Source organism: Equus przewalskii, chromosome 26 (genome assembly GCF_037783145.1).
Source record: "Equus przewalskii isolate Varuska chromosome 26, EquPr2, whole genome shotgun sequence".
Lineage (NCBI taxonomy): Eukaryota > Metazoa > Chordata > Mammalia > Perissodactyla > Equidae > Equus > Equus przewalskii.
The window spans coordinates 35,243,952-35,311,711 of record NC_091856.1 but is presented as its reverse complement, the minus strand read 5'-3'; the positions used below and the strand labels follow the sequence as shown (position 1 = coordinate 35,311,711).

General features: G+C 58.5%; 2 protein-coding genes across 17 annotated transcripts; both read left to right on the top strand.

The window, feature by feature from the left end:
• Window positions 1–2,519: 2,519 nt before the first annotated feature.
• On the top strand, window positions 2,520–12,683 carry GBGT1 (globoside alpha-1,3-N-acetylgalactosaminyltransferase 1 (FORS blood group)). 8 transcript variants are annotated; one of them, XM_008524332.2, is made up of 7 exons: window positions 2,520–2,773; window positions 3,776–3,964; window positions 4,497–4,562; window positions 9,328–9,378; window positions 9,459–9,494; window positions 10,047–10,181; window positions 11,250–12,683. In XM_008524332.2, the coding sequence occupies exons 2-7, from the start codon at window positions 3,894–3,896 to the stop codon at window positions 11,932–11,934; spliced, it is 1,044 nt and encodes a 347-aa protein (XP_008522554.1). In that variant the 5' UTR covers window positions 2,520–2,773; window positions 3,776–3,893; the 3' UTR covers window positions 11,935–12,683. The 8 variants fall into 8 exon arrangements, with proteins under 8 accessions (XP_008522554.1, XP_070450775.1, XP_008522561.2 ...); XM_070594674.1 differs by having other exon boundaries at window positions 2,536–2,773; window positions 9,856–10,181; XM_008524339.2 differs by having other exon boundaries at window positions 2,630–2,796; window positions 9,856–10,181.
• A 3,376-nt stretch (window positions 12,684–16,059) lies between these two features.
• Window positions 16,060–63,813, top strand: RALGDS (ral guanine nucleotide dissociation stimulator). Of its 9 annotated transcripts, none has more exons than XM_070596261.1 (18): window positions 16,060–16,490; window positions 49,019–49,129; window positions 50,100–50,293; window positions 50,799–50,894; window positions 51,801–51,994; window positions 52,240–52,664; window positions 53,431–53,646; window positions 53,992–54,095; window positions 54,564–54,648; window positions 56,126–56,194; window positions 56,673–56,759; window positions 57,291–57,323; window positions 57,621–57,742; window positions 57,931–58,026; window positions 58,350–58,551; window positions 58,736–58,978; window positions 60,256–60,370; window positions 62,752–63,813. In XM_070596261.1, exons 1-18 carry the CDS (start codon window positions 16,473–16,475, stop codon window positions 62,925–62,927), a joined length of 2,586 nt encoding a protein of 861 aa, XP_070452362.1. In that variant the 5' UTR covers window positions 16,060–16,472; the 3' UTR covers window positions 62,928–63,813. The 9 variants fall into 9 exon arrangements, with proteins under 9 accessions (XP_070452362.1, XP_070452361.1, XP_070452363.1 ...); XM_070596260.1 differs by having other exon boundaries at window positions 16,458–16,490; window positions 50,835–50,894; XM_070596262.1 differs by lacking the exon at window positions 16,060–16,490 and adding an exon at window positions 31,289–31,650.
• Window positions 63,814–67,760: the final 3,947 nt, after the last annotated feature.

Genomic DNA, 67,760 nt, shown 5'->3' with positions numbered 1-67,760 from the left:
CCCTGGACTGGAGCCCTGCCTCCACCCTGCCGAGCCCCCTCCACCCGGCTCCATAGACTGTCCCCACCTTGCCTTGGAGAGTAAAGGTCTGGGGAGGACTCCGGCCCCTGGTCATCCCAGGTTCTCAGACTGATCCCACCATGAAGCCCCTTATTCCTGGGAAATACCCTGGGGCATCCTCCAGGATCCCAGAGGAAGGGCAGGTCAGAGACCCAGTGTGGAGAGTCTGTGGCTGGTGGGGAGCATGAGGACTGGGTTTGGAGTGCAGGGCTCCCAGTTCAGCTTGGCCACTAACCAACAGGGGGATCCTAGCCCAGTCCCCTCGGTGAACTCAAACCCGGTGCCCCACCTCCCCACCCCAGCCCCGTGGTTACCAGTGGGGAGACAGACCATGCAGAGTTTTTCCTTGTCTCCCTGGAAGACCAAGACCAACTTCACGGAGGAACCTAGGGAGGGATTTCCTCACATGGCCATTTTACAGATGGGAAATCTGAGGACCACTGAGGGGAATGGCCACACGGGGATGAGGGTAACATGAGTACATCCTCTCCACCACAGGCCTCTCCGGGTTAGTCCTGAGCTGCTGGACAGGCACATGTGCATGACCTGCTGATCCTGGCAGCTGCTCCCAAATGAGCTAGGACACATGCCTGTGACCCGCATCCCTCAACTAACCCCTGCTCTAGTCAGCTCCATGCAAGCAGGGACTGAGCTGGTTCACTGCTGTGTCCCAACCTCCAGATCCATGCCTGGCATGTAGTAGGCACTTAAATGTTTACTGAATAAATAGATGAGTGAATCCGTGTCAGGTGCTGTTACTTTACAGACAAGAAACCTGAGACATCAAGAAGTCTTGGGTTCATTCATTCATTCACTCGTTCATATACTCATTCATGCATTCAGCATGTGCCTGTGTGCAGGGACCTGGAAAACTATGGTGAACCCCAGACACCATCCCTGCCCTGGGAGCTCACAGCCTAACAGGTGGGACAGCATCTCATACACAGCCAGTAAGTGGGAGCGCAGCCTCCATGGGCCTCCTCCTCAAAAGGTATCCAAGTAATAGTTCATAAAAGCTTATAAAATTATATCTAGAGAGAGAGAGAAGGAGAGAGAGGACTGCAAGCTGGCACACGTTTCTCCCACCTCTCCCTCTGCCCCCATGCTTTGTTGGTTTTGTTCTTTCTGATTCGCCTGCTGGTTCCTGTGAACACTTCAGGCCTCTGCGTAAGTTCCTAGTTCAGTCCACGTACGCTCTCCAATTACAAAGATGTCCAAATGCACAGCCGCTTTCTCCCGCCTTCCTTTCCCCTCTCGGTTCTCGGTGGTTACATTTTCAAGTCATGGAAGTCCCTTTGGTTTTCCCTCATCTTTTCACCGCCCCTCCCAGGCCAGCCCTGACGCTGTCCTTAGGCCAAATTTGTCCTCTCCTGGAGGTGGGGGGTGGGGAGGAGGGAGAAAGAGAACGCTGCTTGGGCCAGGACAGGGCTGTGGCCAGTTGGCAGAGTCCTGGGCCTGCCCCGTATTGCTCACCTCTTTATTACCAGGGAGGCAGCAGTGTCTGGAAAGTACACCAGAGAACTTTGCAAACTTAAACCAAGTGAAGAAAACAAACCAGTCGGTCCCAGGGACCAGTGTCTCCAGCTAAAAATGGCAGCACCACCTTTCAGCTAGCACTCACCAGCTCCTGGGCCTGTGCCAGGCACCCGCAGACTCTGGGGAAACAGGCCCTGCCTTACAGGAACCCGTGGTCCTCAAGGGAAACCTCAACGACACCCCGGAAGGACCTGGGAGGCTGTACCCAGGCGCCACGCAGATCTGGGTTTGCAACTTCAAGGTGCATCACTGCCACCCTGAGCAAACCCATAACCTCTCTGAGCCTCCGTTGTTGTTTTGTCTTCTGTACTGTTTCTCTGTATCTGGTTTCTCTCCTCCTGACCCCCGCCTTGTTACTACTTCCTTATTTACCCCTGGATGCCTTCCTTTTGGTCCCTCTGTATGCCCTCCCTCTCCACGACTAAGCTGAGGTCTCTGCCTCCCAGCCCTCCACCTCCTGCGCTTGGCCTACACTTGGTGAGATGTAAGAGGGTCCCTCTGGGGCTGCCAGAGTCCCTAGGGTGAACAAGAGTCAATGCCACCCCGACAGGGCGGCCCGTGGGAGGAAATACGGCCAACCTCATCTTACAGGGGAGGAAACAGAGGCTCCAGGAGATTTCGGGAGCCGCTGTGCCAGGCTCAGAGGCCCTGGGCAACGGAGACATGATCCCAACCCGGAAAAAAGTGCGACATCAGCTGGTTTTTCCTTCCTGTGATTGCTTCCACGCTCTTCTTTCTTCCTTTATTTTAAACAATTACCTTTTATTTTATTGTGAGGAGGACTGGCCCTGAGCTAACATCTGTGCCCATCTTCCTCCACTTTGCCTATGGGAACTGAAGACCCAGCACGGCTTGACCAGGAGCGGGGCCGTGGGCGGAGCGCGCAGGCGGCTGGGAAGAAGCTGTGGGCGGGGCGCGCAGGTGAGTGGGAGGAGCTGCGGCCGTGGGCGGGGCGCGCGACTCCTTTTCCCTCCCGCGGCCCCCGCCCTCTCCCCTCCCCACCCTATATGCGCAGCTCCTCCCACCCCCCCCTGCGGGCCCTGCGTCAGGCTCAGCCCTGCATGCTGCCGCTGCCGGAGGCCGGGCGCGGCGAGGGGGTAGCTGAGGCCATCGCGTAACCCAGAGTGGAGGAGGAGCGGCCAGAACCCGGAGCTGGCCCTGGCGGGCGGAAGTCGAGGTGTGCGTCTCGCCCCCAGGCTGGTGGGTTCGGACCCCGGGCTGGGGCGCACGGGGCTCGGGCCTGGCTCTGCGTCAGCGGAGTGGTCCCGGCAGCCTGGGCCCCCGGGAGGCAGGGACTCGCGGAGCGGAAGATCGTGGCGGAAGCTTGGCAGGACCCCGTGGCCCTGGTGGGGAAACTGAGACTCGCAGAGGGAGGGAAAGGGAGCGGGCTTGCCGGAGGCCACGGGGTGAACAGGGGCCAAAGCCCCAAAGCCCGGGCCCTGGGATCTTTCTCTGACCTCGGGCTGACCCCTGCACTACTGCCGGGGGTCCTGCGGGCACTGTGAGCCCGGCCGGACCAAGCGCTTTACAGCCCTTGCTGCGCGTCATCTTCAGGGCCGGTGCGTATTGTGCCCCCCACCCAAGCCCCCTTAACCGAGGGGGACGCTGAGGCCGGGGGCGGGGGTGCGGAGAGTGCCTTGCTCAAGGTTACCAATCCAATGAGAACTGAAGCCCCTTCCCGCGGGCCCCCTAGAGGAATGCACTGCTGCCACCCCTACCCCCGGGGGAATCACGGCCGCCTCTCTGCGCAGCCCTCGCCCAGGCTCCGTTTGTCCGCTGGGGTCACAGTCGAGCCGGCTGTAGGCTTGATTTCCGGCGTCCTCAGTGTTGTTCCTGGGAATCCTTCTCGAAGCCCCGCCCTCGCGCTGCTGCCCCGGTCCCTGTATGCTGTCCACCCTCTGCTCACTGCCCAGAGACACGGTTGGGAGGGAGACCTGAGAGCCTAGGCTGGAGGCCAGTAGGCCGCGCCAGAGTGCCTCTCCCCAGGCACAGCTGCAGCCTTCTCTGAGCACTGAGCCCCGTCCCCGGTCCACCTCCCGGAGCTGCCAGAGCCAGCCTGGGATCCAGCAGGACGAGGAGACATCAGGGATCCACATTCCTCTGGTGGGGCCGCCCAGAGGAGGGTAGGGCAGCAAGGATGGGGCTACTGTCCCCTGGATAAAGGAAAATTCCTTTGCAGGTGTTCCCCGACCCTGGAGACAGAGGCTCAGAGCCTGGCATCCCTGAGAGAGGAGGGCTGATCGGCCAAGACACGCCCAGTCTCAGCAGGTGCCCAGGCTCAGGTGCTGCACCTGGCCATGCGCCGCCACAGGCTGGCCATCGGCCTGGGGGTCTGCCTGCTGGTAGGGACGGTACTCTGCACTCTGTGGTGAGCATGCCCCATGGAGCCCTCCCTCTGTCCCCCAGATGCCCCCCTCTCTCCTGCATCTCAACCCCCAAATCTTGACCCCTTCAGGGGATTCCTGGGTCCCACCCACCTCTTCTGGCACGCTTATCCCTCAACCCCATGCCAGGGAGACCAAACTGGTTTTGGCTTCTGAACTTTGCCTTGTACTGGCCTCTGCACTTGGTCTTTTCTCTGCCTTGACCATTTTCCTAGCCATGTTGATGAGGAACTCCTGTTCATGCTCCCAGATTCACCCGTGTGTTCCTTCTGTGGAGCTCCCGGGGCTGCCCCTCACTGCCACCCCCTTGTGTTCAGGGCCTGGGTCGAGAACGTTCCTGCCCCAGGAGTGAATGGCTCTATGGGTGAATAATGACAGCATGCTGGAAGGCCAGGAGACTTTGTACCCCAAGGAGTGATGAGGGACCCCCGGTTGCCTTCACTCCCATTAACCCGCACCAGGTGAGTTTTCGGCCTCTGGGACAGAGGTGAGTCAACAGGTGTTTTTCCTTCCCAGGGTGTATGTCGAGGACTGGCTGCCTGTCTCCTACGTCCCCTATTACCTCCCCTGCCCAGAGATCTTGTAAGTATGGGGCTGGCAGAACCGGGAGCTCTGTGGGCTTCCCGGAGTGTGGGAGATGGGAGAGCTTTTAACGTCACTTTGCAGGTTCTGAGGTCCTAAGCTCGTGATTCTGATCAGTGTGCATCAGTGAGTAATTTATGGGCTGCCACAAATGTGGAGTAAGTTTCGCCTGTTTCAGTCCTCGGTTGTCCTTGCAGCACCCCCTCTGCAGTCTGACCCTGAGCATGTTGTGTGGCTCCGAGGCTCCCTTGCTGCATCTGTCAAATGGGATGGTCGAGGTGCCCCGGCCTGCAGCAGGGAGTGCGTTGATGCCTGTCAGTGACCTGCTGTGGCACCAGCCTGGAGGAGGCGCTCAGGAACACTGCTTTTAGGACTTGACATTTTTGCTCGATTTTGTGTGTGGTTTTTTTTTTTTTTGAGGAAGATTAGCCCTGAGCTAACATCTGCTGCCAATCCTCCTCTTTTTGCTGAGGAAGACTGGCCCTGAGCTAACATCTGAGCCCATCTTCCTCTACTTTCTATGTGGGACGTCTACCACAGCATGGCTTGCCAAGTGGTGCCATGTCCACACCTGGGATCCCAACCGGTGAACCGGGGGCCGCCGAAGTGGAACATGTGAACTTAACCACTGCACCTCCGGACCAGCCCCAATTTTGTGTTCTATGTGGATTCAAAGAACAAATTAACATGTGACCAGTCTTCCCCACATAACGAATCTGACTTTTGACAGTTAAGAGCAATGACAGTTGGGTTGCGATGGTCTTGAGGGGGCATTTGGCCCCCATGGTCTCTTGTTTTTCATGACAGCTAAAGCAAAGTTTGCCAGCCCTCTTGGTCTAGTGGTTAAGATTCCGCACTCTCACCACCACGGCCCAGGGTCATTTCCCAGTCAGGAAACCATACCACCCATCCGTCCATTGTCATCCTGTGGTGGCTGCAGGTTGCTGTGATGCTGAAAGCTATGCCACCAGTATTTCAAATACCAGCAGGGTCACCCTTGGTGGACAGGTTTCAGCAGAACTTCCAGACTAAGACAAACTAGGAAGAAGGACCTGGCCACTCACTTCTGAAGAAATTGGCCATGCAAACCCTGTGAACAGCAGCAGAGCGCTGCCTGATAGAGTACCCGCAGGTAAGATGATGGAGCAAAAAGACCGGGCAGGGTTCCATTCTGCTGTCCACAGCGGGTGGAGGAGTCAGAACTGACTTGACAGCACTAACAACAGAACGTTTAAATCAGGATCATAGACTATAATGAACAAGGCATGTTTTATTATTATAAACACAGAATATAGGAAATTAGGAAGCTGTAAAACAAGAAAGAAAAAAGCTCCCGAGGGTCCCACTGGTCTGAGTTATGCTGATTCCAGAGTTCATTGTCGGCTTGGTGGTGGCTGCATTTTCTAATTGAACAGACTGTGCACTTACTTGGTTCTAAAAGCAGAAAGGCTGCTTGCTATTGGAAATAGTTGTGATCGTAATGTTTTTGCGATTTGTATCCTGTTTTCCCAGAGTTGGCTTTATTTTTCGGTGTGGATTCATGCTCTGGGTGGTCACCATCATTTTACCCCCCTCAGGTTGGGTCATAATTCTTGGACCCCTCCCCCTTTCCCACCAGCAAGGGTGGAGCATTTAAGTTGTTTCTAATTTCTCAGTGTTGGAAACATAGTTTGTAAGGAGCAGCTTTGGATAGAAAGCTTTTTCCATCTTAAAGATCCTTTCTTTTGATACGTTCCCTTCCTGGGCCAGAGGATATGGTTGGGTTTTCCATCCAGCTCACCAGGTTGCTGTTCAGAGGGACGGTGGCACATCACACGCTCAGATCCACACACTCACCACTCCCAGCTGGGCAGCTGCATTGCATCTGGGCCAGCGCTGGAAGGAGCGGGTATTATGAGAAACAAAGACCACACCACCTTGCTGATTCCAGAGATGGGAGGTGCTATCTCTTTGGTTTAAATTTCATTTCTTTGATTCCTCCTGAGGCCTTCATTTCCCCCACGCCTTCTCATTAGTTGAATTTCCTCTTCGGTGACCTTTCTTTGGCCTGTTTGTGGTTCTCAGTCATCATCCTTGACCCAGTGCATTTGCTACATTATTTTTCTTTCTAGTTTGTCTGCCTTGGTTCTACTGAGGTGGAGTTTTTTTGGTTGGGTTTTTTTTGCTCAGGAAGATTAGCCCTGAACTAACATCTGTACCAATCTTCCTCTACTTTATTTGTGGGTCGCTGCCTCAGCATGGCTGACGAGTGGTGCAGGTCTGTGCTTGGAATCCAAGCCCACGAACCCGGACTGCTGAAGCAGAGAGCACTGAACTTAACCACTATGCCACGGGGCTGGCCCCAAGTTATTTTTTTAATAGATTGAAATTGGAGGTTTTTGTTTGCTTTTGATGGTCACAACTTCCCCTTTTTTCATTTGGATTTCTTCTTTTAGTTTTGTTTCCTTCTGCGGTTTGGAAACGTGAAGCTCCTTGTTCTGGCCCTGGCTCGTCTGTGGTTCAGTGTTCTTACAGCTAACTCTTGAATGCAGCTGGATCTTGTCTGGGCTTGTAGGGAGAGGGGAGGAGCCAACTGCCAGGGAAGTGGAGCACTGGGCTGGCTGGTGCCAGTGTCCTGGGGCCCTTTCCCACTTCTGACCCCCTTCTCAGAGTCCCATCACTTTCTGAGCAGGGACCTGAATGTGCTGGTTTACGTGAAACTAGGGCAGAGGGACGATTTGATGGATTGACTTCAAAAAATTGTTGATTCAAGAGTACAGACTAATCACAGAAGGACAAACATCGTAGGATTCCACTTATCTGAGGTCTCTAGAATAGTCGAATTCATAGATAGACGTAGAATAATGGCTTTTGGGCTGGGGGAGGGGAAAGGAAGAGAGTGTTCAATGGGGAGAGAATTTCAGTTTGGGAAGATGAGAAAGTTCTGGAGATGGATGGTGGTGATGGTTGCACAACAATGCAATATACTTAATGCTGCTCAACTGTACATTTAAAAACAGTTAAGGGGCCGGCCCAGTGGCACAGCGGTTAAGTGTGCACGTTCTGCTTCGGCGGTTTGCCGGTTGGGATCCCGGGTGTGGACATGGCACCGCTTGGCAAGCCATGCTGTGGTAGGCATCCCACATATAAAGTAGAAGAAGATGGGCTCAGATGTTAGCTCAGGGCCAGTCTTCCTCAGCAAAAAAGAGGAGGATTGGCAGCAGATGTTAGCTCAGGGCTAATCTTCCTCAAAAGAAGAAAAAAGCAGTTAAAATGGTAAATCTTTGTTGTGTATATTTTACCACAAAAAAAAGCATAGACTAAAAAACATGGGAAAAGGGAACGACTTCTGAGGCCTTCCCAGGTTATAATCCTCACTCTGGCTCATAATAAACTCACCCCAATTCTGACTTAAAAAATAAAAAAGGTGGGAAAACTGAAGGAGGCTGAAGCCATGCCCCAGGATCGGCATATTGAAAGTCCCTGGTGCATGGCAGGCGCTGAGACCTCTGGCGGTCTGAGCCTTACAGAGCTGACTTCAGGCCTCTTCTGGAGCTGGCTCTCACCCCACTCCCTGGGGGCCTTGGGCAGACCTTTCCCTTCTCTGGACCTCACTTCCACCCTCTGGGGAAGGACTCTAAGCAGAAGGTTTTATTGTCCCCGTTTTAGGGCTGAGGGAACCAGTGTCCCATGAGTCAAATGTCTGGCCTCAGGTCTCGGCCAGGTAGATGGTGGCAGAGCCAGAGGCCCCCGTGCAGCCTGCAGCCTTCTTCCTCAGGGACCCGCTTCTTCCTTCTCCAGCCCGCTGACGTTGGTTGAAGCTCAGGAAGGCTGGCCACACGCGCCGCCTGCCGAGCGAGGGCCAGGCTGCCTGGTCTTACTGAGCGCTTGCTCCGTGCTGCGCCGGGCTGAGAACCGCAGGCTCGCGTCCCTCGCTAATTCTCACAGCAGCCCTCAGGGTTGAGGGTCATTACCCATTTCACAGATGAGAAGAAGTGGGTGTATCAGCCAGGTTGCACTAAAGAAACAGAACTGGTAGGAGGGAGGGAGGAAGGAGGAAGAGGGGGAGAGAGAGAGTACAAGGAATTGGCTTACACAGTTGTGGGGTGGCTAGGTTGGGCTGAGATCGGAAGGGCAGGCCGGCAGGAAATGCAGGCGGGAACACATGGGCAGTCCGTCCACGGGCGGACTGAAGATTTCTTCTTCATGGGTAGCTCAGTTCTGGTCTTAAGGCCTTTCCTCTTACTGGATCAGGCTCACCTAGATTATCCGGGATAATCTTTACATAAAGTCAGCTGGTATAGACGCTGATCCCATCTCCAGGATACCTTCAGGGCAGTGCCTTGATTGCTGTTTGAGTAACCAGGCACTACACTGACCATCACCGTGGGCTCAGCTTAAGTAACTCCCCCAAGGTTCCCAGGCTTGGAATCTTGCAAGAAGGTGGCAGAACTGGGCTCACTGGGCCTTTGCTCCTTCTCAAACCTTCCGCCCCATGCCGGGCTCCTACAGAGTGACATAGTTGAAAAGGCATCAGCTTTGAACACAGAGACCACCAGGTTGGAATCGCTGCCCTGCCACTCAGTGCCCCTGGACAGACCGCTTCTGTAGGAGCCCAGCCCCGCAGAGGGCAGAGCGGTGGTGGGGATGGCTCCCGGGAGTCTGCATGGAACCTGGGTGGTACCTGCCCCGTGGGGCTCTTTGGTTAAGCTCAGCTTCATCCTTCACGTGCTGAGTGTCTCTGCCCCCCGCCCAGCCCTAACGGCTCTTTCTCCTCCACTACCAGCAACATGAAGCTGCAGTACAAGGGGGAGAAGCTGTTCCAGCCTGTGGCACAGTAAGTAAACTGTCATTTTCCCTTTTGTGGTCCTGGGGCTGGGAGCTGCCTCCCCTCACCACTGGCCCTTCTGGTTGCAGGTCACGGTACCCCCAGCCCAAGCTGCTGGAGCAGAGGTAGGTGTCGGTCAGGGCCTGGGTGCAGAATGGAGAGACCTGGGTGGTAGGTGAGGGGGACAGCTCTGATTCATTAGTTGGGGTGGTGGAGGTCTCAGGCCTTGGGGTCCAGGTAGTCTGGGATGGTGGAAAGACACACTGGGAGTCAGGGACCTAGGCTCTGTCAGTAGCTGTGTGACCTTGGGCGGGTTACCCTGTTACTCTGAGCTTTTTCTGTACAGGTGGATTAATGATAGTACCCACCTCACAGGAGGTGGGGGGACCAGATGAGACGGTGTTTGTGAGATGCACAGCATTGCACCTGCTGCATAGCAGGTGCTCAGTCCCGTGTTATGATGATACTGGCGCTCCCATTTACTAGGCACAGCAGGCAGCTGAAATGCCAGGTTCTTCTAGACACTTGATGTGCTTTAACTCCTGGCCCTCCCAACCGCGCTGGGAGGCTGCTGTTATCATCTCCACTTTCCACGAGAATACTGAGGCCCAGAGACTGGGACAAAGCTGCCCAGGGTCACACAGCGTCTCAACCCCCACGGCCTCCCCTGCTGCCAGGCCCACAGAGCTGCTGACGCTGACGCCCTGGCTGGCGCCCATCGTGTCCGAGGGAACCTTCAACGCCGAGCTTCTGCAGCACATCTACCAGCCGCTGAACCTGACCATCGGGCTCACGGTGTTCGCCGTGGGGAAGTGAGTCACGGCTGGCTGGGCGAGGGAGGGTTCTCTCTGAGCCACAGGAGCGTGCAGTCTGGGAGAGATGGGAGCCTGCCCGACGAGGGAGGCCCTGACCCAGGTGCTGCGCGGGTAGGAAGGGAGAGTGGAGTGGGAGGGGGTCTTCCTGGAGGAAGGGGGTCTGGCCCTGGCAGGGAAGGGGAGCAGGCAGCCCAGGTGAAGGAAAAGCAGGAACCTTTGCCAGGTGCCCCTCACCCCTTGCTGCTCCCCCTGAACAGTCCAGGCAGGCGTGAAGGGATGGACCCCCCAGATCACCTTATATAAATGGGGGTCCATGGGCAGGCCACAGGCACATCAAGAGACCCAGACAGAGCTGGCCCCGCCCTCCGGACCCTCTCCTCTACCGGCTCTGTCTGCCCACTCTCTGGATCCCTCCTGTTTTCCTCTCTCCTCCCTCACCCCACCTGGCCTTTGCTTTAGGAGCCACCACCTGGCTGCTTGCCTCTAGGTCCCTTTCTGGGACTTCTGAGAGAGGGACCATGATGGGGCCCCAAGGCAAAAAGTGCTGGCCAGATGCTGGATGGCCCCCCTGGGGTCAGATGAGCCCCTGGTCCAATCGGCTGTGGCCTGGGGCGTGGGGCCACATAGTTTCCTCGGCTCTGCGCCTCCGGGACCCCCACAGCTTTGATGCAGCCACTGGGCTGCTGCTTGCTTCCTTTTCTCTCTCTGGGTCTCAGTGTCTTTACCTATAAAATGGGGATTACGGTGCCTGCCCTGTAGCGAGTTTTTGAGGCTCAAAGGAGATAAGAACACTGCCCAGCACTCAGTAAGTTCTCAATAAAGTTAGCTTGGTTTGTGAATGGAAGAGTCATCCTGAAGCATCATTCTTAATGACAGTCTTAAGAGGTTGGTACTGTGATTGTGGAAATTTGAGAGGAGGACCCTGAGGGTCAGACCTGAGTGACTGCTTGAGGTGGGGAGCTGAGAGGGGGGGCCCCAGCCTGGCCCTGCATCGCCAGCGCATGGTGGGAACCCAGGCAGTGGCCCTGCCAGGGCTGTGGTGGATGTTGTGGTTATTGCCACCAGGTACACCCACTTCGTCCAGCACTTCCTGGAGTCGGCCGAGCGGTTCTTCATGCACGGTTACCGGGTATGCTACTATGTCTTCACCGACGACCCCACGGCCATTCCCCAGGTCCCGCTGGGCCCTGGCCGCCGCCTCGGCATCATCCCCATCCAGAGGCACTCCCGCTGGGAGGAGATCTCCACGCGCCGGATGGAGATCATCAGCCAGCACATTGCCAAGAGGGCGCACCGGGAGGTGGACTACCTCTTCTGCGTCGATGTGGACATGGTATTCCGGAACCCGTGGGGCCCTGAGACCTTGGGAGACCTAGTGGCTGCCATTCACCCGGGCTACTATGCTGTACCCCGCCAACAGTTCCCCTACGAGCGCAGGCATGTTTCTACTGCCTTCGTGGCAGACGGTGAGGGGGACTTCTATTATGGAGGGGCGGTCTTTGGGGGGCGGGTAGCCAACGTGTACGAGTTTACCAGGGGCTGCCACATGGCCATCCTGGCAGACAAGGCCAATGGCATCATGGCAGCCTGGCAGGAGGAGAGCCACCTGAACCGCCGCTTCATCTCACATAAGCCCTCCAAAGTTCTATCCCCAGAGTACCTCTGGGACGACAGGAAGCGCCAGCCACCCAGCCTGAAGCTGATCCGCTTTTCTACACTGGACAAAGACACCAGCTGGCTGAGGAGCTGACAGCAGAGCCAGGGCTGCCCTGGAGGGCGACCCCAAGCCCTGGAGCCAGCCCACCCCACAGGAGCACCAAGCTTGCCCCAGAAGAGCACCCAGCCCGCCCCAGAGGAGCACCCACCTCACCCCAGCGGAGCACCCACCTTGCCCCAATGGAGCCGCCTTGTACCAGTGCCTCACCCCTCAAGCCTTAGCTGATCCCAGCCCTGTCCTGCTTTCCTCTCAGTCTGCCAGGAGAATCCAGCCAGAAAATGGATGTGGCAAGGCCCTTGTAAACTGTAAAGGGCTGTGCCTACTGGAGGAGAACCCAGAGGTCACACAGCAGCATGGCCCCAGAATGGTCGGACACGAGGAAGGGAGACCAGAGCTCAAAGAGGGTAGGCCTTCCCCCACAGACGTGCCTTCGGGGCAGGATCTGGAGTCCCGGCTCTGCTCAGGGCCTGCGTCCCACCCCTGCCCCTCTTGTTGCCGATTGCCCTTAAAGCTACACTTCTGACATCCTGGTGTGAAAGGTGTCCCAGACCCCTTCTCTCTGGCTGAGGGGCTCCCGGGTACCGTGATGTCCCCCAGCCATATGGAGCCAGTTCCTCACTCAGGGCCCCGGAGTGAGCCTTTGACATGGACCAGCTCTAGGCTCTCTCTGGTTTCAGGTCCAGCCTGCACCCACTGGCGGACCACACTCTCGGGCACTAGCCGCCTCCTTTGTAAGGGGGTCGGGCCAGTTTTTAATAAAGGTTACATGTGCTAGGCCCTAACCAAGGTGTTCTCCCCTGCACCTCTGAGTGTCTGTGCTGCCAGCCGCTGGGGTACAGGCAGCCTGGATTTCAAATACAATCAACTTGTGGCGGTGGGGGAGGGAGGAGACAGCTTTTCAGAAAACCTGGGCTAAAGCCGGCTGCTGTGACAGACAGGATTTCGTTCTGGAGAGTGGGTGCCGTGGGAGCGTGCTGTCAGACGTGCCACGTTCCCGACCGAGTCGAGGGGAGCAGAGCCCATCAGCGGGATACCCTGTGGGTTCTTAGTCCCTCAGTGCATAAAAGATACGTCTGCTAGCCCTCCTGTGTCGGGTCCGCCTCAGCCTGTGAGGACACTGGTGGGTGTGGCGCAGACTCAGGATCAGAGGACCTGTGAGGGCAGCCTCACCAGCGTGGCCCCAGAGGGACTTGAGAGCCCCACACTGGTTCTGTCTGTCTGCGGGGGGCGGGAGGGGGGGTGTAGATTCAGGGCTGGGTGGCCTCGTGTCCACTCCCCTGGGGGCAGCAGCATCTTTGCTGTGGAAAGGAGAAGGGGAGGGTGGGGAGAGGTGCACTCTGTGGCCATATCGGGATGGGCACCTGGCCACTCCTGGCAAAGCTAGGGTTCAGCCCTGAGGCCACTCTTCCTGCAACCTGTGGTTTGGCCCGTGAGCAGGGACAGATCACAAGAGTGCAGACAGACCGTGACCAAGTGAGGAGACAGCCTGGGCCGCAGCGCACGAGTCAGGGAGAAGCCCTGTCAGGGAGAGGCCCTGGGGTGCTTCCTGGACTGATGCGCAGGTGGATCCATGGCCCGTGTGTCCCCAGCAGGGAGCACCTTCCCAGGGCAGGGAGGGGCTATGAAGCAGGGCTGTGCCAAAGAAGAGGCCCCTGGATGTGAAGACCAGGGAAGGCTCAGGAGCAGGTAGCCCCCAGGCCTGGGCACCACCAGCCTTGCAGGGGAGAAGGGAGCCCCCACCCCACTCCCAGCCCAGCTCTGGGCCCAGCATCTCCTGGACCTAAGCCCCCACAAGGGACTTTGACTGACCCTGGTCCCCATCCCAGGGCATGGTCCTCAGACATGAGTTGAGTGGGTGACAGGCCCCAACTCCTGAAACCAAACCAGGATCCAGGCTACTTCCCCGAGGAGCTGAGGGCCTGGGGCCAGAGCTGCAGAGCTGCTCCAGGGTGGGAAGAAGCAAGGGGCCTGGGGCGGGCAGAGGGGAGGGGAACCGGCCCGACCCAGCAGAGGGGGCAGGAGTGCCCAGAGGCAGCCCCAGCAGCCCTCAGCCTGGCTGCCAGGGCCTGATCTGAGCTCTGGGCACCAATCTTGCCAGAGCAGATCAGTTTGGGAACTCTGAGCTTTTTTAAATTGTAGAAGTACTTCTTTAAGAAATAGACAAAATTACAAATATCCGCAGCGCCCCCTGCAATGGAGACCCCTGGAACTGAAGCTTCCTGTCCCTTCATGGCCAACAGGCTCCTCCCCAGCATTACCATCCAAAATGGTCGCTCAACTGTATGGCCTGGCCCAGCACACCTCTGCTCACACAGCCCACCAGTCAGGCCTCCCGGTCCCATCACCTGGCCAATTCCTGGGGACTCACTCCTGACACCACCTCCACTAGGAAGACTGCCTTGATTTGTGCCCCCCTCCAGAGCAGGTGCTGTTCGGTGTTCCCATAAATCCTCCTCACGCTGTGTTATCATTTACAATGTTCTGCCAACCCCTACCCCTTTCCCCAGTGGGTAGACTCCAAAGGACACCTATGGTGGCTGACCAGGTTTCCCTGGTACCTGAAGCCCAGGAGGCACTCCAGGAATGTTTGTTGAATGGCTGTGTGAATGTGAGGCAGCTGAAAGAACACAGGTTTCCGTCTGTCCCAGCAGCTGTGGGATGTTGGGCAGGTCACGCCACCTCTGTAAGGCCCTGGGATGAGGATTAAATGAGATTAAGCTGGAAGACTTCTGGACACTGACTCTTCTTGGGCAACTACCTTGAGAAGAGCCATCTTTGGGCCCCCCAGACAGCATGCCCAGCTCTGGGAGGAGGCAGACGACCTCCACAGCCCCCACCGTGCACAGGAGGAAACTAAGGCAGGCCTCATGCCTGGCTGGGGCTCACGGATGTGTGCTTGGGTGGGGTGGATCACGTGCCCACTAAGCTCCCTCCAACTCTGAGATGCTGGGGCTCTGATCAAACCTCCTGCACTGTGGCCCCTGCTGCCCCCAACCTGCAGTGACTCCTGACTCTTTGCCCAACACTCAGAGTCCTGTGTGACCCGGGCCAGATGCCCTCCCCTGTGCACCCCTCACCCCACTCCAGCCTCCCTAGAGCCTTCCTCCCTCAGGGAGCCCGCCAAGCCCTTGCCCCTCTCAGAGCCCCCTGCCTGCAGTGTCCCTCCCTGTCGCCCCCCAGCCTCCGTGGACTCACCTCCAAGGCTGGGCTCAGAGGCACCTCCTTGGGCTCCTGTGCAAGCACAGCCTTTGGGGTCAGATTGACCTAGGTTGCGACCCCAGCTGGGCCATGCCCCGGCCCTGGGACAGGCCAGCTCATGTGGTGACTTCTTCAAGCCTCAGTTTCCTCCACTGAGAATGGGGTCAGTGACTCCGCCCTCGGGAGGGTGTGCTGGGATTAAAGCAGGAGATGAAGGGGCCCAAAGAGCTGGACTGAGGCCGTGGCCTGGCTGGGGGAGCACCAACACGTGGCAGGCCTCTGATGGTCAGCGCCGGGTTTGGCTGGACCTGGTCACTTATAGCAGAGTGACCCTGAGTGCTGGGGCCACTGCTCATCTATAAAATGGGGTGAAATCACTCAGTGCCCAGGGGCTCCCTAACAGTAACTCCACCCCCCTACCCCCGCCCCTCCCGGTGGTGGGCCCACTTCCCTGGGCTCCCTCCAGCCCCTCCACACCAGCTAGGGCTGCAGTCAAGGATAGGCTGGACCTCGTGTCCTGCGGTCCTGCAAGAAGAAGGGGAAGGGGGGTGTAATGGAGGAGGCGGAAGGGGCGGCCTAACCTCCTTGCCTACACTCGGTGTCCACTGCCACCTCCCGGTCCCCCTGTCCCCAGATATCCACCAAGCTGCCCCTGCAGGTGGCATATGAGGACCGGGACAGAAGGATGGGGTTGTATATTCAGTGACTCCCGCGTCCCCAGGCCTCCACAACCACCCGGCCCAGCGCCCAGCAGCCCCCGCCTGGTCGGGTTTCAGGTGGCCCGAGATCCTAGGAGGCGTAGGAGGCACGGAGCAGGCGGTGGGGGCGGGGGACACGGGGACCAGCCCCGCGCTGAGCCCTCGGTGAGCTGTGCGCGCGCGGCAGGGCGGGGTTCACGTGCACGCGCTGTCCGCGGGCCCGCGCAGGCCCCGTGTGCGCGCCCGGCTGTGGACACAAGGCCCGGCTGCCCCAGCGGGGCCCACCCACGTCCGCCTGCGGGAGGGAGGCCCGTGCGCGCCCCCGAGCGCGCCCCCGGGGAGCTCGCGCGGCGGGGCCCGCCCCTCACACCTGCGGGCGGGCCGGGGCAGGGAGGGGGCGGGGCCGCGGCTGTCCCCGCCCACCCGGCCGGAGCCCAGAGCCCGGCGGAACCGAGCAGCGGGGCCCGAGCGGCCGGTGGCGCGGCGCAGCGAGGACAATGGGAGCGGCGCGGGCGGCGGCGGTGGCCGCGGAGCCCCGGGCCCGGCGGGGACGGGAGGCCGCGCCATGAGCCCCGCAGCCGAGCGCCCCCCTGCGCCGCGCGCGGGCCGAGGCCAGCGGCCTCTGCGAGCCCCGGGCCCCGCCCTGGGGCCGGCGATGCGCTGCCAGGGCTGAGGATGATGGTAGATTGCCAGGTGAGTGCCCCGCCCGGCCCGGCCCTGCCGCCCTCCCCGCCACATGCCCCCCGCCCACACCCCATCCGGCGGGGAGGGAGCACGACGCCGCGTCCACGCTGAGCGCGCGCTTACGCAGTTCCGCGTTCAACCCCTTCTGGTACAATTGGGAGACTGAGGCCAAGAGACAGGCAGGGACTGGCTCCGGGCCACGGGGTGGCAGAGTCCAGGGGAGATTGGAGGGTTCCAGCCTCCTAGGCCAGGACTCAACCCTCCTGTTGGGTTTCTTTTGGGAATGAGAGCCCCTAACATCCTGGGGGCTCCTTGTCCACCGCCTCTCATGTGGGGCCGTTTCCTCTGGGCATCCCCACGCGCCCACAGGTACATACACGCACATTGACTTCACAGGTAGGGACCGGGGAGTGGTGTCAGAGGAGGAGTGCACACTTGGGAGGTGACGGAAAAGAAGAAAGAGGTCGGAGACAGCTCTGCCATGAGGCAGGGGTCTGCCGGCCCCTACACACACGCCAGGTCCGTAGAATGGGGAGGGAGAGAGATGTCAGACTTGTGGCCAGCGCATCCCCAGGGTTGCCAGGGGGCTGCTGGCCAGGGACCATCCCAAGGGCAGCCTGGAGAGGACGGTTCCTGGGGTCCTGCATCTGTCACTCTGGGCACCTGGAACTGGGAGGACACTCTGCCTCCCTAATGTGGAGGGGGCTTCAGGAGAGAAGGCCTCAGCCTATTCCTCTATAAATTGGGGTGTATAGACGGGGTGGCCCCAAGAGTCCCACAGACTCATAGAAGAGTCAGTTGACCTTAGTTCTCCACCCATGACCCATGTGCTCCAAGTCCTTGGAAGATGCTTTCTACTCCCTTGAGGTCCTTCTGAGCAGAGGGCAGCCAGCCTAGAGCCTTGGGGGCTTGTGACCTGGGTAGTGCAGAACGTGGCAGAACAATGGGCCACTTGTCCAGGGACCAGGGACAAGGCCTTCCTTGGAGCATCGGGGTCCTCATTTGGAAGTGGGGCGGAGTCATTGCCCTGGCTGGGCTGAGGAGGCCTCATGAGTGAACTGGACATGCCAGGCTCAGTGGAGGGAAAGAGGGGACAAGGGAGGCTTCTGAGGTCCCGCACGTGGCCCCTGGAGCCTGTAGGTCCTGCCCCTTTGCCTCCTGGGCCCTGGTGGATCCAGTGCCTAGACTACATCCAAACAAAGGTGTGTGTTTTGTTTTCTGGTTTCCAGTCCGGGGCTGCAGTGCTGGGGCTGACCACCAGGGGGCGGGCTCTGCCCGCTGTGCTCATGGAGCAACCTGATCAGGGAAGGGACACCCACGGGTCAATCTGGGCTCCCCCCCCCCCAACCCCACAGGCACCTTCTATCGTGGGCATCCTTGTCCACATTGTGAGCTGCTCAGAGGTGGGAGGGCCAAGGTGGGTGCTCTGAGATCCTCTTTTTATTCTTGCAGCTACTTTGCCCCCAGTACTCACCCTGAGCAGGGCCGTGTTGGGCCTGGAGGTGGACAGCACCCACATGGTCCCTGCTCTCCAGGAGCTCACAGCCTGGAGGAGGAAGGGACAAAGCGTGAAAGCAAATCCACATGAAAGAGAAGAGCAGGGACTCCAGGGAAATGAAGCAGGCGCTGGAGGGAGAGCTGGGAGCCCCTAGGTGGATCCAAAAGGCCTCTGTGGGGACATTTGTTGGCACCAGAAGGACAAGAGGACCCAGCCCTGCATCCATCTGTGGGTGGTGTGCTGGGGGTGGGGGCAAGGGAGGAGCTCAAAAGTACAGAGACTTGAGGCAGGAGAGAACTTGGCCAGAGGGGAGGTGAGAAAGGAGCCAGTGTGGCTGGAGAGAGCTGGGGAGGAGAGATGGGAGGAGGGAGGAGGGCAGGGCCAGACCCAGCCTGGAAGGAGGAACTTGTTGTCTATGCTGTGTGACAGCATTACCCTAACTTAGTGCTTACAAGAACAAACATTGACCATCTCACAGCTTCTGTACCAGGATCCAAGCTCGGCTCAACTGGGAGCCTCGGCCTCAAGGTCTCCCAGGAAGCTGGCGCTACTGTCTCATCTGAGGCTCGACTCGGGTGGGGTCTGTCTCTGAGATCATTCATGTGTTATTGGCAAGATTTGCCTGGGCCGTGGGTGGATCCAGACAGATATGCTGGAAGGAGGTGTCCTGTGGTCAGGGTTGATTCGAGGAAGGAAGGCGTGATGCTGAAGATGAGGATGACGATCAAGGCTGGTTGTCTAGTGGGCACTCACCTGCACTCCATCTTCCCTGCCCCAGGTCACCGCCTGCTTCATCATCAGGTTCCTGGGGCTCTTCCTGAAACACAGGCTTGGCTGCACTTGGCCAGGGTGGCAGAGGTGGGGGTCAGTGCAGTGGGGGTGTTGTATTGGTTTCCCATGTCTGCCATAACAAAGTACTACAGGGCTGGCCCCGTGGCCAAGTGGTTAAGTTGGCGTGCTCTGCTGCCGGCGGCCCAGTATTTCGTTGGTTCGAATCCTGGGCGCGGACATGGCACTGCTCATCAAACCACGCTGAGGCAGCGTCCCACATGCCACATGCCACAACTAGAAGGACCCACAACGAAGAATATACAACTACGTACTGGGGGGCTTTGGGGAGAAAAAGGAAAAAAATTAAATCTTTGAAAACAAAGTACTACAAACTGAGAGGCTGAAAACAACAGAAATTTATTCTCTCCCCGTTCTAGAGGCTAGAAGTCCAAATCAAGGTGTCGGCTCCCCATGCTCTCCCTTAAGGCCCTAGGAAGGGATCCTTCCTTGCCTCTTCCAGCTTCTGGTGGTTGCCAGCAATCATTAGCATCCCTTGTCTTGTAGATGTGTCACTCTAGACTCTGCTTCCGTCTTCATGTGGCCTTTTCTTTGTGTCCATGTCCAGTTTTCCCTCTTCTTAAAAGGACACCATTTGAAGGCCAGCCCAGTGGCGCAGCGGTTAAGTTCACACGTTCCAATTCAGCGGCCTGGGGTTCACTGGTTCGGATCCCAGGTGCGGACATGGCACCGCTTGGCAAGCCATGCTGTGGCAGGCATCCCACATATAAAATAGAGGAAGATAGGCACAGATGTTAGCTCAGGGCCAGTCTTCCTCAGCAAAAAGAGGAGGATTGGCGGCAGATGTTAGCTCAGGGCTAATCTTCCTCAAAAAAAAAAAAAAAGGACACCCTTCATTGAATTGAGGTCTACCCTAATCCAGTATGATCTCGTCTTAACTTGATTCCATCTGCAAAGACAATATTTCCAAGTAAGGTCTCATTCACAGGTGCCAGGCCTTAGCACTTCAACATGTCTTTCCGGGGACACAGTTCAACCCACAACAGACTCTCCCACTGAAGGCCAGGCACCCAGAGGCCCACAGGGACAGGGGAGCCATTGGGGTCCGAGGAGGTCTTGGGGACTGGGCGCCCAGCTCAGGGTTGTGGGGTGTGAGTGGAGCCAGGCTCTTCCCTGGCTTGGTGCATCCTGGCGCAGCGCCAGCAGGTGGCACTGTGACCTCCTTGTGGCCACCCCAGTGCTGCTTGGAGCAGCCCCAGGGTAGACAAAGGTCTCACCTTCCAGTTGCGAGGAGACGACACTCAACTGTAAACAGACCAGGAGCACAGTCATTTCAGGGGTGACACGCGCTGTGGAGGAAATCAAACGAGGCGGGGCCGTGGAGTAACGACTGGGTGGCAGCTTGGGTGGGAGGCCAGGGTGCCGGGCCGGGCCTGGCCCAGGACCGCAGTGGTCAGAGTTTGTGTTTCCTCCTTCATCTGCAAGCTGAGCTGCCCCTTCGCCATTTCCAGGGGCCCTGCAGCTATGATTACACTTGTGGTTTCCAGATAGCTCTCCTCTTACTGCAGGATGGGCGAGGCACCATGAGTCCCGGGTGGGCGTGGGTGGGCTGTCCACGCAGGTCAAGACTTGAGGGGTCCCTTCCCCAGAGACCCTGCCCAAAGGGATCTGTGCTGCTTGAGCTCCCCAACGCTTGCCTGGTGGAGTTCTGCCCTGTCTTCTTGTACAAAGCAGGAGGGCCATCTGGGGCAGAGGAGCAGGCGCCCTGGGCTCCTTGCCCGAGAGTGGGCTCCCATGGGCAACAGCGAGATGGAGCAAAGTGCCCAGCATGGCGCTGACCACTTCTTACTGTGGTCCCTGGACACTTCTGAATCCCACAAGGTCGAGACCATTAGCCCTTGACAGCCAGTCACTGATTGATTCACGCATCACATATTTATCGAGGGCCTCTGTGCTAAGCACTCAGCCCGTGCGGAGGGCCTTGACTCCCCTCAGAGGGGACAAGACGGTAGAGTAGGAATGGAGGAATGGGGGTATGGGACAAGCCATAGATCCTCTGAAGAAGGCATTGGGCTGGAGCCCGGGGGACTGGATTCAGTGGCCACTCTGCCATCAGCGGCCCACTAGCCATGGGGCTGTGCTCTGTGGAGTAAGCTCCCGGGCCACTCTGGCACCTCTGTCCTGTGCTGTGGAGGTGCCTGGCAGTGACAGCCAGCCCGTAGCACCTTGTCTGTGCCTGACCTTGGGCTGCAGTGTCTCATGGCATGTGCTAGATAGGTACTGCTGCCATCCTCACTTACGGGTGGGGAAACGGAGGCACTGGGAGGCAAAGGGACTCCCACAGCTAGGGAGTGGCGGGACTGGTGGGGGCCAGTCCCCGTGTGCAGACAAGCCTGGGAGGGGCCGGGCGTGGGTGCTGGGACCAAATTCCTTCCAATTACAGTGAGCTCCAACGGTCAGGGCTGGGCAGGCCCTGCGGCAGTGGTTAACAGAGTGAGAGGAGACATAAACAGAGCTAATGAGCCCCTATCCACCTCTCCCCGCTCTAATAAAGGCCTTGGGCTCTGGGCTCTGCATTTTCTCAGGCTTCTGGAGTTTTGAACCTCAAAGCATCTTCTCCTAGGGTCATGGCTGGGTGGGTCTCTGTGGGGTGGGGAAGTGAGCTTACGGAACTTCAATGTCTCCTCCCAGGACAGGCAAGCCAGGGTGAGGAGGTGCAGAGGAGAGGGCATCCCCCTAAAAATGACAAGCTCCAGAAGAATGGAGAGTTCCCATGGCCACCCGGAGCAATTGCTTGGCAACTACAGGACCCCAGATACTTGCCTGCAGGAAGGTTGAGGGCTGGGGGCTTTCTGATGACCTGTGTGTGGACCTTAGGTACTCCTTATGGCTGATCCACCCCTGCCCCCTGGATCCTTCCAGAGGGAAACCTCAGACTGCTCCCCACTCCCCATTGCCCCACCCTGCCAGCCAGCCACCTGGCATCAGGCCAGCCCCCTAGCAACAGAGGCTATTTCCTGGATACCTGAGTGACAGTTGAGTGGCAGAATGTCAGAAAATGTAGGGTCAGAAGGCTGAGTGGATGGGGCCAGGTGCCAGCCAGAGTGGGGGACCGGGCATAGTGCCCTGTGCTCTGCCGCTCTGCAGCCATGAGCGACCTGGGCCTGAGGCAGGATGGCACGGGAGGGTATGGCTGGGGGGAGGGGGTATAGAGCCCCTGGAATAGGGAACTGCAGTTCTGGGGCAGCTTTGAGACAGATTGGCTTTGTGACCTTGGCATGTTCCTTCTCACTGGCCTCAGTTTCCCCATCTGTGGCCCCTTGTACCCCCGTGCCTGCATGTCCGTCATTCAGGGCATAAACACTGTCCTGTAAATGATGCCACCTACTGGGGACTAGGGCGGGAGGCCGAGAGGCCAGGACCAGGCTAGGCGCTGCTTCCTCCTCTGCCTGCCTGCTTCCATCCCGGTGCTCACGGGGAGGCAGGCAGCCTCACGGTTAAGGACACTGGCTTTGGAGATGGACACCTGTGTCTGTGTCCCAGCTCAATGCTTATTACGGGATGTCCTAAAACAGGCGTTCAGTCCCTCCGAGCCTGGCTGTTCCCCGGCTGTGAGGAGAATACCCACCTGAGGCTTGCTGCGGGGATGAAGGAAATCGGGCCCAGTGGACTTTCTAGGGGTTGCTTTAGTTCGTGGGTACTGACCCTGTGCCCAGCGGCGATAAGGAAACAAATGCGGGCTGTCTGCAGCCGGAAGGAGCGAGGTGCAGAGCCCCCGGCCACCGGCAAGGGCCATGCAGTGGAATGGAGAGAGCGGGCAGGGCCAGACTGCCAGGCCATGGGCTTTGGGACTTTGGAGCCGGAAGGTTGTGAGGCCCACCCAGTGGCCCTCGGGTGTTCCCTCTGGGGAGGGCAGTGAGGAGTGGGGCTGTGGGTGACCCTCCGCCCTAGGGTTTCTGAGTGCCCTCAGGGATCCTGGCTTCTAATCTGACCTTGACCATTCTCTCACCATGTGACCTTGGGCCATAACCTCAACCCTAGGAGCCTCCCCGGCCCCCCCTGCCACTGGGGAGGGGGGTGCCCACCTCCGGAGCTGGGGTGGCCTGGTGGCGCCCTGTGCCCTGTGCCGGGCCATGGTTAGGTGTGGCAGAGGCTCTGCCTGGCAGCCCCCATCCAGGCGCCATGTGGCAGGAGGAGGGCAGGCCGAGGGCGCTGCAGACAATGGACCAGGCCAGGCAGCGGTGGCGGGGGGCTCAGGGGTGCGGCCGGCCGGGTGCTTCATGCTGGTGGGCCGCCGAGCCTGCGGGGGAGGGGGGCAGGAGGCCACTGGTGTGGAGGGAAGGAGGATGCAGGAGCGCTGCCCAAGCCAGCCCTGCTCCTGGCGCGGTGGGTGCATACTTAAGTGAATTGAGGCTGCTCAGCTCCCCCTTTTCTCCCAGGATAAGAGGGGACAGGGGCCACCCCGGGGCTGGAGGGCACCTGGAGCCCTCCCCATCTCTGGGCTGGGATCCAGAATTGGTTCTCTTGGGGAAGAAACAGGGCCTCTTCTCTGGACACCACCTGAGCGTCCAGGTGTGCCTACCACTGGGTAGAGCTGAGGTGGGGGGGCGGGGTGGTCCTGGCCAGTTGAGAGGAAAGGACCGTTGGCCAGTGAGTCCAGGAACCTCCCCACCTCCTGCCCTGCCCTCCTTGGGACTCCATCCTGTCGCGGGCCTTTGTCCCCGGAGGCCCTTTCTCTGTAACTGTCAGGCTCATGACTGGGAGGGGGAGGGGGGCAGTATTTAAGCCCTTGGGGGCCACAGCCACCTGAACTGAATCTCTTCCTACGGGATTCTTGCTCCACCCAACCCCTATCCATCTGGGCTGTGGCCAGAGGGAGGGGGCAGCCCAGCCCTGGTTATCTCCGTCCACCTCTGTCACGAGGGGCCCTGGCCCCCGGGCATGCGAGAGGTCAAGGTGGAGGGAGCCGTGGGCAGTGGGAGCCTGGCACGGACTTGAGCACCCCAGACAGGTAATTCCTCAACTCCTGGCTGCCGTGGTCGCCTCACCTGTGGACTTACAGATGTCACAGTGCGTGAAATGTTCCTGAGGCACCGGGCACATGCACAGGCAGGTCCTCCACAGGGACAGGAAAGTGTCTGCTCTCCTCCAAGGAAGGCAGGCGGCCGTGTGGCCCACCAGCTGTGAAGATAGGTGGTGTTAACTGCCCTTGGGGAGCAGGGGGCAGCCCCTGAGTTGAATCTGCACGTTTCTTCCAGGTGGGGAAACTGGGCCCAGAGAAGTAGAGTCAGTTGCCCCGGCCATTCATGAGCCCCACCTGGATCTCCTGCCTCCCTGAGACTAGGGTCGCGGGCCCTTGACCGCCCTACGGATGTGCTGACCAGGAACTTGCCTGATGGTGCCCTTTGCCCCTCTAGTTGCTCAGAGTTGAAGTTCAGGCATAAGCAGTTCCTCTGGCCTGAGGCCTGGGTGGCCAGGGAGGTAACAGCTCTGGGCTTTGGGGGCAGGAGGTGGACAGGGGGCAGTGCCACCACCTGCCTCCTCACAGCAGACACTTGCAGGTCTTTAGGGTTTCAAGAGGGGTTTCCCTCCTGGCCGCTGAGGCCAGGATCTCCCTGCACAGAGCTCGGGCTTCCTTCCCCTCTTGCCAGCCATGCCAGGAGCTGCCATGGGGGCCCCAAGGGAGCGTGCTTGCTGGATCCGGGCACACTGGCTAGCCATCGTCAGCAGACTTGCATTGCAGCTTCTGGGGTTGTGTGTGCAGTCCTGCACCTCCACGTGGGAGTGTGCATGTCAGGAGTGTCTCCCTGCCTTTGGGTGACTGTGTGCACATTTGAGTGAATATGTGACCATATCCATCATTTGCGCCACCAGTGTGCATGACAAGCCTGGTACTGGGTGGCTGAGCCAGCACATGTGTGAAAGGATGCATGTGGCTGCAAGTGGAGACACACGATTGCTGTGTGTGGGTAAGCGAAAGCATGTGTCATTAGATCACGTGCATGTGTGTGTGTGCATGTGTCTGTTTGTATCTTGCTTTTTCCAAACACCAGACCCAAGCCTTGACCGTGAGGAGGCCTGAGTGTCTGTGGCCCAGCCCCTCAACTTCTGAGTGTCAGGGTTCTCATCTGTTACATGGGTTGATAAGTGTGCTGCCCAGCTCACAGGGCCGTGGTGGCTCTGAAGTGCTTAGCACAGAGCCTGGCACACACAGTCTCTCTGTTACATGACGGTGGCATGGACCTATACCACTCTTGGAAGGTCCCTGGGCAGGGGAGGCCACCTGGTGCCTTGCCATGCGTCCCAGGTGTGAGCAGGTGGAGGCAGAGAGGAGAAGCCCTGGAACTTTGCCTTTTGTAAGGAAACCAAGGAAGGAGCAAAGTCCAGGGGTTGGCAGAGGGACAGTGCAGAGCAGGAGGGTAGGACAAAGATGGTGTCTCTGAAACCGGCACTCAGCCCCCAGATGCTGGAGACCCAAGGCATTGCCTGCCCCTTGGGGGGACTTCCCTCCTGGAGGACTGTGGGAAAGAGGGCAGCAGGCGCCAGCCCCACCACCTCCTGGCAGCCAGCGGGAGCCCCAGGTCCTCCCCAGAGGCCAGGGCAGCTCAGGAGGTCCCCCTCTGAAAGGGCAGCCCTGCTTTCCAGGCTCTGGGCTCCGCAGGCGGGTGGCGGCACCGGGCACACAGTGTCCCTGGCACGGCGGGCAGCCTCCTCACCACAAGGGCCTGTTTGTCCTGACTCCCCTGGCCCTGAAGCCCCGAATGACCGGGCTGTGCCGGGCACAGGGGCCTGACTGTGGGCCCTGCTCCCTTCCCCAGCCTCAGCAGGCCCTGGCTGTGCTTTGGGGAGGAGCTTCTTAGCTCAGGCCAGAGCACGCCAGAGCACCCTCCACTTACCCGATCAGCAGAGAACCAATCCCCGAGATTTGATAAGACTGATTGGTAGACTATAGGCTGTAGTATTGATTCAGATTATATTGGGCCAGGCATTTAGGAAGGAGCAAAGACCGCCAGGGTGAACCAGAGCTGAACTGGCTGCCCCCCACCCCCACCCGCCCCTGACACCCCGAGGCAGGCTGGCAACCTCCTGGCCCTGCTTCCAAGGAAAAGGGCTCCTGTTTCCCGGAAAGTCTGGCTGCCTCCTGCTCTGCCCCTACGCCCGTTCTCTGGAGGGCACTTGAATGGCAGGTGGGCAGGTGGGCATTATCCTTCCCGTGCCCTTCTTCCGTGCTGTCTCCCAGGCTTCTCTCCAGCCTTGCCGCCTCCTCCAGGAAGCTTTCCTGGTACTCTCCCCACAAGGAACTCTTTGGCCCTGAACTGTGAATGTTTTCGAGTCCAGAAACTTTGACGTGGACCACTGAGTCCACTTGTTCATCCAGGTACTTGTTGTGAGCCCACTGTGTGCCAGGGACCATTCTAGACATCCATACATCAGGGAACAGAGTCCCTGCTCTCAAGGAGTTCACACCCCTTCCAATTTTGAAAAGAAGGAAGAACTGCGTCAGAGCTGAGAACCCCAGTGCTCTTCCCGCTCCCGTGACGGTGTGTGCGCGCATGGGCAACTGGCGCAGTCATCAGTCATCCGTCTGCTCATTAGCAGTTCTGAGAACTCACTGGGGGCGGGGCATCATTCCAGGCACTGGGTATGAGGGGTGAACAGGACAGATGTGGCTGCTGCCCTCAGGGAGCTTAGAGCCCATGAAACTATCCCACTGTAGATGCATTGTTATCCAGGTGTTACTTTCTTGGCTCGCCTCCCCATTTAAAGTCACAGCACCCCACCCCCTTACCCTATTCTGTTTTTTTTCTTCTGTAGTCTTCTCATCTTCAAACAAGGGTTTTACTTCTTATACCCCATTACCTGAGGGTGATTTTGATCTGTTTTGTTCTCTGGTGTAGCACCGCACTTGAGCAGCCTGTAGGTGTTAGTAAATCTGAGTGGGCTGAGCGTGAATGCAGTGGTCGTGCGCCGGGGCCACTGTGGTCTGAGGAAGGTGCTGGCTCCCCACTCTGTTACCGTCCTCAGGGACTTAAGAAACACTGAAACTGTTTGGAGACTTGTACGGCAATTTGACATTGTTGCAACATTTCTATTGCATTTTACAAAAGAATCAGTTGGTCCCAACTTAGGAATTTAAAAGGACAGCTACCGGTTCTTCCCCACAGAGTGTCCTGGGCTACTTGGGGTGAGGTTTGCTGAACATGTGGCCCATGCCAGGCCTAGTCCTCCCTGCTCCCATCCAGTATGTCATGTCACCCGTGCCAGCTTTTGGAGGCAGAGGTCGTCACCCTGCGTGGGCCAGGACAAGGCTCAGATGGGGAGGTAATTTGCCAACTTTGCCCAGCCACTAAGTGACAGGCGGGGAGTTTGAACCTGGACTCTGTCTACTCAGAGCCCCAGCTCATAGCTGCTGCTCCAGCCTTACAATTGCACAGTGGGCTTCTTGCCCAGCTGGACGTGGGGGCGGGCCCAAGGGGGCAGGGAGCTGCCCTCTGCCGCTGTGGGAGGGAAGCTGCTGGTGCCCTTGGCAGTGCTGAATCCTGCTGGGCACAGAGCCAGCCAGAGCAGCTGGGGCAGGGCCCAGATTCTCGGATCCTCAGCTTCTTGGCAACCTGTGTGACTCAGTGGGCTGGTAAAAGGGCCTGGTGGACGGGCAGCCAGAGCAGGGGAGCCCTGCGGTGGGTGAATCAGCAGCCAGAGCAGCTGACCGCTGGGTTGCTGTTCTGCCCGGGGCAGGGCCGAGCCTCAGCTGCCAAAATAAGCACAGTCCCTCTTTGCCTTTCTCCCTCCCAGCTCCCCCAGCAGGGCCTTCCTGTGGCTCCCCCGTTCCCGGGGGTCCCCAGGTCTTCCCAGCCTGGAGCAGGAGATGGGGCCTCCCCATTCGGGTGTGTGACCTTCCACAAGTCACTGCCCTGTTGGCCCTGCTGGAAAGCGAGGCCCCCTGCCCATGAAAGGGCACCGGGAGGATAGACTCACCCTCAGCTCTTGTAAAAAGCTGGAAGCAGCTGGGAGGACCAGCCTCAAAGCCAGACTGCTGTGTGGCTTTGGGTGAGTTTGGTGCCGTCTCTGAGCTTCTGTCCTCAAGCTTACCTGCAAACCTGCCTTACACACCTTGACAGTTAAGTGATACCCACACTGGCACATTTCTACTGTCAGTGAATGGTAGAAATATTGGGAGCTCGTTAACTCTGGCTTAGGCACTGCGTTGGGTGGGGAGGGCAAACAGGGAAATGGAAGTCAGAATCCCAAGCTGGGCCTCACAGTGGGGACAGACCACCCTCCCTGCTGACAGGGACCCAGCAGCCCAAAATCTGCCTATGCTGCTGGCAACAAATCCACTTGTGATCTTTAAACCTCAGAGTGGAGGAAAGCAGCTGCCTTAGGGACCAGACACCGGCCTTGGCACTGACCCGCTGGGCAGCCTCAGACAAGTTGTTTACCCTCTCTGGGTCTTGATTTTCTCAGTTTTACAACAGAGATAATTACCATGGCTTCATCTGTTTCACAGATGTTGGGTGGAAAAGTGCTTTGTCTCCACTGAGGAGCGCCAAAGGCAGGGCCGAGGGGGCGTCAGGAGCTGCTCCTGCCTCCAAGGCTTCTAACTGTGGGCGTTTGCCTTTGGGCCACGGGGTGGTGGACGTTTGCAGTGCCCTGGTCCCTGGGAGTCTCAGCCTGAGCTGAAGAGGGAAGGATGCCAGATGTAGCTGCACCCTGGATCTGAGTGCTTTTTCCGGGTCCACGGGCTTGAGCACTCGCGTGCACAGCTGTGGCGTCCTCCTCACCCAGCAGAGCTGGGCTGGTGGTGGCTATGTGTTGAGTGACTTGATGATGGGCCTCAGGTTCCCAGAAACAGAGGGGAGAGGAGCTGAGCTGAGCTGCCACCTCCGGCCCCCTCAGCAGGACCCCAAGTCAGGTCAGGAGGCTGCAGGAAAAAGGAGCGAAAGCCTGGCCTTGGCCTCTCCTTTCTGCTTCCTGGACAGGATGTCGTGCTGAGTAAACAGCTCTGAGAAGAGTCACCACTCTGGCTCTGAGTCACAGCTCCTAGTGACAGACAGCCACACGGTGTTTGTAAACAGTGTGCTTCGCACCCACCAGGGCCTGCCCCCAGGAGCCTGGAAAGGATGAGAGGACCTCCCCCAATATGCGATGCAGCACGTGCCCCCCCCAACCCCAGAATCCCTCTCCCCACCAAAGGGTTTGAGCCTGGGCTGAGGGGAGCATTGGCACACGCCTGTGCATACAGACGTGTCCGTGAGTGGGGTTTCGCTGTGTCTGGGCTTGTGTGTGGCTGGCCAGGGGCATTGTCCGAGGGCCACCAGGCATGGTGGGCAGAGCACTGTGGGACCGTTGGCAGGTCGCATGACCTCGGTGTCCTGGGACAAGCGAGGGGGACGGTGGGAGCATCTCAGGGCCGGGGTATGTTCCCCGGTGCAGGGTTCACACGGCTCCATGCACAGTAGGTGCAGGGGAGATGGCTGTGCACCCTCCAGTCCTCAGTAGGCCCAGCCCCGGATGTGGTGAAGTGTTGGGGGTGCAGGTGGAGCACCCCTAACTGTCCCCAGAGCCTTGGCTCTCTGTGGCCGGTCTTCGTTCCAGGCGGTGACAGTGATGTGGTGCACCATGTGGTGACACCAGGCTGGCAGGGAACAAAGGCGCCTCTGCTCTCCCCAGGCGGGTAGGAGGAGGGGTGGGTGCGCCCCTCCCCTCCCCTCCCCTCCCCTCCCCTCCCCTCCCTTCCTCTTCCCTCCCTCGCCCCGCCTCCTGGGGCTCCCGCATTTCTTGCCTGCAGCTGGTCCTGTCCTGCTGCCTGGCTGTGACTCAGGCCCTCAGCCTTCCCGAGAGCTCAGTGCTGGCTGCCCTGGGGCAGCCCTGCTTGGGCATGGCCTGTCTCTGAAAGGAGTGGCCTGAGACTGGGCCCTGAGGCCAGGCCGACCTGTGCTGGAGGCTGGGGCCGGGGAAGTGTGGGGGTAACAGGCTGGGAGGCGGGTCGTCGTTGGAGAAGAGCACAGGGAGCCTGTTTGGTGCTCAGGAGCTATGGAAGGGCCATGTGGCGCCTTGCACCGGCCCGTACCTGGGAAGTGCTTGGTAAATGCTAGTCAAAGGCGTTAACCCGCAGACGCCTAACCTGGCAGCCTGAGTACCTATTGGTTCCTGCAACCCCTCCCACTTCCTCCAAGGGCCTCGTGAAGCTCTCCCTCACCCCACACATGCTCACACAGTGGAATCACTCTCCCATCCACTCGCCACCACCTGATCCCTTCCACAGTGCAGGGCCCAGGCCCACCTTGCGCTGAGGAGGCCGCGGCTCAGGGAAGGCCCTCCCCACTCCTCCACTTTATCCCAAAGTTTCGGAGAGCTCACTGGTACAGTACAAGGCAGGCAGCTGGCCACACGAGGGTAAGAGGCCAAGGCTGGGGGCAGCCCAGGCACGCAGGACTGTCTCTCTCCTCGGGGTTCTGCTGACCCCTGCCTCACCCAGGTCTTCCCAGAGTCTGCACGAGATTGAGCTGGGGTAGGGGGGCCTGCTGTGGCAGCCTAGCCTCAGGGAGGAGTGGACCTGAGCCTGGTGCCCTCTCCGGCCCTGGCCGGGGTGTCTTACAGCCTGCAGTGTGTTTGCTGCTGTAAGATAACTAACGTTTCCAAGTTATCCACTGGGACCCGGTTTCAGGGCTGCGTGCTGAGCGCCGACAGACCTCAGACTGCCATCCCGAGCTTGCTCTTGCGGATGGAGCCCAGCTGCAGTACTCCTGGCATATGGACAATACCCGCCAACATTCGGGCAGTGTTTATTGAGTGCCACGCACTGGGGCAGGCACGTGACCGTGGGAGGTGATGGAGTACAGGTCCCCCGAGGGCTAACCACGAGCCAGGCCAGTGCTGAGCTCTTGTTCACTATTCCAGTGCCCTTGTGCCCATTTTACAGATCAGGAAACTCGGGCCCAGGGATGCTAAGTTACTGGCCTAGAGTCCAAGAGCTGGCTGATTCAGAGCCTGGTTGCCTCTGCTGTTTCTCGAGGGTCATAGTTAAGTGTCACCGTGTGCAGGAGGGCGGAGATGGCTGGGCAGGACGAGCAGGGGGTGCCTGAGCCGAGGTGAGCACAGGGAGGTGGTCAGGGCTGAGTGAGTCAGAGGGTCCTGGGGGCTGGGCGAGGGGGCAGGGAGAACTTTGGATTCTCTTGCCGGTGGGACAGAAGCTGCTGGAGGGATTTTAGTGCGGGGCAGACGTGCTCTGGCTGCAGGCGCAAGGGTGGGCCCAGGGAGGCAGGAAGGCAGCTAGCTTTGGGGTCCACCTGGAACCCCTCCAACCCCAGCTCCATTCTTCTGATACTCGCTCTCTTGGCCCCTCTACCCCTGGAAGCCTGCCCACAACCCTAAGAGAGCCCCCACCTCCGGGTTCCTAACTTGTGTCCATGGAATCCTTTCTTCCCTGAAAGAGATTCTCCGGCCTGGAGCCCGGCGGTGGGAGTTCAAGGTGAGAGCTCCAGGTGAGGCCGGGGATCCGGAGGAATTTGAGTTTGAAAACCTCTGTACACCCCCTTCCCTCCATGGTGGATCAGGACACTGAGGTCCAGTGAGAAGAGGAACCTGAAAGCCCCACAGGGAGGCAGCGCCAGGAAGCAGGTCTCAGCTCCTGGGCCTGAGCTGCCTTCTGAGCCTGGTCCCCTGGGCCCCACAAAGCCACCGGAAGAGGATGTGAAAGGCTCAGAGAGGCAGAGCGAGTGCTGGTGGGGCTCCGTGTCATGCTGCGCCCCGGCTACCCTGTCAGGGCCCCGGGACCCCATGTGCCTGTGGGCAGGCTTCGGAGCTCCTGACGGCCCCCGTCTCCTCCTGGCCTCTGTGGTCCCACTCGCCCAGCCCGCTGCCCACCAGGGTCCTAGGAGGGTAAGGAATCCGCCCAGCCTCTTGGCCTCTGCATCACGCTGGCATCTCTGGGTTTTGGGATCTGGGCTCTGAATGCTGGTGGAAGGAGTGTCTGTGGGCTCTGCAGAGCTGCACAGACACGAGTCCTGGATTCTCCCTGTGAGATTTTGGGCAAGTCCCTGCTCCCCCTGGGCCTCAGTTTTTCCATTTGTCAAATGGGTGTGTTGGACTTGTTCCGTGACTGTCAATGTCTGGTTTGCAGTGAAATGAGAAAGACTGAGACAAGGTCCTGAGTTTTCCCTAAGGCCAAATGTTTAACACCTGCCCTTTTTCCAGTGGTATGCCTATCTAGTTACTTTTTAGTGGTATCTTTTCTGGAATGATGGTCATGGTGGTGGTGGCGGTGGTGTTATTTTTTTTTACTGTCCTACTTGGCAAAATAAACAGTTAGCAGCCCTAGGTTGGTCCTCACAGTTTAAACTGAAATCCCGTGTCTAGGTGCTGGGGGTGGAGGAGCTCTGAGGACGTAGGGGCAGAGAAGGCTTCAGGAATGAGGCAGTGGCTTCGAGCGAGCAGGGTCTCCTCTGCTCCCCACATTGCACCTGGCTGGGCTCACACCCGCCTGGTGGCCCCGCTGGCCAAGCCCTGTTTGGATCTCGGTGACTTGTACCTGCTCCCTTTCTGGCTCTGGGTGGTAATTTCCCCGATGGCGGGTGGAATGGGGACGGGGCCTCTGGTGTTGGAGGAGACAGCTGGGCCCTCCCCAGGAGAGCAGGGCTGAGCTGGAGCTCCTGGCCCAGTTCAGGACAGAGCCCCATCCACACGTCTTTGGCTGGCCTATGGCCTGGTACGAGCGGGAATTCCAGGCCCTACCCGTCACGGGAGCAGGTATGACAGCCATGTGGTGACACCAGGCCTAGACACTTGGGTGCTCAACTCTACTGGGGCAGGCAGACAGACAGGCAGACGGGCAGACTGGCAGAGGGCCTCCACAGAGCCCACCCCTGCGTGGCTCCCGTCCGCCATGGCCCAGAAGACCAGGCCGGCAGTGCCCAGGGCCAAGAGGGGGTGGGTGTTCTTTGCCTGTGTCTCCGTGGTGACTGCCAGGCGGTCAGCCATCGCGCGCCGTGCCACTCTCCGAAGCCCCACACCCTGGCCAGCACCTCTGCCGGCACCGGCACCAGCACCGGCACCAGCCACCGAGGTGAGTTTCCAAGGCAACCGGTGCCTCTGTCGAGAGGCTGGGTGGGTCACAGCTGGGCCGAAGCCACTGGGGAGGTGGCTTCCCTCGACTTCCTCTCCTGCCGTCAGAACTGGTTGAAGGAGTTTGGCTGGAAGCTGGGGAGTCTCTATCTCCCATTCCGGGTGTGAGGGAGGAGGCGGGGGGGGGGGGGCGCTGCCAGAGGCGCCCGAGGATGCCCACCCCTGCCAGCCTGTCTGTGTTTCCCGCCCGGGAGAGTCAGGGCCAGGTGGCTGTGGGTTGTCCTAGCTGCTCCTGCTGCTCTGGTGTTTCTCAGGTTACCGAGGGCTTTCCTGCATCATCTCAGGTTCTCTCCTAGAACCCTGAGAGCCAGGTGATGGTATTATTATCGTCCCCATCTTACTGATGGAGAAACTGAGGCTCAGAGGGGTTGAAACTGAGGCTATAAAGATGCAGAGCAGAGCCTTGAGCACAAACCTAGGCTCCAGATCTTGAGAGAGAGGTTCCCACACCTGTAGGCCCCCTCCTCGGCCACGTGTGCCCAGCGCTCGGCCAGCGTGGGCTCTGTGTGGGAGGGGACCCTCCATCTCTGCCTCTGTTCCCCTCTCTGGTATTCATGTTTCAGGCTCAGTTGGTTTGCAGAGTCTCTGCCTCCGTTTCCATCTGTTTGTGTCCCTTCTGCTTCTCTTCCTCTCTCCTCTCCTGCCCTCCACCTTGGGCCATCACAGGTTGGATTGGTGGCCTTCGGGGGTGTCAGTGACCCCTGGGGTGCCAGGCACTGAGCACTCCGGGAGTGGGGGATGGTTGTCAGAGTGGCCCCCGGTTCCCATTCTGGACGGCGTTTATTACGGTGACCCTGGACTGCGCGTACTCTCATCTGAGTGTCCCCTCAACATGCCGAGAGTTAGAGGTAGGGGCCATGAGCACCCCTTTCTGGGGAAGGACAGTGCGGCCCATGGTGAGCTCAGGGCTGAACTGAAACTCACCATCCTAGTCCTGGGCCGTTTCCGGGGCTCCAGGCCTCGATGTTTCTTGTTCTGGTTGCCTAGGGACAGCAACGCCCTGTGAGCTTGGAGATTTGGGGTGGTGATGATGTCAAATCCCTCCACCCAGTATGGTCTCCTGGAGGTTTAGGTGCTTCATTTCCCGACTCTTGACCATCTCTGAGCTTGGCCTCCAGCCTGTGGGGAGCCTCCCTTCTCCAGAGGAGGAAGAGGCCCCTGGACGTTCCCAGGAAGCCAGTGGCAGAGGAGGCGGGGCTAAGCCAGGCCCAGCCACTGTTCCAGGAGCTCCCATGCTGGCCCAGGTGCGTCACCTGCCAAGGTGTGTGCTCACCCGCCCACAGAGGGCAACCCCAGGACCCAGGCAGGCCAGGAATGGTGACATCAGTGTCAGGAAATGACCAAGGAGCCTGGCCAGGCCACACCCTCCCCGTATCCTCCCCAGGCTCTAAATATAGACCACAAAAGACCAAACAGACAGGGTGACCTCCACCTGCCCAGCAAGAGGTGAAAGGTTTTCCACCAAGGCCTGGGTGGAGCCTGGATACCTGGCTTCTGTTCCTCACTAGGCCACCAGCTCCCTCTGTGGCTTTGGCCAGGCTCAGGTTGGAAGAGGAGATGGTCAAGGCCTGTGGTTGCCCAGACGTTGCCTCAAGCCCAGTTCTCATTTCGGAGCTGCTGCGTGCCTGGCAGACCTCCCCAGAACTGCACCCCAGGCCCAAACCCCTTTCCCTGGGACCCTGGGAATCGGCTCTCCTGTACCGGGCAAAGGGGTGGGTAGAAGGTAGGGAGCAGGCCGGGCAGAAGAGGGGCTGGCTCCAGGCTCTGGGGACTGCAGCGGATCATTGTGAGAGAGGACCCCTGTGTTGCATCTGAGGCCACACCAAGCAGTTGATCTTTTGCCTGAGGGCAGCGCGAGAGGCTTTGAAGGGTCAAGGCCCCTCTGGCTGCTGCGAATCAAGGGGATCTGTGTTAGGATGAAAGCGAGAAGGCAAGGGGGCTCCAGAGGTTTGGCCTGAGCACACCTTTCCCTTCATCCAGAGGTGGCTTCCCAGGGGCCTCTAAGCCAGGGAGGGACAGAAGGCCCACTGGAGTCTGTGGCAAACCCACGAGCACGTGCCCTGGCTGCAGAGGACAGCTGCCGGTCAGCTCCCACCCAGCCTCCTATTGCACAGGAACGCAGACCCGGTGTGGCCAGGTTGTCCAGAGTTACAGGAGAAGCCAGAAATGTGGATTTTTATATGAAATGACCTGACCTTTTACTGTTGGCTCAAACATTGAAAAACACTTTGGAAGCCAAACAAAACATACATGTGGGCTGGATTTGGCTTGGTTCTTGTCCCTGGCTGTCAGCTTGAAAGCTGTCTTTTAAGCTTCCTGTGCAAGAAGCATCCTGACTCTGGAACACCAGTTCGTAGTAACCCACACTTCCTACAGTGCTTTGTGCTCTCTGCCCCTCCCAGCAGACCCTCCAGGGGCAAGGGTTAGCATGGCCTTGATCTTAGACTTGCCCAAGGTCACTAGGCTACTTCTAATCCCCAGCCTCCTCTGACTGCCCCATCTGAGCTGTGTGACTCAGTTTCCCAGCTGCCCGCTGCTTCAGCCCCCAAAGTGAAGCCCCCAGCCCCTTTTGTTGTAAGGATGCCGTGAGTGCCCCTGGGACACAGGAAATGGTGAAGCTGGCCAGGTGTCACTGCCATGGCCCGGGGTCTGAAGATTGTCACCCCCGCCTCCCCCATGGCTGCTGGGAGCCTCAGTGGCATTGGAAGATCAGTCTCAAACTGTGTCCTTTTTCTAAGTTCTATTATGGAAAATTCCAAATAGACACGAAAGGGAGAAAATGACATAAAGGTGCCGCAGCTTTAGTGATCACCCCTGCAGGGCCACTGTTGTTTCTTCTCTGCCCCCTCCTTCAGTGGACGATGTTTACACAAATCCAAAGCACATCGTTTCCATCCATAAATATCAATATGTTACTCTAATAATCAAAATCCCATGATCACTCAAAAAAAATGATGTCGAATATCCAAATATTCAGTAGTGTTCAAATAATTCCAGTCGTCTCTGAGGTTTTTTTTTTTAGAAGTTGCCCCGTTGGAATCACAATCCAAAATGCACGTGTCACGTTTGGTTGACGTCTCTTATCTTTCCATAATTTCCCCTTTATTTTTTTTCCCTGAAATGTATTTGTTGAGGAAACTGGGTGGTTCGTCCTTAGAGATTCCCAGAGTCTGGAATTTGCAGATTGCATCCTCATGGTGTGTTGAACACGTTCCTCTGGCCCCTGTAACCCCCAAATGGAGTCACCTGCAGAGGCCTAGTGGGGTTCTGGTTTAGTTTTTGACAAGAACACTTCTTGAGTGGCTCTGTGTTCCCGGTCGCGGGCGGCACGTACTGTCCTGGTCCCTTCTCTTTGAGGCTGGCCCTGGCCTTGGTAAGGGATCTACCCCACAGCTTTGGAGGAGGATTTTGAGGGGAGCTGTGTGAGAGGGCCTTGCCCTCAGGAGGCACTGCCTGAATCGCAGCCCCTGTCACCAACAGTGGGGCAGAGTCTCCGCCTGCCTGAGCTGGGGACACTGGGCGCCTGTGCGAGGTGCCTCACCTGTGCTGGCCCGTTAGTTATGCCCACATGACACAGGAGAAAACTGCCTGGAAGGGGAGGGGATTTGTCTGGGGGGGAGGAGGTCACACAGTAAGAGAGGGGTGGAATTGGGCCTCAAACCCAGGCATTTCAGTGCCCAAACCTGTCCTCTATGCTACAGCCTGGGAACTGGGGGGTGTGCAGCTGGAGCAGTGAGCAGGTTTGCCAGGGCTCTGGAGGGGAGCCCCAAAGTAGGGAGCGAACAGGCAGGGAGCGAGACTTTGAAAAACCAGACAGACGTTAACCAGAGGGTCTGGTTAAGGAAAGAATATACCACCCCACCCCTCCATGCACAGGAGGTCAGATAGTGGGATGGCAGGCAGCCTAGCCTGTGCTGGAACTCCCGACGTCTCACCTCTCCAGCCTACCTGGGCCCTCCCGACACCGGCACCCTGGACCTTCAAGGTCAGAGAGGTGGTGACATGGGGTGCACTCCTCTTCACTCACTAGTCACCTGGCCTGCATAAGCCCCTTTCCAGGCTGTAAAATGGGCCTGAGCTTGCTTCCCAGGCCCCTCCCTGGGAGAAAGAGATAAGGAGAGCAGAGAAGAGATAAAGTGAGCTGCAGGCAGGTGCAGGATTTAGCAAGTTCTGAATTCCCGGAGGCTGAGGGTTTGGCCTCAGAAGCAGGAGTGGGAGGAGAAGCTTCTAGCCAGAGGGCATGTCCAGTGTCCCGGTCAGCCCTTTGTTGCTTTTGAGGACCTCCTTCCTCTAAATGTGCCCCACCAGCCTCGGCCTCACCCTCCCTGGGGGACAGAGCATAGAAGCTTCCTAACCAGCCTCCCAGGAATTTCCACCCCAAACCAAATCTACCCATCTTGCTTTAAAAGAAGAACAAAAAAACAGCATTTATTACATGGCTGTGATTATTAAAACATTTTAGAAAAATTAGAAAATTCCAAGAAGTAAAAAGAAAAAACATACAGCACCACCCAGAAATACCCACCATTACTTTTGCAAAGTGGGTCCCTCTAGTCACATGCACGTGTGTAGTGTCTGGTTCTGAAAGCATATTCTGCAGGCTTTGTCACTTCACGGCTCCAGCAGAGCATTTCCCTTCATCCTGGTTCTCCTGTGCTGCTCCATGGCACCCAGGGGCCTGGCGGTTACTCAGCACAGGGCATTTGAGTTGATTCGGTTTGGCAGAATTGTAATCAAGGTTTCCATAAACATCTTGTACAGAAATTGATGTCCACACCTGTGATTGCTTCCTTAGAGGGAATTCCTAAGAGTGGGATTATCGAGTCAAAGGGCATAAGCGTTTTTAACGGCAGTAATAGAAAGCGCCAAATTGTTTTCCGCCTGTCTTTGTCAAGGCCTCGTACCCAGATGGAAAACCACCAGGCGGGTGCTCAAGCGGCGCAGGTGGGCGCACCCGTGGGTGGGGCTAGTTGGGGGCCCACTGTCTGTGAATATCTGAGATTTGGCACACAGCGGGTATGCAGGATATGCTTGTGGAATGTGTAGTCTGGTCCTGCCCTCTCATTTTATAGATAGAGAAACTGAGGCCCAATGGTGTGGGACCAGTTCCAGGGAGGTTGGTGGCATTGCCAGCGCTACAGCAGTCGATCACTAGCCTCAGTGAGGCTGAGAGCTGAGGCCAGGCAGGCCCCAGCAGCCGGTTAGGTGTGAAGGACGGGCCCATTCATTCATCCATGGCATGAACACTCTCTTGACTGCTGTTAACCTCCAGGCTTCCTCTTCCTTCCTCACTCGCTTCTAGAAAGAGTAGCTGAGGCTCCCTGGCCCTGCTTCCTCCCCAGCCCTTAGTAGCCTCACTTCCACCCTGACCTGAGACCTTGAGCACTCAAGCCACCAGTGGCCCCAGCTGACCAGGCCAGTGGCCAGGTGCTGCGGCTGGCAGTTTGTCACTCTTTTTTGTTTGTTTGGTTTTTGTTTTGTTTTGTTTGAGGAAGATTAGCCCTGAGCTAACATCTGCTGCCAATCCTTCTCTTTTTGCTGAGGAAGACTGGCCCTGAGCTAACATTCATGCCCGTCTTCCTCTACTTGATATGTGGGACGCCTGCCACAGCATGGCTTGCCAAGCTGTACCATGTCCGCACCCGGGATCTGAACTGGCAAACCCCAGGCTGCCAAATCGGAACGTGTTAACTGCTGCGCCACCGGGCTGGCCCCAGTTTGTCACTCTTGATCCCTTACTCTTTCTTGAATGTCTACAGGCCCCAGCCCTGGTGACGCCTGGTCTCCGTGGTCCGTTGTCATCATCTCATCCCCCTTGCCGCCCCCACTGCGCCTCCTCTGTCTCCATTCTGCCTGGGTGGTCGGAGGGCTGATAGGAGATAGTGCTGAGAAAGGCCCCTTCCCTCCACACGAAACACACATCAACACTCAGGACTTCCCAATACCCGTGAGCACCCAGGACACGGTCACCCTTCCAGGACTCAGGAGCACATAGTCATCAGGGCACAGCCACTGGCTGTGTAACATGCATCAGTTCCCCAGTGTGAGCCTCTCCGATGAAGAAACTGAGGCTCAGAGAGGTTAAGCAACTTGTCCAAGGCCACAGATCTAGGGAGGAGCTGGAATTCGTGGTAGGTGAGTCTGACTCCAAGGCCTCTTGACCACACGTCAACTCATACATAAGTCCCACTCCTACACAACACACACTGTCCCAGCGCACGCACCCACACAAGGTGCCTAACCGCAGTACCCACGCCCCACAACACGCATAGCACGTGTGCTTCCAAAGACAAACAGCCAGCAGGCTCGGGAGGGCGCGCGAGGGCGCGCGCGCACACACACACGCACAGCCCTCCGCATCCCTGGCCCCGCCCCTCCGTGCCGCCGGCCCCGCCTCCCGAGGCCCCGCCCCCGGGCTGACCTCCGCGGGGCCGGACCCGGGGCGCAGAGCGCAGGCAGCGCCGAGCCGCGCGGGCTGCCGCCGCCCCCGCCACGCGCCGGGCCGGCCCCGCGCCCGCGCCGCCCCGGGTCCCGCGCCCGGCCGGCCGCCCGCGCCGCGCGAGCCGCCCATGGTGCAGCGCATGTGGGCCGAGGCGGCCGGGCCTGCGGGCGGCGCCGAGCCGCTGTTTCCGGGCTCCCGGCGGAGCCGCAGCGTGTGGGACGCCGTGCGCCTGGAGGTGGGCAGCCCCGACAGCTGCCCGGTGGTGCTGCACAGCTTCACGCAGCTCGACCCCGACCTGCCGCGGCTGGAGGTGGGTGAAGCGGCCGGCTGCGGCCAGGCGAGGCGGGGGCGGGGGCCCGGCGGCCTGAGCGGGTCACTCCCCCGCCCAGCTTGGGTCCGCGGGGAGAGGAGGGTCCTTCCGCAGAAATCCCCTGCCCAGCTCCGATCGCAAGGCAGCACGGTGGGCGCGGGGGCCGCCGGCACAACCGAGCCAACAGTCTGGGGACCGGAACCGGCTCTTCGGGTTTCTTCACCGAGCCCGGTGTCCCGCCCCCGCGCCCCTGCAGCCCAGGTAGACCCCTTCCTGCGAGCTGTCACCGGCTGTTTACATCGGCGAACTTCCCAACGGCAGGGGCTGGGCTGCCTTTTCCCCCTTTGCCAGCCGCGGGCCTGCGCCGGCTGTTGGGCTTGCCAGGGCAGGTGGTGAACTCGTGGTTAGGGTGGCAAACTCCTAGAATCCTCATAGGCGGTTGGGACCACAGGGGCCTTCCAGACCAGCCCCCTTTGAGAGCGGAGGTGCATCTGATGTTCGGGGCTGCCCACAGGATGGGGGTGGAGGGGAGCCAGCCCTCCAACCCTGGGGGCCAGGTGTCCAGGCCGGGAGACTGGGACAAGGGCCTCTCAAGCCGAGGGGATGACTCATTTCTGCTTGATTGGAAAATACGCCAACACCCTGCATTTATAAGGGTTCAGAAGATTCAGAGAAGAGGGCATGTGCTTGTCACAGACGCGGTGGGGGTGACCCAGTGAGGGCTGGGACCCTTATTTCTAGTGTGCTCAGGGCAGCGGGGCCCACTGGGCCGTGGGGTCGTGATGGGGCGGGGTGGGGGGATGCCCTCCTCCTCCCACCTGACTGCGCACCTGACGCTGTGCAGTGGTGGTAACAGATTCCAGGGATGGGCCCCTTCACCCCACTCTGCCTGGGTATGGGGCCTGGACAGAGGCCAGCCCTGGGTCGGAAGGCTGAGGGCACATCAAGGCTGAGCCAGAGCCTCAACACTCAAGTTCCTGAGCCCCCGTGCAGGTTAGGGCCCCTTGGTGGCTCTTCCCCCTCCCCCCATCACCTTAGGTCCTGGTTCATTGTAATTGCCAGTAATTTCCAGCCTGCATGTTGCATCTCTGCAGGTCCCCAGTGCCTAGACAGGGCCCGGGTGCATAATTGCCCAAGGATAACATATGTCTCCCTGCCTGGCGTGGGGGAAGGCATGAGGTGGGGGCAGCTCTTGGTGGGGAAACTGTGGGCCTGGGAGACCCTGTGCTCCTGGCTTGGCGGGTGGCTGGGTCAGGCATGTTCCCCCTCCCTCATCCACCCCCAGCTCTGGTCTTCATTGGCGGCTGGAGCTGGACCCCTGGGAGGGTGGGGGTGGGAGGCCTGACACCAGCCCAGTGCTCATCTGACTTTCATTATGTCTGGCAGCGACTCCGGCTTTGTGTGCTGGGAGGGTCCGGCCTGCGCGTTCATGGGGGCCGGGCAGGTTCCTGGCCAGGGTGGGGCAGGCCACTCAGCAGCTTCTGTCCACCCCCCAGCCACCCCTGCACTCCCTACTCCCTCCCTGGTCCATCTGCATCCCTGAGGAGGTGAGGGAGAGGCAGATCTGAGCCCTCCTGCCCAGGGGCCTGCCTTCTCTCTCTCCCTCTCCTTCCCTGCTGCTCTCCCTTGTCTGGCCTCAGCACCGAGATCCAGGCCATGGCCACTGTTTAGAAATCACAGGGGAAGATTCTGGCTGGGGCAGAAAAACCAGGGTCCTGGCAGGAGAGGAGGCCACTGCCGGAAACCAAACACAATAACCATTTACCATGGGCTGAAGGAGGGGGCGGGGAAGTCCCTGTCCCTCCTGCCAACACCCACCCCCCCGCCCCCCCCCATCCTGGGGCTGATTTCCTGGTTGCTGTAGCATGCCAGAGCTGAAGCAGCTCTGCTTGTGGTCCCTGTCCTCTGGAAACCACCAGACAGTTTCTGCCTTCCCTCCCCTGTCCCCATTTCCCTACCAGACCTCCACCCAGTCCTTCCCTCTCTGGGCTGCCAGATGTCCTCGCACATCTGAGCATCCGCTTGTCATCTTGATTCTAAGCCAAGCTACCATGCGATTGGCCTGTGCAGGTCTGTGCTTTCTGGAGGTCACCTGGCCCATGCCTTGGCCAGGCAGAGGGAGTTCCCAAGTCTGTAGTACCTACTGACTGCAGATGCCACCCCCTCATTCCAGCTGCCTTTGACCAGCTCTCCAGGGTAGGTGCCAACCCCACTATATAAGAGAATGGAACTCAGAAAAGTGAAGTCCCTGATCTAAAAGTACACACAGCGAGAAGGACGCAGCCAGGATTTGAACATGGGTTCTGTTCTCAATTGGGCGCCTGCTGTGTGCGAGAGCCTGCAGGGATCAGAGAAGGATAGCGCAGTGTTCTCTGTGGAGGCAATTAGAAGTGCGTGGGAGGATGGTAGAGCCATAAGGGGAACAGAACCAGGCCCAGGCAGCCCAGAGGCCCCGTGGTCCAGTGAGGGGTAGGGATGCTTATAGACCGGAGGAAGGCAAAGGACACTGGGGAGAGCTTCCAGGAAGAAGCAAGCCCACAGCTGGACCCCAAAGGTTTAAAATAATAGCTAATATGAGCCAGCACTTGGTGGGGAGCCCTGTGCTAAGTAATTTGCATGCATTATGTCCTTTTTCGGTCAAGACTGTCAATAGCCAGTTTAACAGACAAACAACTGAGGCACTCGAGGTTAATCAGATCATACAAACTCACCAAGCTAGTAAGTGGCCGAGGTGGGATTCTGACCCAGGCTGTGTGACTGCAAGGCCTGAGCGCAGTCTGGGTGGAACGGAATGAGGAGGGCTTCTCTGTTCTTTGGGTGGAGGTACCCAGGGGAGAGTCTCCTGCCAGCCTCCCCACCTCCTTCCCGCTGTCTGGTCTGGTGATCACACTGTGTGCAGGGCTCCAGTTTAACCGCCAATGCTCATTAGCCTTTGACCCTGGAGGCTCAAGAGGCGTGGCCTGTGCGGCACGCATATGCATGTGACTGTCTGTCTGTCTTTCTACTGTAATCTTCAAGAGGGGCTTCCCAGCCCACTCTCCAAGGGGGCAGCCTCCAGGAGCTGCAGGGTCTGTCAAGTTTAGGAGGGGACTGACTGACTGCCATCTGCTAGGCCTCCACGGACCCTCAGATTCCCCTCTTTCCTCCTCGGGGCCTCAGGAGAAGAGAAGGAAGGAGACCAGTCTGGCTGGTACTGGGTCCTTGTCCCTCCTCTACGTGGGAGACGCTTGAGCGTGCTGAGCTGTTTTGCTGGAGGCTCAAGGACAGCCCTGGAGCAGGACTGGGTGCGTGCAGTGGGAGTTCAGCCTGGAAGATGTTAGACTGCTCACAGGCAGGGCTGGGGTCCGATCTTCAACCTGGACGTTGAGTTTCCAGGTCCTGTCTTTGTTGCCACTAAGAAGGGGTTGTAGTAGATTGAGCGCTGGCCCTCGGCAGCCTCTTAGCGAGCCCATGGGGGTGGTTTCAGGAGGCTGCACCCAGGTGGTTGGAGACTGACTCCCAGAGGCTGCTGGCCGGCCGCTCAGACAGCTCCCACGGCATGGCACTGTGCTGTGGCCACCCTGTCCCCAGCTCGGGCCTCCAGCCTTGCAGGCCCAGAGACGCCGTGTTCCCAGACCCACAGCTCCAGTAAAGTGACTGTCCCCACTCGTTCCGAGGAGACAGGAGTTGAAGCCTGCAGCCTTGTGCAGGAGAAGCAGAGCTGTGAGCAGACCCGATTCTCCATCCACTAGCGGGCCCGTGGCTGGGGAGTGAGTCGATGAGAGCCTCAACGTTGCTCAGTGAGCAGGCAGGGCCCCCACGTGCCGGCCTGCTTTCAGGAAGCTCTCGAGCTTGTGTACTGCTGTGGCATCTCCTCTCCTCCCCAGGGACCATTGGATGTTTGCACAGGCGCAGGCAGCTCTGTAGTCACACCTGGAGGTGCAGTGTTGTCTTTTTGTACCCAGGGGTAGGGTGCGTATGCTGGCTGAGAGCTTGGGCTCTGGAGCGAAGGGAGCTGCGCTGGGATGCCAGCTTGGTTCCTTGCAGTACTAGCTCTGCTTCTACTCCCTGAGCCTCGGTTTCTTTATCTATAAAATGGACTTGAACCAGATCCTCCCCTTTGGGTTCTGGTGAGGCCTGAGTGAGACAGGCAACCTGACAGGTGGTCCCCACAGTGCCTGGTACAGTGTCAGAGCCAGACAGGTGGTGGCTGCCATGAGTGTGTTTTCTGACGGGGTGCCCGGGGAGTGCCCACAGCCTGGGCTCCGGGAATATGCTACCCGGCCCAGTCAGCAAGGTGCTTCTCAGGCCTGATTCTCATAGCTGATTTTAGGGCCCATGGGTGCCCTGGCCATCCTGTGCCAGGAGCCCCAACAAATCCCCTCTCAGTGGAGAGGTGCAGATGCAAGGGAGCTGGGCCCCACCACCCCCAACTGGCTGTGCAACCTGAGGAAGTCCTTCCTGTCTCTAGTCTCTCCCACATCTGTGTGACCAGGGGCTGGACTCTGCTCTGAGGCCGTGATCATGGCAGCCACCGGTGGGATGAGGCCTGGGTCGGGTTCAAGTCCCTGCCCCAGCTGCCACATCCTGGCTCCTGACCCGGGCGAGTTCCTGCCTGGCTCTCTCCTCATCCATCAAGTGAGGTGTTGGGAGGATTAAATGTGAGGAGTATGCGAAGGGCCTGACACCCAGGAAGTGCCCACGTGCTGGACGCTGTGGTCAGTGGTGTGGGTGTTGAGGGTGGACCTTCAGCCATCCCCTCCCTGCACCCTCTCAGAACCAGGCCATCCTCCTCCTCAGCCGTCACTCAGCAACAACCCCTTGCAGGCCTGGCCCCTGCTGGTCTGCTGGTCTGACAATCAGGAGGATGGGTGTGTCTCCCAGCCCCACCTGAGGCACGTTTTTCCTTCTCTTTAAATGCTGACGGGTAGCTGGGCTCAAGCTGATGGGGAGGATTCTTGGGGAGATGGGTCAGCCTTCGGGGCCTCAGCACAGGCTGGTCGCCAAACTCCAGTTTCTGGGATCACCGAACCAGGGCAACCAGGCACCTTGTGTGGTCCCTGGCTGAGGCTGCCTCTGTGGGACCAGGAGTGTGGCCCACCCCATCCAAGGCCAGCCTTGCATCCTGGCGGGGGTCCTGTCCATGCCTCTGGGCTCAAGATGCAGGCCTGAGGGCAGGACCCTGCTGCACCCCAGGGGGGGTCGAGCCGGCTTGGCATTTTCCTTCTCGCTGCCTTGTTGGGCCTATTGTCTAAAAGAACAAGGACTTGGACTTGAGAAGTTCTGGGTTCTCTTCTCAGCCTGGACACCCTCTACTTGACCCTGTCCCCTAGCCTGTCTCCGCTCTGCAAAATGGGCGTGTGACAGTGTTCACACTGGGAGCCCTGAGAGGCTCAGCAACCCTCTCTGATCTGTCTCAGTTTTGGGTTCTGTATTTGAGCAAAGACGTAGAAAATCAGAAAGCTGCCGGGCTGGCTCCCACCTGCAGAGCTTTCGGGTGACCTGCCCCCTGTGCCAGGCCCTTCTCCAGGTTCCCGGGACCCTGGCCGGTCTCCCAGGGTTCCCGGGGGGTCTTTCCCACAGCCTGGTGTTCCCCAGCAGCCAGCTCATGGGGGCTGGGGGCGGGGCGAGTGTTCCCCACCAGCAACAGCGGCATCGGTCCCCTTTCCCGAGCGCTTTCATGTGCCGGGTGCAGAGCAGGCGCGCTGCCTGCGTTCTCTCGTGACCCTGCTGTTGCCTGTTGGGGGCGGCTGCTCTTGCCCCGTTTCATAGACGAGCTCACTGACGACAATGGCCGAGCAGCTTGGCAGAGCTGGGAGTCAGAGCCCTCCGTGAGAGATGGGGCTGTGGGGTCTGCTGGGCCCTAGGGAGGGTCCCCGTGTGCTCAGAGCTGCCAGGGGGCTGTCGGGTGGCCGAATTAGGGCCTCGGGGTGACCTCTGTGACTCAGTGGACCTGGCCAGCAGCTGAGCAGGGTGTGGCGAGGTCGCCAAGGGGTGATCTCATGCATATGGGGGCGCTGCGATCAGAGCCACTCCCTGCCCTGCCCAAGTGGGGCCGAACTCCTCCACATGCAGGCCGGGGAAGAGATAGGAGGAGACCTCAGTGCAGGCCCTCCGTCCATCTCAGCCCTCGGTCAGGTCTCCTTAGGAGGAGCCGGTCTGTGGCCAGAGGCATCTGTGGGCCTGGTTGGAGCTTCCTTGGGAAAGCATCTGGGGGGAGCCAGAGCAGATTGGGGATCAGGATGTGAGAAGGTGCCATCCCCATAGGTGCAGGCACGGGCACCTTCTGGGAGAGGTGGGAAGGCCCAGTAGGTCCCCTCAGGTCTGTCCCCAAATAATGGGGGTAATCAACCCCGTTATTCTGCCTTGAGGGACTTGAGACTTGGCCTACAGCCAGTTGGGGACACAGCGGCCTGCTGGCCGGTCACCAGAAGGCTGATCAGGTGACACACTAACAGACGCCACCCAGGCCGTTTCCCCTCCTCGTCCCTGGGGCCCCAGCCTGTGGACTTCCAGAGGACAGCTCCTGGGCCTCTTGGAGCCCTTGACGGGGCACAGGAGGTGAGGGCCCAAGGAACTGCGAGGCGAGAGGCACCCTGGAGGCCTATCGTGCCGGCCTCTGCTCACCATGGGGACATCACACTATCCTCATTCCTCTTGACTCAGGTGGTGGGAGGCCAGGCGGTGTGTGTAAGGCACAGCTGCCAACTGGGTCCCAGAGCCCTGGGGACATGAGTAGGTGCCTGCTTCAGGCAGGACAAGGGGATCTGTTCCCTGGGTACACAGCTGTCCACGTGGCATTCTCTCCCCTGACAGCCAGCTCAGTTCTGCCCTGCGCACACCTCCCCCAGGAGCTCCCTAGCCCCTCCCAGAGCATCCCTGGGGGTCCAGACGCTGTCCACCCTGCTAACAGGGTGGCCCAGGGTCACTTTCGGGCACCAGGGCCCTGCCCTTTCTACCCCAGAGCGTCCTAGGGGCAATGCCAGGGCTATTGGCCCCTTTCCTTCTCTGTCCCTTGCAGGGGGAGGGAGCAGGGAACAGATGTCCCACTCTGCCACTTTCTGCCTGGGACCCAGGACCTCTCACTTGAGAGCCTGCTTCTCAGTGGGCTCTTGGCACACAGTGTAAATTGTCCTGTGCTCAGCGTAGCTCTCACGGTCTTGTTTTATTGTTCCTGAGTGGAGGAACCGGAGAGTACAGGGTTAGCTCTGCAGGGCTGGAGCAGCTCCCCATCTGTGCGACAGGGCAGTGACCCCCCCCCGCCCCCCATTGCAGCATGTGTGGCTCTCAGCGTCCTGCCCTACCCCCTGCCCGGCTGGCAGAAGGGGGCCCCTGGGGGGTGGGGGAAGGGCTGGGAGATCACATGACACCCAGGCAGGGCTGGCCAGCTGCTCGCTGCCAGTGAGGCCCATGGCTCACTGCAGAGCTGCTATGCGCTATGCTACCTCCTTGGGGGTGGCAAGGCCGCCCTGCCCCAGCCCCTCTCGCGGGTTGGCCTGGCCGGGGAGCACTTCCATCCAGCAGGCCTTGATGGAGCCCCAGTGGGAGCCAGGTGCTGTGCAGGCTCCTGAGGGGTTCAAGTCCAGCACCCTCTGGCAGATGCATCCTGCACGGGACCGCCAAACTGTTGCCAGCAACTTGGACCCTCAGGACACTGTCTGGCTCCCAGCTGGGCCAGATGTGGCTGAAATCCCCAGGAGAAGGACAGGCCCTTCCCACCAGGCCGGCAGCCTTTGCAGGAGGCAGTCTCGGACTCCTGAAGAGATGCCGGGGTGGACAGTGGCAGGACCATCTGGTCCGGCAGGTGGACAGCCGGCCCCGACCTCACTGTAGCCTCTGAAGCCCCTCTCCTCCGAGGGCTCTTCTGAGTGGGGAAGGGGCACGTGAGGCGGGGGAAGGAAAGCGAGCATCTGTTTCCGTTTTTCTGCTTCAGGAGGAGGAATTTCCCCTCCTCGATGAAAGGTCTGGACCTCCCCAAGTGTGGCTGTGTGGGCTGTGTGGGTGTGGGAGTGGGAGGTTCCGCTCGGGGGCTTCTCCCTGTGGCTTCGCTCCTAACTTCCAAGAAGCGGCTGGCTTTCCCTTCAGGGGAGGCAAAGGGTCAGGAAGCCCAGTGTGATTGCAGCGGCTTTCCCGTTGGTACGATGCCCAGAGTGGGAGGGCGACCTCGGGTCAGAGGAAGTGGACTTCCAGAGGATGGCTCCTGGGCCTCCCAGAGCCCTTGAGGGTGGGCAGGAGGTGAGAGGCCCAGGACCCCGGTCTCTGACCCCGGGAGTGCTGACGTCTGGAAGGACAGCCCACAGGAGGCCCAGCTTGGGCTGAGGGCTTTACGGCTATCGTGGGGCCCAGGCTGAGTCAGCACTTGCTCTGGGCCTTCTCTGAGTTCCATGCTCAGCCTGGCTCAGGGCAGTGACCCGTGGTCCCAGCAGCTGGCATTGACTGTGTGATCGATGGCCGTGTGCCGGCCAGCATCTCCCAGCTCCTCCCTTAGCACTCAGAGGTTGATATTTTTACTCTCGGCCCCCCTCCCCATTGCACCTTTTCCCTGAACAGGGGCAGGTGGGAGAGGGGGCTGTGAAGCCCAGGGCAACATGGCTAAGTGGCCTTGGCCAGGCCCTGATGACCCCAGCCTGCCCAGTGGGAGGGGTCGCTGCTTCCTAAAACAAAGGCCTTTCCTTTCTGCCAGATGACACAGTCCCATGGTTTTGGGGTTCTGTGGAACCCCCGCCATCAGCCCGGATGCCAGCACTGTCATCTTTCTCACCCTGTCCCCACGCACGTGATGACACACAGGGAACTGGGAACTCCTCTGTTGCCCAAGACGGCACAGGGCATGAATGAGCAGAAAGGGAAGGAAGTGGCCTCGGCTGCGGCCACAGGGATGCCCCACACCTGCACCAGCCCCATGCTGATTCCTGCTGCGTCAGCGGCGGGGTGGACAGGCTGAGCAGAGGAGGGGTCAGGCTGAGGTGGGTCACGGGCCTCGGGCCCTGCGCCTTGGGATCTTGGGTCTGCCATCTATCCTCCGTGGCATGACTTTGGACAAGTTGCTCTTCTCTCAGCCTCCGTGTCCTCATCTGTGAAATGGCCAAGTAAATTCGCCTGGCGGGGGGGTCACCCTAGCAGGAGTGGGTTGTTGAGGGGTCGGAGCCTGGTAGGCTCCTCATGTTCAGATCCAGCTTGTGGCTGGCAGCGGGGGAAGGGGAGTGCTGGGGGCAGTGCCAACCTGTCCCATGTTAATCCCGAGCCCTCAAGCTGCCATCCGTGTCATTCTGGACTGGAGGTCTGTCTGAGCACCCTCATCTGGGGAACAGAAGGTCACATGGGACATCCCCCTGCAGCAGCAGCCAGGCAGGCCCCTGACGTCCCCGCCCGGCGGCTGGGCACTGTCTTTGCAGAGCTCTACGCAGGAGATTGGTGAGGAGCTGGTCAACGGGGTCATCTACTCCATCTCCCTGCGCAAGGTGCAGGTGCACCATGGCACCAACAAGGGCCAGCGCTGGCTCGGGGTGAGTGCAGGTGCAGGGGCCTCCACACTGGGACCCCGGGAACCCCAGTGCCACCCTGGCACTTCTGCTGGCCTCCCTCCAGGGCTTTCCTGCTTGAGAGCCCACAGTCCTGCTCCCAAAGGAATCTGGGCACCCGCCCCCCCCCCCCCCCCCACCCCCCCACCCCCCCCCCCCGCAACTGTCCAGCCCTGGGCTTGGCCAGCTGCAGAGTCACTTTTCACGTATTTGTGTGAACATCAAAAGACACTTCTATGCTGTTTTCACTTCACGTTAGGCCAGAAGTATTTTTGCATTTTGTCCCAATGTTTTTTGTTTTAAATATTGCCCCCAGCAGCCCCATGTAGCGTCAGCCTGGAGTCCTTCCACACCTTTTCTAAGCCTTCCATCGCCATGCTTAGTAGGACCATTTTTACCCAAAAAGGACAGGGGCACAGGCTACTATGTACAATTCCCTGCCACCTGCCCTCTCACGGAGCACAGCCCTGTGACCCCTCCAGGTCCGAGTGAGGCCTGACTCCAGTGGTCGCGTTCCAGCAGGGAGGTTGGTCATGCAGTGATTCAGCCTGTCCCTGTTGAGGGACCTTGGCTTGCTTCCTTTCCTCAGCCATTCCCCCAGTGCTGTGTGTCCCCATATACCTCTCTCTTCCACCCTGGAGTAGCCTCTCTTTCCTCGCCTCCAGAACGGGGATGTGTTGCCCAGGCTCACAGGGGTAATGCTCTCCATACAGGGAGGGGCTGTCGTTACTCAGCTAACAAAATGACCTGAAGGTGTTAGTCTTTGTCACCGTTCCTCCCCCTCAGATTCTGCTTCTAAAGCCTAAAACCTGTGTCTGCTGGGGGCACTCATGTCCCATCTCTGGCCAAAGCCACTGAGCTCTTAGCAGCTCATCTAACCTCCAGTCCCCCACCGCCCTCCTGTGGGCCGTGGTGCTGCCCCTGACCGGATGGCCCTCCCTCGTCTTCCCCACAGTGTGAGAATGAGTCGGCCCTGAACCTGTATGAGACCTGCAAGGTGCGGACTGTGAAGGCAGGCACGCTGGAGAAGCTGGTGGAGCGCCTGGTGCCTGCCTTCCAGGGCAGCGACCTCTCCTACGTCACCATCTTTCTGTGCACCTACCGAGCCTTCACCACCACCCAGCAGGTCCTGGACCTGCTGTTCAAAAGGTGGGCGCCCCGCCCCTGCACAGCACCGTGGCTCCCGGCCCTCCTCCTGGCTGTGTGTCTTGGGAACGTCCCTTCACCTCTCTGAGCCTCAGTTTGCTCAGGCCTGGCCCTGTGGGCAGGGCTCCCGAGGGCTGTGGTTGTCCTGATTTAGGACTTTCCTCTCCCCCATGAAGCTGTCTGCCTCAAGCCTCAGCACCCTGTGGCCTTGGGCACAGCTGCTTTCCCATTTCTGAAGGAGCCTTCCGATTCCGTGGGGGGGGTCCCAGCCTGGGGGCAGGCAGAGCAGGGAGCCCTGGGGGCTGCCTGGGGCCCAGGCCCACTCGGACGTCAGCAAGGTGCTGGCTGGGCTTCATTCATTCAGCGAATATATATGAAGCACCTACTGTGTGCAGGCACTTTGCTAGACACTTAGCATAATTCACTGAAAAAAGCAGGCAAAGTCCGTGTCCTCCCGGGCTTCCGTTCTAGTCGGGGAGTCGGCCGGTAACACTAGACATCATATCAGGTACGGTAGATGTGATGCCCTCACGGCCTCCTCTAGATATGGATGCATCCTCCCTTACTCCGACGAGGACGGTGGACCCCAGGACCAACTGAGAAAGTGAGTGGGCTTCAGGTCTAATGGGATCTGAGGGGCTGTGGCTGGGGGCACGGGAGGGCCGGGCAGTCCCCTGGCTCCCACACATCTCGTGATTCCTGCTAGAGGGCTGAGGTCTGGGGGCTTCTCCTGTAGGAGGAAAGGAGTCAGCTGCAGATGGGGTCCCGGGCCCCCTGGGGAGCAGAGAGGAGGCTGGGGGCTCAGAGCTGGCCCCTGAGAGAATCCAACCCCACCACAGCCCATCCCAGCCCTGCTCGGCACCCCCTGATCCAAGGACCCAGGAAGGAGGTGTGGGGAGCCACCTGCTCACACATCAGCCTGGTGCCTCAGTCCTGTGAGGCCAGCTGCATGTGGGGCTGGGCCGGCTGTGTCCCCATTCCCAAGGATAGTGTCGGGGTGGAGACGAGACCCACACAGGCCTCACAGAGAGTAAGACAGCACAGCGGTGTATGAGCAGCAGGCTGAGGTGCCACGAGGGCCCCGTGAAGGCTGGGCAGCAGGACACACTCCGCCTGGTCCCTCCCCCCTCACATGTGCACGCAGCACCTACTGTGTGCCCGCCAGTGCGATGAACAGAGCAGGCACCGCCCTCCCTGTCCTCGTGGAGGTGACATTCCAGTGGGGAGGCACCGGGGGACAGGCAGGAGTGTGTCGGGTTCCCCGAGGAAGGGAGAGGTGGTCCCAGAGTTGATGGAGGGCTCCCTCCTATGGAGACTTCGCAGGCCCAGCCTGCTGACCAGGCCTGCCCCTGCTGGACCGTCACGTGGGGGTGGGCTGGGGTGCACTGGCTTCTGGATGGGCAGGGGTGGGCCCAGGAGCCCAGCCCCCACCCCATAGAGGTACCAAGGGAAGACTGAATGGAAGAAGAGGCCAGGCCTCCAACTCTCCTGCCCACCCACCTACCTCCAGTGCCATCTCCTCCATCCTGGGCACCTGGCTGGACCAGTACTCAGAGGACTTCTGTCAGCCCCCGGACTTTCCCTGCCTCAAGCAACTGGTGGCCTATGTGCAGCTCAACATGCCCGGCTCTGACCTGGAGCGCCGTGCCCACCATCTCCTGGCTCAGTTGGAGCACGCAGAGCTCATTGAGGCCGAGTTGGAGGGTGAGGAGAGCAGGGTGGGTGCATGTAACCATGTGGGGAGGCATCAGTGCTGGACGCGCAGTGAGGAGTCCCCAGAGACTGGTGTTGGCCAGGAGCAAAGTCTGGCCTCCGACCACCCATCTGTTCGACTGCAGTCAAAGAAGACATCTTGTTGTGGGTTCCTGGGCTGGGGCTTCTCTAGAAGGCAGTGGCATGTTTTCTGCTTGGAAAGGCAGGCATGTTGCTGAACTTTTTTCCTCTTGTAGCTCTGTCACCAGCTCCAGTGCCAGCTCTGAGACCAACTCCCAATCTAGAGCCAGCGCCAGCACTAGCTCTAGTGCCTTGTCCAGTGCCAGCTCCAGAGCCAGAGCCAGCACCAGCTCCAGAGCTAGAGCCAGAACCAGCTCCAGAGCCAGAGCCAACGCCAGCTTCAGAGCTAGAGCCAGCTCTAGCGCCAGCTCCAGAGCTAGAGCCAGAGCCAGTACCAGCTCCAGAGCTAGAGCCAGAGCCAGTACCAGCTCCAGAGCTGGAGGCAGCTCTGTCACAAACTCTAGAGCTAGAGCCAACACCAGCACCAGAGCCTTCCTGGCCTTCGTCTGTGGCTGCAGAGAACGGGCTGAGTGAGGAGAAGCCTCACCTCTTGACGTTCCCACCTGACCTGGTAGCGGAGCAGTTTACACTGATGGACGCGGTGAGCGACTCTTCTCAGCAGAGCCGGGCAGGGTGCACCTTCCTTCTGGCCTCCGCTGCCCACACCTGCCCTTCCGTGGGCCAGAGCTGATGTCCCAGTTCCAGTCCCAGTCCCAGTTTCTCTATTACAAACCCTGTGACCCAGGGAAGTTTCTGCACCCCGAGGCCTTGATTCCCCTCCGGGCTGTGGAGATGAGACCCCCCCCATCTGTGTGGCAGCACAGAGGGGCTGTGGAGATGCAGTGAGCTAGAACAGGGGAAGCTGGGCGGGGCCTGGCCCATTTGGTGAGGGTGGGGAGCTCACTGGGGTGCGGCTGGCTTCATGGGTTGCCCCCATCTGCCTCGGAGGCCCTCCAGCCTCAGCACTTCCTAGGCGCCTGACGTGTGTTAGAGGCCGTGGCAGACAGCAGACAAAGCCCCTAGTTGTAGCCCCCACAGTAAATATGAACCTGGACAGGGGTCAGCCCAGAGGCAGGATGGAGGGTGGAAAATGCTGCCTGGGACGTGCCAGTGTGAGCCTCTTCTGGTGTATGGAGTGAGGGTTTTGCTGGTGGGAATGCTGCACTCTTGCCAGTATTCCATCCTGGGTCATCCCGTGCTGGGTGCCCTCAGAGGACAAGAACAAAGCCAGGGACCCCCACAACGCTCCAGCCACATCCTCAGCTTCCTGAGCTCCAGCTTTGACCAGGGACCCTGCCTGGGACTGGGGGAGACTGGAGCTGAGCTGGGGTGTGACAGAGCCGGGTGACACTCCCTCTGCTCCCCAGGAGCTGTTCAAGAAGGTGGTGCCCTACCACTGCCTGGGCTCCATCTGGTCCCAGCGGGACAAGAAGGGCAAGGAGCACCTGGCTCCCACCGTCCGTGCCACCGTCACCCAGTTCAACAATGTTGCCAACTGCGTCATCACCACCTGCCTCGGGGACCGGAGTGTGACGGCCCGTGACAGGGCCAGGGTGGTAGAGCACTGGATTGAGGTGGCCAGGGTATGCCTCAGAGGGCCCAGGAATCCCTTTTTTGCCTTTATGTACCCTCAGGGTGTGGTTTGTGGTCCAGGCCCCTGCACAGACCCCAGGCTCTTCCTTCCCAGGGCACACTGGCCTTGACTCCCACATCCACTGTCTGGGTGCTCACTTCCTCCTCATGCTTTTTCCTTGGGGTGAGCCCAGATCCTCCTCCCTAGGCGTGTTACTCATCGGGTCCCAAGTGTGCCCTCCTGGGCTCCCTGGGCATCTGTCCCGTCCGGGGGGGTAGTCCAGCTGAGGGGGACTGAAGCTGGAGCAGGGGGTAGCTCCAGCCGCACCTCTCAACCCACGTTCTCTTCTCGCCAGGAGTGCCGAGTCCTCAAGAACTTCTCATCACTCTACGCCATCCTCTCTGCTCTGCAGAGCAACTCCATCCACCGACTGAAAAAGACGTGGGAAGAAGTTTCCAGGTGGGCAGTCCTCTCTCTGCAGGAGCTCCCGAGTGGACCAGGCACCTCCCCCGGGGCCAGGCATTGCCCCCTCAGTGAGCCTGAGACCTGTCAGGAGGCAGCAGTCCTGGGGGCACAGACCCCTGGTAGGCGGGATCTCTAAGTGTCCATTGGCCTTAGGCCGGCAGGTCTGCCTCAGGACTCAGTTTCCTTATCTGTCAGGCACTGGACTGAGTCACCTTGGAGATTTTCATGTTTACTTCACAGCCACACAACTCTGTCCAGTTGAACTCAAAAGTGGTCAGAACAGAGCTGCTCAGTAGAAATGGGAATGGGGCCCAGGTGACCAACACGAGAGCGCCCCTCCCCGGGCCCAGCAGAACCCTGTTTGGTCACCACTCTTCCAGGAAGTTTGGGTCTTTAGGTTCTAAAATAAATACTCACCACTCCCCCAACCCCCAATTCCCTACTTTCTCCTTCCTCCCCCAGGGACAGCTTCCGAATCTTTCAGAAGCTGTCAGAGATTTTCTCAGACGAGAACAACTACTCACTGAGCAGAGAGCTGCTCATCAAGGTAAATGGAAGAGGGGACAGGGGGCGGTGTTAGCATCTTGTCAAGTTTCTTTGAAAAATTCCAGTCCTGTCTTGTCTGGACTCCAGGGAGAGAGGGGTCTGTTTGCCCCACGGGCAGGTGGAGGGCATTTTTAGGGACAGGAGGCCCTGCAATGGGATGTCGTGGGGGCGGCTGGCGTGCTCCAGGAGAGGTGGGTGAGCAGGCAGAATTTGCAGGTCTCTGCTCCCTCACTGGTCCCTTCCACTGGCACTTAGCTTCTTCCAGGCTGGTGGGTGGATGGGGTCAGGTGTGGGGGTCCCTTCCCTCCCCAAACCAGCCCAGCCTGTCCCCAGGAAGCCAGGCCCCTGCTGCTCCTTCTGTCTGCACTGTACTTCCAAGGGGCAGACATCTGCCCGCCCAGGGACCGGGTATTGCAGGAGATGCCCAGGGGCCAGATCCCAGAGGGGCTGCCTGGTGTTGGGTCCAAATGACCGGACCGGGGAGGCAGGTCTAGGTACCCATGGGACTCCTCACTCTGCTCCTGGGGCAGATGCTGTGAGTAAGTCCCAGTGGGTCCTGTTGGATTCTCGCCTCGTGTTAGCCATGCCTCGTGTTAGCCACGATGGATAACCCAGAGTGCTGTGAAAAGTGTCCGGGAACTAATGAATTCGTGATGGGTCCTTTTTGACCTGATCTCAGAAGCTTCCATAGAAAAGAGGATGCAAAATGTCACTACCCAGTGCCCCTGGCGGCCTCAGCTCACCCTGTCAGACAGAGGTGGCACCTGGGACACCCTCCTGAGTGGGTGGAGGCGGAGCACCGTGTAGGGGAGCATCCTGCAGGGCTCTGTGGGAACTAAAGGCTTTGCCATGGCCTCGGGCCCAGCCTGGGGAGCAGACTCCCCACTGGGTGCTGGAGCAGACAGGAGCTGCTCAACAGGCCCCCCAAGAGTCCCCATCCCTCTCTTCACGGCTCAGCCTGGCACACACCCAGAGGCCCTGAGGATGGGACCCTGGTCAGTGGTGGGAGTGGGGAGTGAAGGCGTCAGGGGCAGGGCCTCCAGCCTGGAGGGAGGAGCCTGCTGTCCTCTGAGTCCCTGTGGGGCCCTGGGTAAGTCGCTGCCCCTCTCTGGGCCTCAATTTCCTCATCTGGAAAATGGGGGAATGATGACCCCAGGGTGCTGACCTCACAGGGAGATAGTGGGGTTCAAGGGAGAAAAGGAATGTGGGTGAGTCTTGTGCAAGGCCCCACCTTGGAGAGGGCAAGGGCAGAACAGCCACAGTAACAGGCGTGTGACACTGAGTCCTTGGAGACCCCAAGAGGCAAGTGTAGTTCCAGCTGTGCTGTCCCGGGAACTGGCTCAGGGGTTCAAATCTAGAATCAGAGCACGCTGGTGGTGCAGGAGCATTTGCCCCAGTAACCAAGGTCCGAGGTCAGGTCTGCTGGAGGGTGAAGTGCAAGGAGGTGGCTTCACTGACCCCGTCCTCAACCTTGGCAGGAGGGGACCTCCAAGTTTGCCACGCTGGAGATGAACCCCAAGAGAGCCCAGAAACGGCCGAAAGAGACGGTGAGTGTGCTCGAGGCTGGGAGAGAAGGAGGCCCGCCTGGAAGTCAGGAGAGGAGGGGGCTGGCCTCCCAATCTGCAGAGGAGGGGCCTGCCCCTGAGGCCTCCTCTCCTGCTGCCGGTGGCTGACAGGCCTTGTTAGACCTGGCCTCCCCTGGGCCCTGTGAGGGCCATGCCCGATCAGCTGGTGTCTTGGGGGAACTAGTTACAGACACCAAAGCAAGGCCCGGAAGAGCCAGGCTCAGGGGAATTTGGGAGTGAGGAGCCAGGGACCATAGCCCCTTGGGCATTTGCCAAATAGCAGGCCTGGAAGGTGACTAGAGGGTTTGGGGTCCATGGACACTAGGAGGGGGATTTGGGAGAAACAGCTAAAGGTCCCCAGGCTGCTCCAAGTGGGAGGCTCGGGATGGGGGCTGAGGCTGAGGGGCTCTCAGGAAAGGGGCCTTGGGCACTGCTCACAGCCCCCACCCCGATGTCACAGGGTGTCATCCAGGGCACGGTTCCCTACCTGGGCACGTTCCTCACAGACCTGGTGATGCTGGACACTGCGATGAAGGACTATCTGTATGTGAGTGAGCCTAGGGGCGGGGGCAGGGCAGGGCCTGAAGCCAGAGAGCAGAGCGCCCCTCACGGAGCCCTGAGCTCAGCCCAGGCTCACTTCGTCTCCTGAGACCCCCGCCCACTCGGCCAGCCCTGTGTGCCAGGGCACCAGCCCTTCTACCAATGAGCGAACAGCTCGGTACCCGGCTGCTGGGGCTCAGAGCTGCAGGAGGGTGTAGCTGAGCTGGACACAGCCCCTCCTTTAGGCTATGGCCATGGACAGAGAGAGGACAGGCCCTCCAAGGTTGGACACATGGTGGCCCAGCTGGGCCTTCTTCCCTGAGGCCTCAGTTTCCCCCTCTGTCCTCAGAGTCTTGGGTGGGAACGTCCCTGAGCCTCTACCCGCCCACCCCTCAGCGCCCAGAACCCACCCCAGATCCTGGCATGTGCGTGCCCTGCCCCCTGGTGTGTGCTCTCTGTAGTGCAGCCCGAGAGGGCAGGAGGGGTGGTGATGGGCAAGGGGACACTTTCTGATGGATGTTGACTGTCTGTCTTCCAGGGGAGACTGATCAACTTCGAGAAGAGGAGGAAGGTGAGCAGCCGCAGCCCTGGGGGGCGGGCTTCAGAGACCCACCTGGGAGAACAGCTTAGCTCCAGCTCCCTTCCTCTGACATTTATCGGGAGACTTGGGTACGAGAAGGGGAGGACCTCTCCCACTGGAGTGTGGGGGACAGGCGGTTAGAATCAAGGACAGCTTCCTGGGGAGAGGCTGTCTGAACCCAGCTCTGAGAACAGAGTGGGGCCTGAGCAGGAGCAGAGAAGGGAACTTGTGAGTGAAAACCCTAACCCCGCCCAGTCATCACTTTCCTGTCCTCCCCTCTGGCCCCAGGAATTCGAAGTGATCGCCCAGATCAAGCTGCTCCAGTCGGCCTGCAACAATTACAGCATTGCGCCTGAGGAGCACTTTGGGGCCTGGTTCCGGGCCATGGAGTGGCTCAGCGAGGCTGAGAGGTGAGGCCGGGGCAGGAGTTGGGCACAGCATGGGCAAGCTGTCCCTGGGGGCCAGCTCCAGAGAGCCTGTGGTTTGGGTCCTTGGTCAGCATGGGACCTGGTTGCCTGGTGACAGCTGGGCGCCTGGCACTGGGAGGATCAGCTGAGTGTGGCTCCTGGTAGCCTCATGGCTCCGCTCTGTCCTGTAGCTACAACCTGTCCTGTGAGCTGGAGCCCCCCTCTGAATCAGCCAGCAACACGCTCAAGGCCAAGAAGAACACTGCCATTGTTAAGCGCTGGAGCGAGTGAGTCCAGGCGGGCAGGGCAGCTCCCTTGGGGCTCGGGAGTTTCTGGCTGGGCGTGGGCTCTGGGAGTCAGACAGCTGGGCCCTGGGATCCCAGCTTCCCTGCTGACCAGCCCTGTAATGGGGTGAGTCACCTCACCTCTCTGGGCTTCGGTTTCCTCCTGTGGATAGAGTGGTTCTAAATAATATATCAGCCCATGGGAGCCGATGGGGTGCTGGTGACGGACCAAGCGCTTGGCATGATGCCTGGAGCAGAGTGCAGGGGGCAAGGGGTGGGGTGTGTTCCAGGGGAGGCCCTCTAAGTAACTTGGGTTTTCCATGCAGCCGCCAGGCCCCCAGCACAGAGCTCAGTACAAGCGGCAGCTCCCACTCCAAGTCCTGTGACCAGCTCAGGTGTGGCCCCTACCTCAGCAGCGGGGACATCGCTGATGCACTCAGCGTCCACTCAGCTGGCTCCTCCAGCTCCGATGTGGAGGAGATCAACATGAGCTTTGTCCCAGAGTCCCCCGATGGCCAGGAAAAGAAGGTGACTGCCCCACCCCTTCCTTCTAGCCCCTCCCTTCCCAGGGCCAGTGTTCCCCACTCCGCACCCACAAAGGGGCTGAGAAGCCCCAGCTCCTGAACAGAGCCCCTGGAATCTCCCAGAGCTGGACACCGGCCTGGGCACCCTGCAGGGCCCGGGCCTTCTGCTGATGGTGCCATCCCCACAGTTCTGGGAGTCAGCTTCCCAGTCGTCCCCCGAGACCTCCGGCATCAGCTCAGCCTCCAGCAGCACCTCCTCCTCGTCAGCCTCCACCACCCCCGTGGCCTCCACCCGTACCCACAAGCGCTCCGTCTCGGGGGTCTGCAGCTACAGCTCCTCGCTGCCCCTCTACAACCAGCAGGTGGGCGACTGCTGCATCATCCGTGTCAGCCTGGACGTGGACAACGGCAACATGTACAAGAGCATCCTGGTGAGCCCCACAGGCCGGCCCCTGCGTCCCCTCCTCTGCCAGGCAGCAAATACGTTCTGAGCACCGTGGCCTGTCCCTGCCCTCCTGGAGCTGGCCTTCTAGTGGGTCAGGAAGGACGGGCAGATACCAGACACAGACACGAAGAAGCCAGGGCATCAGTCAGCGCTGAGGGCGGTAGACGGAGGGGTTTAGATGGAGGCCAGGGAGGGCCTCACTGATGAGGCCCCTGAGGGCGCAGGGAGTGGTGTGCAGAGCCCGAGGCGGGAGTGTGCCTGGGGGTTAGGAGACCAGCAGGGGGCCCGAGGTGCAGGAGCGAGGGTCAGGGTAAAAGTTGAGGTCAGGAAAGTGCCGGGGGCCTGGATCTTGTTGGAGAGAGACAGGGGCCACTGGAGGTTGGAGCAGAGGAGGGACAGCAGTGACTTTTGACTTCTCGGGGGCCGTGGGCTGATGCTGGGAGGTGCAGGGAGCTGGTTAGGAGGCTGCTGTTGCAGCGAGGCGGGGAGAAAGTGGCTGCAGCAGGCTGGCGGCCATGGAGGTGGCTACCAGGGTCAGACACTGGCTATAATTTGAAGACAGAGATCAAGCCAATGGAAGCTGTCTGGGACTCTGCTCGTCCTCCAGAACTCGGGCTGCCAGTGAGCCACTTGCACGCCCCCACCGCCATCCACCCACACTGCGTCAGGTGCCCCGTAACACACCCGCCTGTGCTGCGCTGCTCTCGCTGGCAGAAGCTAGCATGATTGTCATGAAGTCGTCCCCTGTATGACCCTGTGTCTAAGGCCTGCCTGTACTCCAGCCCTCTGGGGGGAGGCAGCAGGGGTCAGCCTGTGTTGACCACCCCTGCAGCCTCCAGCTCAGCGCAGGCCTGGCTCTTAGGCAGCCACTGGGCATCCGGCTGGCTGGCTCCTCTCTTATCTCCAGGGCTGGGACCAAATGCCATCTGCTCTCTGGGCTCATTGAGACTGTTGGCCTGGAGGGGCAGGGTCAAGGGGGAGCAGCCCCCAGGGGCGGCAGTTCTCCTAGGTGGCATGGGAGGAGGTGGCAGGCGTGTAGGGGAAGGAGGAGTAGGAGCAATTTGAAAAGACCCCTCCTCACTGCGCAGAGGACTCCCCGGGGGCAGGAGAAGGTGGTAAGGCCCCATGGACCCAGAACCCAGCCAGAGACTGTGAGCCCTTGTGCTCAGAGGTTAGATGGCTCCGAGGGTCCCTGGCTGCTGTACTCTGGGGGAGCTACTCCAGGACCCTTGCCCTGATGGCCTGTCCCCCACCCCAATCCAGGTGACCAGCCAAGATAAAGCTCCGGCCGTAATCCGCAAGGCCATGGACAAACACAACCTGGATGAGGATGAGCCAGAGGACTATGAGCTGGTGCAGATTATTTCAGACGATCGAAGTAAGTCAGGGGCTAGGCAGGCGGGCCACGGAAATAGGGGGATAGCACCGTGTCTCAGCTCCAGGCCCACAGCCTGCAGTCCCAGAAAACATGCCGCCAGGGTGGGAGTAGGCCTTCTGCATGCACCAGTCCCTGGCAGCTGCTGGGCTCCTGTCACGTGCCCTTCCCTGGACGTGAACAGGCAGTGCGAGACCTCGTTCAAAGCTAGCATCGCTGAGAAATAAAGAGAAAAGTGTTTCTCCTGGGGCAAGGCATCCAGATGGCCAAGCCCACAGGCCATTCGGAGGGTCACTTTCTGCCTGAGATGGGAAATGTGTGCTTGAGAAAGAATTGTGACTGCCATGGACCTCAGCATCAAATACGTTAAAATCTTCACACATGTGATACTGTTTGAGTCTGTTTGGGCTGCCATAACAAAATGCCACCGACTGTGTGCTTAAAAACAACAGAAATTTATTTCTCATAGTTCTGGGGCTGGAAGTTAAGATCAGGGTGCCTGCATGGTCAGGTTCTGGGGAGGACCCTCTGCCGAATTGCAGACTGCGGGTCTCTCCCTGTGCTCTCACGTGGTGGGAGGAGAAGGGAGCTCTCTATGGTCTCTTTCATAAAAGGGCACTAATCCTGTTTGTGGGGCTCCACCCTCACGACCTAGTCACCTCCCGAAGGCCCCACCTCCAAGTACCATCACGTTGGGGGTTAGGACTTCAGCATATGACTTGCGGGGAACACAGACATTCAGACCATAGCAGACACGGCAAGCGAAACAGAAGATCCATACAGTAGTCCCCCCTTGTCCATGGTTTTACTTTCCCCAGTTGCAGTTAGCCAAGGTCAGCTGCAGTCTGAAAATATTAAATGGAAAATTCCAGAAACTAACAGTTCTTAAGTTTTAAATTGCACGCCATTCTGAGTAGCATGATGAACTCTCGCACTGTCCCGCTTCATCCGTCTTGGGACGGGAATCCTCCCTTTGTCCAGTGGGTCCACGCTGTAGATGGCCCCTGCCCGTTAGTCACTCAGTAGCCCTCTGGGTTATCAGACCGACTGTTGTGGTGTCGCGGTGCTTGCGTTGAAGGAACCCTCATTTTACTTAATAATGACTCCAAAGTGCAAGAGTTGCAAGGCCAGCAATTCAGACATGCCAAAGAGAAGCCATAGACTGCTTCCTTTAAGTGAAACGGCGTAAGTTCTTAACATAATAAGAAAAGGAAAAATGTCATATGCTGAGGTTGCTAAGATCTATGGTAACTTTTATTATAGTATATTATTATAATTGTTCTATTTCATTACAGTCATGCATTGCTTAACGACAGGAATTGACAGGAATATGTTCTGAGAACTGTGTTAGTGATTTTGTCACTGCAAGCATCGCAGAGTGCACTCACGCAAACCTACATGGTGTAGCCCGCTACACACCTAGGCTCTATGGTGCTAATCTTACAGGACCACCATCATGTATGCGGTCCGTTGTTCACTGAAACGTCCTTATGTGGTGCACGACTGCGTTAGTTATTGTTGTTAATCTTTTCCTGTGCCTAATTTATAAATTAAACTTTATCGTAGGTACATACGTATAGGAGAAAACCTAGCATATACAGAGTTAGATACTATCCGTAGTGTTAGGCATCCACTGGGGGTGTTAGAACATATCCACTGTGGAAAAGGGGAGACCACTATATTCTAAAAACTGGGAAAGGGCAAGAATCAAGAAGAAAAGCACAGACTCAGAGCCAGACAGCCAGGGCTCAGAGGCTCGAACAGGTTCCTGAAGTCCTCTGTGCCTGTTTTCTCATCCCTGGAAACGGACCATGTGCACATGTGCCATGAGGTTAGCTGTGAACATGACCACCACTCTGCTTCCTGTGTACAGCAGGCTCGAGGCCAGAGCAGATGAGTGGGAAATGGGAGGAGCCAAGAGCAAGTATCTGCTGGGCGCCTGGTACCCTGGAGTGTGGGGTCCCCTCTGGAACCCAGTGCAGGAGGCCTGGGGAAGGCCTGCCCTTCACTGGGCCTCAGAGCCTTTGTCCTGAGTAAGGCAGGATTCAGGGGAGGTGATCTGGATTCTAGAAAGACTGTTCCAGCTTAAGACCCTGATTAGTGAAGGCAGCAGGGGGAACGGGTTGGAAGACCCTTTGGATAACCTCCAGACAGGTGGGGACTTCTAGAGTCAAAGTCCTTTCTAAACAAGGGTCATTACGTTTCATCAGTGCCTCAAAGAGTCTGTCCTCAGGTAGGCAAGTGTCATTAAGAGGGGTCCTTGATGGTCCTGCAGTCGAGTTGGGGGTCTCAGGTCTCTGGCTCAGGCCTGCCCTCAAGGGGTGGGGCTTCCTGTGGGGCCCCCATAAGCACCACTGACCCTCCCTCTGCACCTCCCCCACTAGAACTGAAGATCCCTGAAAACGCCAATGTGTTTTACGCTATGAACTCTACTGCCAACTATGACTTTGTCCTAAAGAAACGGACCTTCACCAAGGGGGCAAAGGTCAGGCATGGAGCCAGCTCAACCCTGCCTCGCATGAAGCAGAAGGGACTCAAGATTGCCAAAGGCATCTTCTAATTGGTCCCTAGCGTTGGCCAGCCACAGGACTACCCTTTCAGGGTTTGGCTAGCCATGCAATTCAGCACTTACGGACTACAGTGGCCCAGGCCACGTGGGCATCGTCTGCCCAACCTGCCAGCCCAGGCCACCCCCAGACTCCAGCTTCACCCTGAACCTCTCCTGCTGCCGGGATTGACGCCTGCCAGTCGACAGGCTGACCTGGCCTCCTGTGGACCACTCGCTGCCTTAGGTGCCTTCTGCTCTCTGGAACCAGAGGACTAGCTGACTTGCCAAGGAGCGCTGCCAATGGACACAGAGCCCTGCCGGGCGCTGCCGTCTGTACACCTCTCTCACACCTTCCCAGGTGTGGGTCACTGCCACCTGTGCCATGGGCATCCCAGGGCACCCACCCATCCACCAGGTCTGACCACTGCAGTTCTCTCCTCGTGCCCGCGGGCACCAGCCTGTGCGCTTCACAGGGGTTGCGACCCCTCCTCCCACCACCCTAGCCTTTCTCAGGCTGCACCAAAGATTCCATCATCAGGGCCAACTGAGAGTGAGGGGGTCTCACCCACCCCCTACCCAGCCCTCCCGGGAGAGGAGAGAGAGACCCTCTTCACAGACCACTCTTCACCCGGTGAGTGAGGACGGTCTCAGCCGAGTCCCACTGATGTTGAATCTCGTGACACTTGAAGTGCCATTCACTGCTGCATCCTGGGCTTTACGAGACCACACGAGACGGGGGTTAGTGCGAAAGGAGGGTTTGGGGGGGGGGGAGGGCGATTGACTATTTGTATAAAAGGAGAAAAAAAAAAGTTTAGCAGTTGGGGAGGGGCAATATTTATTTGTTGTAAATAGCAAATGCTAGACTTGAATATTATATTAAAATCCTGTTTCTACTATAGCCTGGAAATTGTGGTTCTGTTCTTTCATTTCCTGTGCTAATTTAAATGAGATGCAGACTCTCACATTCTGTGTTCAAATAGGAAATCTTGCAGGGTTATTGGTTTAGTTTATGCAGGAGAAGCGAGAAGGGCCAGCCACCCTTCTCTGGCTTATGTAAACAAACACATGCATCCACCTTTCACAGAGCAGACATTCACCTCAGTATCATTCATCTGCGCGATGAGCTGAGACAGCCCCTCAAAACCTCAGGTATTAGAGGAGTGGCCCCATGGCCGAGTGGTTAAGTTCGCACGCTCCGCTGCAGGTGGCCCAGTGTTTCGTTGGTTCGAATCCTGGGCGCGGACATGGCACTGCTCATCAAGCCATGCTGAGGCAGTGTCCCACATGCCACAACTAGAAGGAAACACAATGAAGAATATACAACTATGTACTGGGGGGAGCTTTGGGGAGAAAAAGGAAAAAAAAATGAAATCTTAAAAAAAAAAAAAACAAAAACCCTCGGGTATTAGAGATTGAAACTGCCTTCACAGGGCAGAGTAACAGCCTCTGAAACTTGAGTATCTTTAAAAATAAACATTTGTGGCAGAAAATGGTAGAGTAAGAAGTTTCAGGGGTCTGTCTCCATGGAAACAACAATTAAGCTAGGGGAAAAAAACTGTCAGAATCAATAATTTTGGGACTCCGGACCCTCATCAGAGACAACAACCAGTGCTTGATGAAGGGCCTTGCTGATGAATTTCAACAATTAAGGACATCTCTGCCAGCTCACACACTGAACCACCGAGGCAGTGGGACAGAAGCTTCAGCGACTGTACGTAACAAGGAATACAGGCTTTACAAAAATACCTTGGAAAGGTCACCACAGAAACGGAAGACTGCAGCCCTCATGCACAAAGACAGTCCTGGGGAGGGGGAGAATCTGATTTCCAGAGTTACCACATTATAACACTCAATATCCAGTTCTCAACAAATCACAAAGCATGCAAAGAAACAGGAAAATAGGGCCTGTTCACAGGGGAAAAAAAGAATTTGATAGAAGCTGTTCCTGAGAGAGCCAAAACATTGAAATTACTAGTCAAAGACATTACATCAACTGTCTTAAATATGCTCAGTGAGCTAAAGGAAGCCCTGGACAAAAAGGAAGAATCAAGAGAATGAGGCAAGAAAAAATAGGGAATTTAATAAAGAGAGAAGTTATAAAAAGAAGCCAAATAGAAATTCTAGAGCTGAAAAGTGTAATGACTGAAGTGAAACTCGCACTGGAGGGGTTCAGTGGCAGAGCTGAGCAGGCAGAAGAAAATCAGTGAACTTGAAGATAAGGCAATTGAAATTGTTCTGCCTGGGGAGCAGAAAGGAAAAAAAAAAATGAATAAACATGAACAGACCCTGAGGGACTTTGGGGGACTTCATTAGATGTAACAACATATGCATAATGAGGGGCCCAGGAGAAGAAGAGAGAAAGGGGCAGAGAAATTATTTGAAGAAAAATGCTGAAAACTCCCCAAATTTGATGAAAGACATAAATCTACATATTTGGAAGCTCAATGAACTCCAAGCAGGATGAACTCAAAGAGAGCCACACCGAGACACATTATAATCAGATTGTTGAAGGCAAAGAGAAGATCTTGAAAGCGGCAAGAAAGAAGCAATTCGTCACATATGGGGTCCCCCGATAAGATGAACAGCTGATTTCTGGTCAGAAACCATGGCAACCAGAAGGCAGTGGGATGACATATTTCTATTTCCAGTGCTGAAACAAAAAGAACTCTATATCCAGGAAGCTATCCTTTAAGGATGAAGAGAAATTAAAACATCCCCAGATAAACGAAGTTAAGGAAGTTTGTTGAGTAGACCTGCCTGCAAGAAATGCTAAAGGGGATCCTTCAGACTAAATCAAAAAATACTAGACAGTAACTTGAAACCATATGGAAAAATACGGAAACCAGTAGAGGTAACTGATAGGTAGGTAGTATGTACCTGTATTGCACTTTTGGTTTGTAACAACTCTTTTTTTTTCCTGTATGATTTAAAAGGCAAATTCATAAAACAATAAGTACATATGTATCTTAATGGGAACAGAATGTATAGGAGATAATCCATGAGAATAAGCGTAAAGGGGAGGGATGGAGCTGTGTGGGAGCTGAGTATGTACTACTGAAACAAAGTTGGTATTATTCAAACTAGGTTGTTATAAGTTTAAGCTGTCAATTGTATTCTCAGAGGCAACCCATAGAAAATAGTTTTTTTAGAGATTCCAGGAAAGAAAAGAAGGGAATAAAAATGGAACACTATAAAAAAATCAACCAAATCCATAAAAAGCAGTGATGGAGCCTCACCATGTTCGGAATGAAAGGGCTAACACCTGGCCCAGTGGGGAGCCCCCAGGACCCTGACAGCCTGCAGCCTGCAGCTTGGTGAGTATTTTTCAGCTTATCCCCGAATACAGCCTGTAAACGCAAGAGCCAGATGAATTGCGGGGCAACCCTGAGTTGTCCTGACAGCAGTAGGTGTCACCAGACACACAGCAGGCCTTGCCTCTGCCAGGGAGCCCTCCGTGCAGCCCAGGGACTGAGCATACGCCTGGATCCCTGACACAGCCTAGCCGTCCATGGCGTGATTTCCTGAAGGACAAGCAGGCGCAGCTGTGAGGGAAGTGCCGTGTCCCAGGGCCAGGGGGAGGCACTGGGGTCAGAGGGGTTTCTCCTGCAATTTGAGGAGGTTCCTGAGAGTAGACCGAGCAGGTGGAAACACTTAGAGAAGTCGTGTGCTTACTAATGTGGCAGAGGAGGGACATGTTGCATCTTTGGGCTTCCACTGGCCAAGAGCAGGGGCAGTCGGGACAGGCCTGCCCTGCAGCAAGGGTCTGTCTCTCTTAGTCTTTGGACGGGAGATCCCCTCTTCACACCTAGAGCCCTTGACCAAGCCAGGAAGCCCAGAGCAGCCACCGGGGTCACAGGCCAGTCCAAGGGCGCCCTGCTCCTCAAGGGGACGGGTTTGCCCCGTCCAGCTCTGCTGTGTGGGGCAGCAGGACTTGGCCCCCAGACCTCAGTGCACCATCTATGGCTGGAGAGGGAAAGAGTGGCTGGCTGGTCCCCTGGTGTTGCTGCCCCATGCACACACCAGGACTCCGGGATCTCCTCTCTCTGAGGTCTCACCCCTGCCCCACAGTAACTAAGGACTGTTGTGAGCACTGGCTTTGGAGTCTGGTTTGAATCCTTACTCTGATGACCTGGGGCACATGACCCCCTCTCAAGGCCTTGCTTCCCTCTAAATATCCATAACTGTCTAAAGTGGAGATGTTCACATGCCCACCTCATGTGGCCCCCGTGGGGTCAGGCTGGTTAAGCCCTCGGTGTGGTGCCTGGGTCTAGACTTCCAGAGGTGGAGATGGCCTTGACTGTGATCTCTGCCTCCCCACAGCCGGCTCTGCCAGAGCCCTTGGGCACCACCCAGCAAGCCCCCAATGCCCAGCCCTCCTGCGCCCTCTGCTTCGGACCCTGCAGTATGATGCTTTATTCTCTCTCTGACTTGGATCCAGCTGGAGGTGGAATCTGTTTCTCTTCCCAGGCTGATTCCCTGACCCCGGTTAGAACACACAGGTCACTCGCCACACCCTGGAGGACCTGGGTGTGGCTGGGCTGCACCGGTCCGGAGGAGGCCACCATCTGCAGAGCCCAGCTTCCCTCTCGGCTGTGCCACCTCTGGCTCTGCCCACCCTTTGGGACATGGCCCAGCCTCTGGGAGCCAGCAGGCTGGTGTGGAGGGGTCCTCGCCTGAATCCCAGTCCTGGCTCTGACAGACTCTGAACCTGTTTCCTTCTCTTTAAAATGAAGATAGTAGGGGCCAGCCCGGTGGTGCAGTGGTTAAGTTCACACGTTCTGTTTTGGGGGCCCGGGGTTTGCCAGTTCGGATCCCGGGTGTGGACATATGTACCGCTTGTCAAGC

Coding starts and splice junctions, on each gene's coding strand:
- GBGT1 (XM_008524332.2), top strand. CDS start 3,894: ATGCGCCGCCACAGGCTGGCCATCGGCCTGGGGGTCTGCCTGCTGGTA. Junction 3,965..4,496: donor ACGGTACTCTGCACTCTGTG/GTGAGCATGCCC, acceptor TTTCCTTCCCAG/GGTGTATGTCGAGGACTGGC. Junction 9,379..9,458: donor CTGTTCCAGCCTGTGGCACA/GTAAGTAAACTG, acceptor TTCTGGTTGCAG/GTCACGGTACCCCCAGCCCA.
- RALGDS (XM_070596253.1), top strand. CDS start 39,462: ATGGTGCAGCGCATGTGGGCCGAGGCGGCCGGGCCTGCGGGCGGCGCC. Junction 49,130..50,099: donor AGGGCCAGCGCTGGCTCGGG/GTGAGTGCAGGT, acceptor TCTTCCCCACAG/TGTGAGAATGAGTCGGCCCT. Junction 53,647..53,991: donor ACTGGATTGAGGTGGCCAGG/GTATGCCTCAGA, acceptor TCTTCTCGCCAG/GAGTGCCGAGTCCTCAAGAA.